The sequence below is a fragment of the Brassica napus genome, chromosome A9 (genome assembly GCF_020379485.1).
Source record: "Brassica napus cultivar Da-Ae chromosome A9, Da-Ae, whole genome shotgun sequence".
Taxonomy (NCBI): Eukaryota; Viridiplantae; Streptophyta; class Magnoliopsida; order Brassicales; family Brassicaceae; genus Brassica; species Brassica napus.
In genome coordinates, this window is record NC_063442.1 from 9099389 (window position 1) to 9168801 (window position 69413).

Below are 69413 nucleotides of genomic sequence, written 5' to 3' on the forward strand. Positions count from 1 at the left end.
CACTTACAGGATCAACTGAAAACCAAAATCAGCATTACAGAATCTGGGAAACATGATATTTTATATACCCTGTGTGAACTGCATCACATACTCAAGATGCCAAAACCCTCTCTCAAACCTTCTTCCTGTAAACAAAAGTAAAGATCAAAAAACATTCTCTCCAAAACCAGAGACTGAGACAAAAAAACATTGAGAGCTATTTAACGTGTACCTTGAGTTGATATAAAGCGAAGAATCTGAAAAAAAAACATTTCTAAGAATAAAGCTTCTTCTCTTTTCTAGACACAACCTAAGTGAGACATAGAATCAGCTCAGACCGACTGAAATGAACTAACTTTTTTCAGAAGAAAGTGGGTGTATCCCCGATGCTCTCCAAGATATTGACCACATCATATATAAGCCAACGTTCAACTCCTGCAACAACCACACAACTTTTTTTTTTATCTGAACACACAATTTTCTTGGTTTTGGAATCCAAATAAGGTTTAGATTTATTTACATAGAATTATGAATCTCACCTCATTTGGCCGCGTCATCATCTGTGCCCAACAAATCAACATCGTCCCGGTTATATAGTCTCAGGAAACTGGATCCTACATACACACAAAATAAAATAAAAGTTACACAAAACTCAATCTGGAAGAAAATTATCGAGAGAGAGGGAGAGGTATATGTAAATACATGAACCGACAATGCCTAGAGATTAAAGGGAGAAAATAAGTGGAGAGTGTAGCCAATAAAGACATGGTCCGACTCAATCGTATGTGGCTCATCCCCTGGTTTGGACCAACCACCAATAATAAAGCTTTCCCGGCTCAAGGATACGTTAGTGAACTCACATGTGCATATCACTTGGAGATCGTTGTTTTGGTCTTTATAATCCTTAAATGATACTACACCATTCAATTGGCCTTCATTCCAATATCATGGAAACTCCACGTTTAATACTGATCCATATGCTTGGTGGTTGAACCAAGCAGGTATATCACATCCAGGAAAGCAAGTACTGACCAAGGATTTGAATACAAAATCCTGCAAATTTAATGTGCTAGAACTTAGAATATACTTGTAAGTGAATATAATCAATACTTCTCGCATAATACCAATAGAACTCACAAAATTTGGACATTTTCCGGTAATAATAAAGAGGTTGAGAAAAATATAATCAATACCTGATTATATCGACCGAAGATGGGATTTCTTACATCAAAGAGCTTCAAGAGAAAGTAAACATCATTGAAGCAGAAAGATTGACCACAAGGAGAGAAGTTTACAATCAAACTGTGAAGGAAGAGGTTGTTATAAGATTAATCTCACCATTGGGGTCACAAGTAGACTTTGAATGTTGTAAAACACGTGCAGAAACAACAACCAGTAAGGATAAAAGGCTAAACCTTTTGAGGCATTGGAGCAAGAACTCTTGGAATCGAGTAAATATCCATATCCGGAGGAGTCACATACAACCACCACATCAGAAACGCCGCCGCATAGTCAAAAACGTAAAAACAGCTTGAATTTAAAGTTAAAAGCGGAGAAGAACTTTTCACATACCTCTCTGAAGTCATAAACATTGTTATCAGGATCAGGCGGCTTCCTGATAAACAAAACCACAGTCCTACAAACTGATCTTATGGAACCCGTCTTCGTTTATCCGATAATCAACCACCATCTCCGAGTTCCACCCCTGTGTCGATGTGAAGCTCTTGATCTGCACGAACGCGATGTCCCCATAGCCGCCGCCACTCGCAGCCGCCATCGGGTCGTACTCGACGTCGTAGTCCTTCTTGTTGTCCAATTCCTCCACTTCCTCGTTTACCATGTCGTACTCGTCCTGTCCACCTCTGTCGTCGGCCTCGTCTACTCTGACGATGATTGAACGCCCTCGGCGGCGGGGGTTTAGTGTTGGTGGCGCGAAACAGGCGTTGGTTCTGAGTGAAGGGAAGAGAAGATGTGTGGTGGCGGCGGCGGCGGAGGGAGACGGAGAAGGTTTTGAAGTGAATAGGAGAAGAGATAAGGAGCGAGAAATGACGGAAGACACCATGGGAAAGGGGATAAAGCTCTGTGAGAGAGAGAGTGTTGTAATTGTGGATTAGATATTTCGATCAGGGTAAAGAAATTACAGAGTATAGTAAAACGAAAACGAAGAAGAGAAAGAGCAAAAGGTCAAGATGCTTTCAATGAAATGAGTTTTTTGGGCCATCTGAAGAAAATATGGGCTCGTAAAGAAATTTAAGCACATCTGAAATCACTTAATTATGTGGTAAAATGTTAAAACTTGATTGGATGATTTTTCAGGGTGACGTGGAGGGCCTATGAGGATATCCTCCTTTTATTATTGTTTGATAGTTTTGTGTGTATGGAAATATTCAAACGTATAATTAAAAGGTAAGTATGATCAACATGAAATTATTGACTACACAGATGAAACACCGGAATGATTCTTATAGGGAGGGGGTTAACGAGTCTTATTGAAAGATTGGGGGTTAATATCGATAGTAAAAAGATTGGATAGGGACATAACATGCAAAGTTATCAGATCTTATTGTCACGTGTCAACTAACTTATAACCCCCACGTGTCAACGATAACTTAATGTCCCGAGTTACTTTCTTCTGTCCAAGACACACACACAAACCTCTGTTTCAGTCCTAAAATCCTCTCGCGAAAATGCTCCGTCAGCTTCCGCCAACAATCACGGCGGATGAAACGCCGGAATGGCTCCCCGTCGGTTGGATAGTTCACTCCACGGCTTTAAAACGAGGTCGCCAATCTAAGGTAAAGATCTTCACTCTTGTGTTGGCTTCTTATTGAGGTCTAAAGGAGAAAACTTTTATGAAAGATTTGTTTTTTTTTTTTGGGGTTTTGGCTTTGGCTATGTAATGCATGCTGATGGAAGTTTTACACAATTGTTTTGGTTAGACGTACACGCATTTGAAAACGGGTAGGAAGCTCGCCACTAAGGATCAAGTGATTGAGTTCGTTAGGATGGATGAGATTCGAGAGCACAGAGAATCCGCTATCCTCAGAAAGAAAGCACTTGTATGATGATTATGATTCAACACTTCCAAGTTTCAGTTCTTTTTTTTTTTTTTTAACTTTATTTCAAAGCTATATAACGCTTCTTTCTCTTGTATTCAGTTAAAGGCATTACAAGATGAAGAGGCTGCTAGAGAAAGGGCTTCACGGCTTCATGATGATCGAAAAGCCAATCTGGAGAGTGTTTCTTTTTGTAAAAATCCACTTTATGAGGTAATGGAGTAATCTTTTTTTTTGTTAGTTAATGTATACATTTGTTATCAGAACTGAAAGATGTTTCCTTCTTTTTTTTGTAGATAAATGACAACAACGTGTCGAGTGGTTTGAATCCCCACTCAGAGCAAGAAGTAGTACCACAGTGTAAGACTACTAAGGAATCTGAAGCAGCTTCGTTTGATAAACTAGAGGAAACTGGGAGCGATTACATTGTAAGAAGTTGTACTAGTTTCTGTTACGAGTATTTTTGGTTTGTTTAGAATCTTGATGGATACAATTATTTTTTTTTTTTGACAATTTACAACTACAAGACGTATGATTATAACACGGAGGAAGAAGATTTGTCAGATAATGAATATGTGGAGGACAAAGGTTCCCAAGAGAATGTGGAGACTTTCTCTAACCTTACCTCTATTCCTGTAAGTTAATTTTCTCTACAGTATGTTTTCTTCTCTAACATGTAATGATGATGTGAGTTTATTTATTGTAGCTACGGTTACAACCAGAAAGGATGACGAAACTGGAGTCAAGAGCTATAACGCAATGTCTACTTGAAGGTAAATAGATAAAAGAATATTTAATACTGAGAAGTTTGTTTGGCTAGTGAAAGAAACTACATCCTCTCTGAAGAAACTATTGTTTCTCTATTGCAGATGAAGAAAAGTTTCAAGAAGTTGAGACCTCGAAAGCAGAAGAAGATTGTTTGAAAGAGGCTCACTTAGTGGTAGAGTCTTTTGGAGAAGGAAACTTGCAGGATGTTGTGGTTGTTGATAAGGCGAGGGAGATCCCAGGTTTGACTGGATCTTTTAGTATTGAAATCAACCTCAACTGTGAGCCTCCTTTAGGTGATAGTTTGGTAGAGAAAGGCTGGAATCAAAGTGGGAATGGAGGAACAGGAACAAGAAACCAAGAGAGTGAAGAGCGTCTTAAAACTCAAGCTACACATGAAGGAACTGCTAATGAGTTGAGAGGATCAGTCTTTGAAAATTTCAATGCTGGATCGTCTGCAGATGATCTCATAAAAACCAATGAGCTTGGTTTAAACCCCTGTCCTGACACACGACAAGAAAAGAACATCAGTGGCTCTAAGAAGCGGAAGAAGAGCGCGGAACCATGTTCGTCTAAGAACATTAAGAAGGGAGACACTGAAGCACAAACTGATAATCTTGGGAAAGGCAAAAGGACACCAAGAAAGCCGCACGGAGGGAAGCGAAGTTCGAGTGAGAAAACACCTGTTGAATGGCCTGAACCGTGCCCGAACTTCCCATTTGAGCCGCTCAGAACTTCAGAGGATGATGACTCAGTAATCCGAAGGTACCTTGAGGAATACTATACAGCTGCAGGGAGTGCTGATAGTAGTAATCTACCTTTACCTGATTTTGGATTGCCTAGCTTCTCCAACATCAAAGTCTCACAGAGTGAAGAACATGAATCCAAGGAAAAGAAGTCTCCTGATCCTCCATATGTAGCAAGTTCAAGCTTACGTTGTTGCGTGTCCATGGTTGCTACTCTGCAACAGACAGTTGCAGGGAACTAAAGACACTTCCACAAGCTCAGTTTGAGCTGCGCAATGACCTTCATGTAAGAAAGCACTAGTATATATATGTAGATGTATGTATGGATGTGGCTAACAACTGTGTAACTTATGATCCTAAATTAGATTTGTGAAATATTTTCTTAGATAGTCTTTTCTACTCCTGCGGATTTCGTCCTAACCAGCCAAACCGAACCAAAACTTTTGATTTTCGGTTCAGTTCGGTTTAGTCGGTGGGATTTTAAAAATGATTCGGCTTTTGGTTGTTTTTTCAAAAATAAAATAAAATAAAAAATAAAATAAAATAAAATAAACTGAATTACCTGAAACTAACCGAATAACCAAACCAAATTAATTAAAGTAGCTGAAAATAACAAAATTTAATTGAATTATCTAAATTTAACCAAAATTATCATAGTTTTTTTAGTAAATTGTGCCAAAATCTAACTGAACAAAAAAGCGGTTAGTTTTGGAAATAAAATTAAAACAGAAATTAAACGAAAACTAAATCAAACCGAACCAATTTTTTGGTTTATTTCGGTGGGATTATGGCCAAATCCAACTATCCAAAACCAGAAATACCCGACCCAAATTCACAGGGCTAGTCTTTTAAGTTTATTCTTGTCATATCCGAACAGTGAAACAAGACTGAATCAAGTTCTCTCAAAATCTCAGGAGTTTTAAATCATAAAATCCAAATTGAACACAAGAGTAATAGTAATAAGAAGAAACTCTCTGAACAAAACAGTCTTTGAAAATGGAAACTCAACAGATTATTTTCCAGGACTCAAATGAAACAGTAACACCACACATTGGTGTTAATCTCTTTAGTAAGATGCCTCAGAGTTTTTCCAGCCTCCATAAGACTCCTCTTCAACCCCCCTGCTTCGGTTTTCCTAACAAATACCACACATTGTTCTTCAGCGTCTGAACTTAAACACCATTTAAAAAACTAATCAAGAGTGTTGCAAGATAATGTTTTAGTGTTTATACCGAAGGTTTGAAGGATAGTGCGATCCAGATCTCGCCTTTGAACTCTCCATCTTTCACTACATTGTATGCACTTGGTGGGATATCTCCTTCCAAGAAGACCGGCTCCAATGGAATGCTGCATTGTTTCAAAACAACATATCTCCTTAATTAGATTCCAAAACTAATTTTCTTCTTAACTTGATTATGGTTATTAATTATGAAGATCTTACGTTGCTTCACCAACGGGATCATCCTCTGTGCCAACATCTTTGTCAAAGATTTTGGCTTTTAGCTCTGTTGTTCCTTCAGAGACATTGAAGATAAATGTCTCATTCCATTCTGGAGTCGTGCCTTGTCCTGCAAACAAAAAGATTCATGATTATTTTCTTCTTCAAGTCTTGAAACACAAAAGGATCTTGATTGAGAGAACGTGTACCTGATGCAATGTTGCTCTTCTGATCTTGTGTCCGACAAGTGAATTGCACATAAGGATCCATGCTATCTGTTTATAAAGCCATCACCAATCTGTCAACGAATAATATGCAACCGATCTAACATCTTTGATCTGATTCTTGAGAAGAAATAAATCCAGATTTACATGTCCATAACCATCAATTAGAGATCATAAGAAGACAATGATTAGCAGAAGATCAAGAATGTTAATTTGTGATCAAACATGAATAAAACGGATTCATCAAGATTTTAGATCTTCCACTAATTAAAACACGTGCACATATACACATTCGCAGATTTAACACGTTTCATTCAGACAATCTAGAGTTAAGGTTGTAACAAATAATATCAGATCAGATCTTACTCAGAAAATCTGTGTCCTCAAGACCTTTGGCGCTGACAAGAACAACTTCAAGAGTTCCATGAGGCATTTTTCTTCTCTCTTTTTTCTCTCTTCTGCTTTGTTTTTATTTTTTTTTTCTGTTTAATTGTCAGAGAAAATGTGAAAGATTGAGATCGCAAATAAAGAGATGTGAGGCTTTTGTCTGATTGGTTGGATTTGTAAGAAAGAAATCAAATTTGTCCTTTTCATTTCCGGATTTAGCTGTCGTGAAACAATGTGCCAGTTGTTTTTTCCCTTCTATAGAAATTTCTTGTAGTGCTATTTTCCTTTATATTAGAGTAATTAACAATAGTTTTTGTTGTTGAAAATAGTTATAAATCTTGATCAAACTTAAAAATATATTCCAAAACTTAAAATACATAAATGACATTGATAGTCTTAGATGTCTTTCCTCAGGGATATTATATTATTACAAACTAGGGTCGGCCCGCCCTACGGGCGGGATGTGATGTATTGTCTAATAGCTAAGAATTCAGATATATATTTTCTCAATGAATTTTTGTATGTTCATTTGTTGGATAGTGTGATAAATTTTACTGGTTAGTCATGTTTACACCAGTTTATGAGTGTTATTGGTACGTTTGCATTGTAGTTGTATTTAGACTATTAACTTGGATGACCAATTTGGTTCTGAAACAACAAATATAGCATTAATCCATGTAAGAGTTTTCTAATGAACTAATGAAGTAGAGAGTAACTTATTGAATTTGATAGTTGCCATGACACGTTCCTTCATTTGATAGTTATTGGTTATTTTATATTGTTATATTCCCATGATATTATAATTTTTACTTGTTGAAGTGAGTTTTTCATGTGCAAGCTATAAAGTATAGGCTTGATGTGTTAGTTTCTTCATCTTCGTTTGACTAAATGTAACCAATTGTCTGTGTGTCCTTAATAATTGGTAAAAAAGAGAATGACTTTTCTGAATAAAATTATCATCTTTTTGCAAATATGAAACATTGATACCACTGAGTCATTTCTTAGAAAGTGGATATGTGGTTAGTGTTTTAAAACAAAGGCAGATAGAGCAAAGTAAATAACGTAAAACACGTTAGTGTTAACCTTTTGGTTTTTTTTTTTTTGTCATCTTTAACCTTTTGGTTTTGCTAGCATGTTCAAGTCGTACACGTTTGTACCCACTTCGTTTCAGGGATGTTAAATGTGCTATGCTACTTATTTATTATAAGCACATTTATTCACTGTACAATTAAACACCATACATGTATTACATCAAATCTTATCATTATTTACATGAACGGTATTTGTTTGGATCGTGAAATTATGCGCTGAGCAGTATACCTATCTCCAGCAGCTTAATGAAATGTGTAAATTTTGTCAAAACGTAAAAAAAAAAACAATTTCAATGATAGTTTAGGAAACATAGCAATTTCCAGAAGATGACAAAACTAAAAAAAAAACATTAATGCCTAAGCATTATTCAAATAGAAAAGACTGACTCCAGATACGCATTTCGTGCCTTCTTAACCACCTTCGGAGTTGCTAATACCCGAAGCTTCTTGGTGGCAAGACCACTTGCAGTTGTTCTTGCGGGTGATGATTCCTCATGGTCATTAAAACAAACACCACCTTTAGTAAGGACTGAGATGGTCCCATGCATGTCATCTCTATCATTATCGTCACCATCCTGCTTGAACAGAAACATATACCATTATTTGTATACTAAGTAAGGATCAGAAGGGAGTATACGTTGCAACTTACGGTAACAAAGTTAGGAAGAAAGGTTATAAGAGGATACACATGGAAGGTGTGTGTTGGTGTTGGCTAGGCCAAGCAGAGAATCGAGATCGCGGAACCTGAAACGCTCAACCAGAATCGGAGAAACCGGTTCCGTAAAGGCATCAAATTTGGCTGAGTAACTGAACAGAATAGTCAGAAGAGAGTCGAACAGCCTGAAGTTCTGATTGGACCGAACCACATCAAATTCGCTGAGTGTGAACATTGAACCAGCCTTGAGACTGTGCCTGAATGTGGAGAGCTGGCTACATTCACGGTCGCTGGCAAGTGAGCTAAGCCTTCTAATCCTTGTGGGTCAGAGAAAGATCTGATACTAACGCTCATTGAAGCAGCACACTTTTTTTAAAAAAAAGGATCAAATTTTACGAATCAGTAATATGAAATCAGAACTAAAGGATCAAATTTTATTGAATCAGAACTAAATTGAATCAATCAAACCGGAGGGAGGGAGTGGGATCTCAGACCTTATTTGTATCGGGATCGCTGATCAAGAGGACTTGGAGAGAGTTCTTGAGGACAATCTTCCTGTATTCTCTGTTGTCCGTACGCGGCTTCAGTATCTCGACGCCGTCCACGGTCGTGTTCAGTTTTTCGACGGCCATCTTCGTTACGATAGTTTGGCTTCGGTGTGTCTTGTTCTTATTCTCTGTCTGAATGAATGAAGTGGATATCCGCTTTCTCTTCTACAGAAGAGAAATAAAGAAAGCTGAAGATCTGAGAAGCCTAGAAAATTTTCAAGGATCAAACACAGAAAATCGAAAGAGATTATTTACTCAGAGACGCATAATCCTCGTTCTAACGTGTATAAAGAGCAAAACGTATGGGATATAGGCTTAACGAAGATAAGATGAGATCAAGGAGAGGACTACTCACACATATTTATACAGAAATCACTGCTTATGAGATCAAAACGAAGCATTGATGACGATGTAGTGGGCGAGCGAATCAATGTGGTTAATCACGAAGCTTTTACGCAGGCCGTTCAAAATGGTGATAAGAATCGCAAAAGGCATCGGTTGCCATCACATGAAGAGGAGAGAAGACCTTCTTCGTTTTTCGATTTCAGAGAGTCACGTCTCTTTAATTGGGCCATAAACTTACCAATATCAAAGCCCAATCACCCACCAAACGATAGAAGCCATCACGCAGAGATTAATGAAACACAAAACTTTATGTGTCTGGACACGTGGTGCCGTCTCCTACATCGACTTTCTTACCTGGCAAGTGACGTGGATAGGCTAAGAAGGAGGGAAACTATACTTTATATATATAGATTGAAGTGAGGAGAGCACATCCCAACTGTTGGAATATTATTATTTAAAACATTTTAAAATGTTTAAAGTAAATGTACACATATTTAAAATGTACAAAATTCTATACAGTTTATCTTGTTTACATAAAACTATCATTAAATAAAATAAATCCAACCAATAGAAAAAATGAAGTATTATATAATTGATCACAAATATCAAATATCATTAAATTTTATCTAAAATAATGAAAGCATTACTTATTTAAAATACCACTTAAAATGAAACAGAGGGGTGTTTGATAATACGATGGAGTGGATTAACAAGAATTCAACATATTTTAATTAGTGATATTAATTTAAGACAGTTTTTGAAATTTGACATCTAAGTAAAACTTAATAAAATTAATAAATAAGTTACAAAAAACAATAAGTAAAACTTGATAAAGCCTTTTAGTATATTTTACTAGTTTTCAAAAAAAAATTATATGTGTAAGAAGCACTTATCATCCAATTTTATTATTATAAATGTAAATGAAAATTTTGATATTTAAACATTTAATTAAAATTAAGATTAAACATATTTAGTTAGGGGTATTAATTAAGTGTTTTTTATTTTATTTTTGAGAGAAAATAGTTTACTCAATTTTTATTTTAAATAATCGGTATTATCATACTTTAAATTACTTGTTTTCAGTTATATGTGTAAAATCTTGGAAGCATTTATCATTTAACGTTAGTTTTTACTGATTATTGACCAAAATTGAATAAAACAAATTTACAAGGACTGCAGTACAAATGTAGAAGGTGTATGAAAGAAATGGTTGGTGTTTTGTCTTGTCATGAAGGCAAGGATCCAAGGGGGAGCGATCAGAGATGGCAGAGCCGGGCGGGCCAGGTACGTATCCAACTCTGAACTTAAGGATGTAAAGAGCAACCGAAGTCCTTACCTACCATTTCACGGTCTCAGATTGGACTAATGAGTGGGGCGCACCTGTGTTCATGCGCTACGAACCTGGTTCTGAGCCTGAGGAAAAGTGCTGCTTTCTTCCGTGGATAAGACGACGTGAGGATCAAGGACCTTTTCTCACGCCGGAAGAAGAGGAACGCCTGTTTGAAGAACAAGTCGAGAATAGCCAGGTTTGTTTGATTTTCATCTAATTAAGAGCCTTTTGTCTAAGGAATCTAATCATGTGATTATAATTAGGGTTTTGACATCAACTTTGAGGAGTTCAGCTGCGTTTTTAATTACGTACCAGTTGATTTCGATGAGAACTACTATTTCAAGGATACAGACACCACCAGAGGAGTAATAGAGAGGCTCTCTCCGGATTCCCGTGAGCTTTATAATGAAAGAATGGTCTGAATATGTTTTCTATTGTGCTTTTCTTTTAAAAAAATTATATGAATGTTTTTAAACCCTTTTTGTTTTACAGGATCAAGGTTATGAAATTGTCGAGGTTATCAAAGCCAATACTCACCCGACCGGTACTGCTGCCCATATGTTTTACATTACCTTTAGAGCTAAAGAGCTTTCAGATGATCAGCCAAAAGACTTCCAAGCTATGGTCTGCTATTTCTGTTATACCTCAAACAAGTACCACTCCTGTGAACTGAAACCCGAGAAGAAAGATACTATTAATTAATCCAGCGTTTGAATCAATCATTAGTCTGCAGCAATGTCATGAATGGGTTGCGTTGGTGCATCCTTTTCTACTTTTTATAATACTGCGCTCTACTTATCTGGACTGTTTTGGCAGTTCACTCCATTGAACCTGCTGAGAAAGAAGACGTCAAGAAAGTCAGGTATATCAAATATCTATCTATAAAAAGGCCTTCTTTACTTTGTTGTGTGGTTCTATTTTAGATGTCTTTCTTTACTTTGTTGTGTCTTTTCCTTTTTGTGTTGGTTTTAGATGGTTCTTGCTCTTACGTACATATATTAAAATGTGTTTTTCACTTTGATGAATGTTGGTTATTTTTTATTGATATCATCAGGCTGACACAGGAGGTATCTACTGCCTAATCATGCATGGTGGTGAGACGACCGAGTCCAGCTATGTATCGAGACTTGTACTAGGTTTACCATTTGCCTTGTTCGTTTGGTGTGTTCGAAGTTCAACTTCTGCTTTTGTTGTTCGTTTGGGGCTTTCGAAGTCCCCTAGTTCTGTTGTTTTTGTTATTCAAACATTAGCTAGTTCTGCTTCGAACTAGTGACTAGTAAATATGATTACCTTTTTGAGTTTTTTCTCTTCACCTAACTATTTTGTTTACCTTACCACCTTTTCACTAATTCACTCTGTTTTCACCCGGTTAATTTCTCTTTATCCATTCACTCTCTTCTCTCTATAAAGGGAGGATTAAGTGACTCCTCGGTGTAGCTGAACAAAAATAATGAACTCATAATAGGAAACCACTAAACTTGTTTAACTAATCAAGTTCATTCTCATAAAAGAATGTTGAATCATCATTTTTTTTTGTCAACTTTATGTCGTTATTGTTAATACAAAAGCTTACATCAATTCAACCATGCCAAATTATTACATAATTTTGATTTGTTTCTCTTGCTTTTCTTAGCCAGTTGATCAACATGAGCTACAAACTTTTTAGGAACATCGTTTTGGTCATATTCTGGAAGGAGAAGGTGTTGAATGTTTGTTCATCCAGTTGATCTACCTGGGTGAATTGTAAATCAATGTTTAAGCTGTAAAAACAATAACATATTTAAATTGAATTGTAAATCAATGTTCAATCAACAAGAATCATATTTTCCGTCAAAACAATAACATCATATTTTTTATCTTCAAAATCGCATTTTTGTCAAAATTACAAAATCATATTTTGATCAATTTATAAAATTACATTTTCGTCAAAACACACGAAATCAGTTTTTATGCCAAAACTGAAAAATACTTTTTTCGCCTCACCACATAATGGTATTTTCGTCAAAATACTAAAATATATTTTCCGCCAAAATCGTTCATTCATTTTATTCACAAAAACTATAAAATCACATATTTTTTTTCTCTAAATCCCACAAAGTCATATTTTATGCCAAGATCTCAAAATTATATTTTTCTGTCAAAAACGGAAAATACATTAAAGAAGTCTTTTCTCACGGAGGGTTATGTAAAATTCAATACATGTTTTTTGTTTTGTCATAAAAATATCTATACTATACTAAAAGGGGGATATAAGCCATGGAGAGGGTGTCCACATAGGATAGAAAAATCAACCAATCAGAAAACCAGAAATTGCCATGTCATCTCATTTACTTTTCGTAAAAAATAAAAAAAACAATGCGAAGGTGAGAATCGAACCCGGGTTAGTATGATATATATATAGGACAGTTACCACCAAGCCATTGAAACATTCTTGGACACATATACAAGAACCACTAAGTATATAATCACAAACTCTTATGTACATTTACAATAATATAAATTCAACTTTCAAGACTCCGATACTTTGTTTTGTAAAAAAAAAATAAGTAAGTGACTAAGCTAATATATTCTTAGAAAGTGTGAGAACGTTGACAAATATGAAAAAGCATAGATTTTTGTTTTCGTGACAAAGTTAAGAATTTTGTAAAAGTAAGTTTAACATATAAATTTTCGTGACAAATATGAAAAAGCATAGGAAACAATTAAAATATACTTCTCTAATGTCTTAATAAAATATCATTTAAGGGTGTAATAATTAAATATATTAATTCAATAAATTTTGTAATTTATAGACAAAACAATAACACAACAAATTTTGAAACATTTGTTTAACCTATCGATTTTTTTCATGAGAATCCAACTAAACAAGATAAAAATAATAATTAGATTTACAAATATTTAATTACCATTTTATTCAATTTTGATTAATTTCAAATTGTCATAATGTATCTTTTTGAAGTTACAAATATGAAAAAGCATAGATTTTTGTACAATTTGACAAAACAACTCAAAACATATTTTTCTAATGTCTTAATAAAATATTATTTAAGGATGCAATAATTAAATATATTAATTCAATAAATTTTATAATTTATAGACAAAAAAATACCACAAATTTTTTTAAAACATTTGTTTAACCAATCGATTTTTTTTTTCATGAGAATCCAACTAAACAATTAGATTTACAAATATTTAATTACCATTTTATTCAATTTTGATTCATTTAAAATTATAATAATGTATCTTTTTGAAGTTACAAAAAAAAATAATGTTCTTTCTTTATTAAACTAACATTATATATAGATTCTATATACACAAAATAAATATAATATAACAACATAAGCTTGCTTTCCCAGATTCATATGAAAACTTTTTAAGTTATCCACCAAAGCAAATTAATTAAATCAATGAAATTGTTAAAATACAGCAAATTAATATATAATTTTATTTTAAATTAAATTATTTAAAAAGTGTATTTTCGTTCAAACAAAATAATAAATAAGTAAAACTGATTTGATGGTAATTTTTATGATATATATATATATATATATATATATCAATTCTGTGAAAGAAATAGAAGTTTAATATGAAAAAAAATCTTAAATACAAAAACCTCTAAAAAGTAACAAAAAAACTAATAAATTAAACTATGATCTATACTATACTAAAAGGAGGATATAAGCTTCTCTTAGAATGTCCACGTAGGCACAAAAAATCGTCCAATCAAAGAGTCCGAAGTTGCCACGTCATCTCATTTATTTTCCGTAAAAAATGAAAAAACAATGCAAAGGAAAGGATCGAACCCGGGTTAGTATGACATAAATATATGACAAATACCACTAAGCCATTGAAACTTTCTTGGACACATATACAAGAATCACTAAATATGTAATCACAAACTCTTATATACATTTACAATAATATAAATTCAACTTTCAAGATTCCGATACTTTGTTTTGTAAAAAAAAATAAGTAAGCGACTAAGCTAATATATTCTTTGAAAGTGTGAGAACATTGACAAATATGAAAAACCATAGATTTTTGTTTCTTGACAAAGATAAATTTTTTGTAAAAATAAGTTTAACATATAAATTTTCGTGACAAATATGAAAAAGCATAGATTTTTGTACAATTTTGACAAAACAACTCAAAACATAGTTCTCTAATGTCTTAATAAAATATTATTTAAGGGTGCAATAATTAAATATATCAATTCAATAAATTTTGTAATTTATAGACAAAACAATAACACAACAAATTTTGAAACATTTGTTTAACCTATTGATTTTTTTCATGAGAATCCAACTAAGCAAGATAAAAAAATAATTAGATTTATTTAACCATTTTATTCAATTTTGAATAATTTCAAATTGTAATAATGTATCTTTTTGAATTTATAAAACATAATGTTCTTTCTTTATTACACTAGCATTATATATAGATTTCATATACACAAATAAATATAATATAACAACATAAGTTTGGTTTCTCCGATTCATATGAAAACTTTTTAAGTTATCCACCAAAGCAAATTAATTAAATCAATCAAATTGTTAGAATACAACAAATTAATATATAATTTTATTTTAAATTAAATTATTTGATGGTAATTTTTATGGTGGTAAATTTTATGACATATATATATATATATATATATTATGTGAAAGAAATATAAGCTTAATATAGAAAAAATCTTAAATACAAAAAACTCTAAAATTAACAAAAAAAAACTAATAAAAATTAAACTATGATATCAATTGAAAGCTTCTTATACAATATTAATAAAATATTTAAACGATAATTAGACAAATTTGATTTTTTTTCCGAGCCAAAAGTTTATTATTAATTAGCATCATTTATTTCAAGATGTTTAAGAAAGGATAGACTTAAATGATATATGAACTATGAATAGTAGTACTTTGTAAAGCTGACTTAGATAACACATATGTACATCATTTTCAGTCCTTTTTGATGCATAAATTCAATTTCTTCAGAGTAATTATTCCACAAAGAGATCGTATGAGATATTGTTTTGATATTCAGATTTGTTTCTTGACTGTTAAGAAGATTGATAATTGTAAAAATGTATCATTCGAATATTATATGTCTATAACCGAATCTCCAACATGAGACAACTTTGTTTAAAAAGTAAATAATTTCATTTTTCTTATATTATATAACAAATATATATTATTTACTGATAATAAAAATATAGTTATTCATCTATCACAAATATCTATGCAAATATGTGAATCAAGTACAATAATCAAACAACATAATGATTTCCACAAAGAAAATTTAAAAAATATATTTATGTTAGGTAGTCTTATTTTATATTTTTTAAATAATATAATACAATATTATACATTATTTTTTAGAATTGAGAAATACATATATATCAGTTAGACAAATTAAACGATATTAGACATTTGATTTTTTTGCCAGCTAAAATTTTATTATTAATTAACATCAGTTATTTCAAGATGTTTAAGAAATGATGAACAAAAAAATAGGATGGACATAAATGATATATGAACTATGAATAATATTTTGTAAAGCTCACTTAGATAACACATATGCACATCCATTTTCAGTTCTTTTTGATGCCTAAATTCAATTTATTCAGAGCAGTTATTCTACAAAGAGATCATATGAGATATTGTTTTGATATTCAGATTTGTTTCTTGACTGTTAAGAAGATTGATAACTGTAAAAATGTCTCATTCGAATATGATATGTCTATAACCGAGTCCCCAACATGAGACAAGTTTGTTTTAAAAGTAAATAATTTTATTTTCCTTATATTATATAATAAATATATATTATTTAGTGATAATAAAAATATAGTTATTCATCCATCACAAATAACTATGCAAATATGTGAATCAAGTACAACAATCAAACAACATAATGATTTCCACAAAGAAAATTTAAAAAATATATTTATGTTATGTAGTTTTATTTTAAATTCTTTAAATAATGTAATACAATATTATACATTATTTTTTTAGAATTGAGAAATACATATAATATCTTATCCGCGCGTAGCGCGGTTAAAAAATCTAGTATCACTTAAAAGCTTCTTAGACCATATTAATAAAATATTTAAGTGATAATAAGACAAATTTGATTTTTTTCCAGCAAAAGTTTATTATTAATTAACATCAGTTATTTCAAGATGTTTAAGAAATGGTGGACAAAAAAATAGGATGGACATTAATGATATATGAACTATGAATAGTACTTTGTGAAGCAGACTTAGATAACATATCTGCATATCCATTTCTAGTCCTTTTTGATGCCTAAATTCAATTTCTTCAGAGTAGTTATTCCACAAGTAGATCATATGAGATATTGTTTTGATATGTAGATTTGTTTTTTCAATGTTAAGAAGATTGATAACTGTAAAAATGTCTCCTTCGAATATGATATGTCTATAACCGAGTCCCCAACATGAAACAAGTTTGTTTAAAAAGTAAATAATTTTATTTTTCTTATATTATATAATCAATATATATTATTTACTGATAATAAAAATATAGTTATTCTTCTATCACAAATATCTATGCAAATATGTGAATCAAGTACAACAATCAAACAACATAATGATTTTCATAAAGAAAATTTAAAAAGTATATTTACGTTATGTAGTCATATTTTATATTCTTTAAATAATGTAATACAATATTATACATTATTTTTTTAGAATTGAGAAATACATATATCAGTTAGACAAATTAAGCGATAATTAAACAAATTTGATTTTTATTTTGTGAGCAAAAAGTTTATTATTAATTAGCATTACTTATTTCAAGATGTTTAAGAAATGATGGACAAAAAAATAGGATGGACATAAATGATATATGAACTATAAATAGTTTTTTTTAAAGCTGACTTAGATAACACATATGCACATCCATTTCCAGTCTTTTTTTATTCATAAATTCAATTTCTTCAGAGCAGTTATTCCACAAAGAGATCGTATGAGATATTGTTTTGATATTCAGATTTGTTTCTTAATTGTTAAGAAGATTGATAAGTGTAAAAATGTTTCATTCGAATATGATATGTCTATAACCGAGTCCCCAACATGAGACAAGTTTGTTAAAAAGTAAATAATTTCATTTTTCTTATATTATATAATAAATATATATTATTTACTGATAATAAAAATATAGTTATTCATCTATCACAAATATCTATGCAAATATGTGAATTAAGTACAACAATCAAACAACATAATGATTTTCACAAAGAAAAAATAAAAAATATATTTATGTTATGTAGTCTTATTTTATATTCTTTAAATAATATAATACAATATTATACATTATTTTTTAGAATTGTGAAATACATATAATATCTTATCCGCGCGTAGCGCGGTTAAAAAATCTAGTTGTTGTAATTTCACTAGCCTACACTTTTATATTCAAAATCAAGTTTTGAGTTATTGTTGACAATTAATTTTTAGGGGTGGATGTTGTAATTATGCTTTCTTTAAGACAAATTTATATATTAAAAATTTCAATGTCATACAAAGTTTAATTCATATTTATTTATTTCAAATTAATATCAAGAGAAACTTACTAAATTATTAATAATGAAAGTTTTTAATTCCAAGAAAATAAAGCCAAAACGAAGAAGGTCAAGATGTGTTTCAATGTATAGATACTAAGTTTTTAAGCAATGGTCATATTATCCTTTTCTTCTTGGTCTCGTTTTCATTAGTAACTTCATCAATAGCTTGCTTCTTTGTATCTTCTGTTTCGTTTTTTCCTTCCTGCCCAATTTCACAACCAATACTTGAACTCTGGAAAGTAGGACAAGGTTCTCATCTTCTTTTTTGATGTTCTCATCCATCTCTGGTTCATTTTCTTTGGTTGTTGTTATATCTTACAGTTCTTAAAATATTGAATTAATATTACTGTCATTATATATTGTGAATGATGGGTTTATATTAAACATCACCTTTGCTGTTATGGTATCATCTTTTTGTTGAAGGAGAGAATTTTCTTTGATAATTCGGGTCACCGTAAAACTTTGGAAAGAAGATTTGAAGTTTGTAACTCGGCAACCTTGACTTTTTTTTTTTTTTTTTTTTTTTTTTTGATAAGTATGTGAATTTCATTAAGGATAATGATGCAAGAGATACATTAGAATTTGAGTGAACAAAAGCTACTGCACCTAAGGTTTGCTAACAGCATGGGTCAAGGCAAGCCCCCAAAAAAAGATAAAAAAGGCTTACAATGACAAAGAAGTTTACTCAGCACAAGAGAGCGTGAGTAAAGCTTAACTAAACTAATTCCCTAGCACCTATTCGATTACCAGTAGACCAACGCTTGAACTTGGTTCCGGAACCTGAAACAAGAGCATTAATCAAGGAGCAAATCGACCGGAGAATAATCTTAGGGGCCAAAGATTATCCCGAAGGCGAAACCGAAAGGACTATAGGCGAAGCGGGGTTGACTAGGTCCCGGTCCGGCCACATTCCGGTGGTATCCACTCCAGACGCCGAAGTAGCTCCAGAGACAAAAAAGACGAGGCATTGGAGACCCTACACCAAACGAACCGAACCGAACAGGAAGACGCTGGAGCATTACTGTCTGAAGCAAGCGGAGGTTAAGGCTCTCGACTCCGGTCCCTTTACAGAAACAGCTAGCTCAGAAAGATTACGGCATCAGAACGAGGAGGAGGCAAGGCCCAGAATCTGTCTATCTCCTTCCAGAATCGTGACGAACAGAGGAGCTATAGCTCCAATCACCAGACGACTACGAAGCCACCATGTTAAGAGCTAAGAGAACCAGACCAAAAGGAGTCCCCGGCGAAAGCCTCACAACGCCTTTTCATCTCAGATCCGAAAATCCAGATGGAGAAGTCCTAGCGTAGCAACCGAACCGAAGAGAGGAGGGGAGGTAGAGACACCACAAGGCCAGATGCGAAACGGCAGCGACGCGCTTCAAATCCGGCGATATCTTCGGGTTGAACCTGACCCAGATTCAACCACAACCAAAACCCAGATCTACAACAAAAACGGAGCTTCCTGAAGACAGACAACCAACCGCTGACTCGCCAAACCTCCGGGGAAGCCAAAAACACTTTCGGCGACTGATTAGATCCGCCGGATCCGGCCGCAATCCGAAGAAAATCTAGAGGGCTGAGCAAGGAGACGACGGTAGGAGAACCGAGAGACAGGATTGGAGGCAGAGTGGCGAAACAGGAGGGATGGCGACCGACGGACAAGGGCTCCGCCGGCCACCGAAGCTTAAAAAATTAGGGTTTAGTCGAGTGAAGAGGGGAAATAGGGGAGAGAGAATTGAGAGAAAAAACCTCTCTCCTCTTCTTTTTTCCCTGTCATTGACTTGGAAGTCCATTGTCTTTCCAATAATGTTTAGAGGACATTTTGGAACATTTTGATTGTCGTGATTGTCTCAGGCACATGAGGCAACACATCAAAGGCGCCACCAAGATACCTGCATCAATCTCTAGCATGATCTGAGCGTAATATAGTTCTTAGGGTCTCAAATGATCACACACATAAACCGACCTTTAAATCTCAAAGGTACATTATTTGAATTACTAAATGGGATATCTCTGAAAGCCATATTATAGCACATGCTGCGTTTGTGTTATGATATGAAGTTAGGAAACACATGTAACTCGAAACTGCAACTCGAGGAGGGCTTTAAGCTTATTCACGTACGTGAGTTATCGGCTTGGAAACAATGGCGGAGAAAGGGTGATTACTGTGATGTCGTCGCGGCAGAGAGGGTTTGAGAGGATAGTTGCGGTGGCTTTCATAAGTTGTACCTAGCCAATCATATTATACACATGCAACTTTCTCGTACGTAGCCTTCTCACAACAGAACATTTTCAATTCCTCCATCACGATGCCCTTCCGCACGTTTTGATTGCTTCTATTCTGACTGAGGACAACGACGTCTCCTTGCTCTGTCACTGGTTTCACCAGAGATCTCGATTCAGATGTCTCGTCGTCTTCTCCGAGCGATTCCCGCCGTTAGATGTCGAGACTTACCTCTCTCAGTCCAGCCTCGATTCTAACTTTGCTTATTCTTCCTGTATTTTTTTCACAGCTATAGTTAAAAGCAAAGAAGATAGAAACTGATGTGTGTGTAATCACGAAATGTTTTCATTGGCTTTTGAAATGTTTTTTAATTGACATGGCAGCTCCATATCACTTGAAAATGCTGATGTGTCAGCTGCTGGAGACAGAATTGTGCTATTTATTATTGAAGAAAAAAAAGAACTAGGGTTGTTCGTTTGTATCAGAACGCCGCGAGGTCATATCTGATTCGAGAGGAGCTATGTATATGGGGCATGATCTTCCAGGTACAGAATCCAACTTTAAACCTAATGAGTTATAACATAATATAGAACCGGTAAAATCCCTAATTCTCGAGATTACTGTCGATCAGATTGGACTACAATGGATATAAAAGCCTATTTGCTATACGAGCCTGGTTGTGAGCCTAGGAATATGCATATTCCGTGTATTAGACGAGGTGAGGATGAAGGGCCTTATTACACACACGAAGAAGAGGAACGCCTCATTAACAAACAATTCGAGGAGAGCAAGGTCTTCCATCAATCTTTGGATGTTGAATTTATTTTATTTTATTTTGAACCGTGGGGGAATCTTTTGTGTGTGTTTTAGGGGTTCGACATAGATTTTAAGCAGTTCCGATACGTTTTTAACTACAAACCTCTTGATTTTGATGACGACGAGATGGCCATTGAACCAGAAACCACCAGAGAGTTAATGGACAGGCTCTCTCGTGAATCCCTCGAGAAATACAATGAAAAGGAGGTCGAACACTAGTCTTGTGCTTTCTGCTTTTTAATATATACAATATATGTGCTTATTTTTTTTTCTTTTTTATAAAACAGGCTACACACTATGAATTTGTGAAGGTTACCAAGGCCAATTATTACAATTCAGCTACAGCTGCCACAGTGTATTTCATTACCTATCAAGGTAAGGCTCCTTCCTATGATGAGCCTAGAGACTTCCGAGCTAAGGTCGTCCATAACTATCATACACCAGCCAAGTACATCTCCTGCGAAATGAAGCCTTGCAAAAATGGTACTCTCTTTCTTCCCCTTATATAACAATGACCAGCTTTTAGACCACAGTCATAGTTTTTTTATCATGAAAGTTTAATTGATTTAAGTCTGCCTCTTTCTTACGGAAGATGGGCTTATCTTTGTTTTCTTGTCTGTTTTTGGTTTATATAATATTGTGCTACTTATTTTGATTCTTTTGGCAGTTCACTTCATTGAAAATGCCGAGAAAGAAGATGTCAAGAGAACCAAGGTATATGAAATATCTATATGTGTTTTTATTACCTTTGATGAGTCTTTTCCTTTGTGTTGATTTTAGATGCTTCTTGTTCTCTTCTCAGATTGACAAATGTGATATCTAATGTCTAAGACTGTATGTGAGATTCAAGGACACATCTGGCTCGACTTCTCCTATATGCGTTGTAATATGTTGTGTCACATTTTAGTCGTCTCAGTGAAACTGGACACTTTTGGATGTTTAAAATGTTTTGGAGATTTCATGTCTTCAAATTTCAACTAAGAAAATATGTAAAAATCAAAACAAAAATATATGACATGCAAAATCATGGCAAGGCTATTCATTCTCTAGAATATGTTGAACTGCCTCGCTGCTTCTGGCACATAGCTAGACTCGGTCGTCTCACCACCATGCATGATTAGGCAGTAGATACCTCCTGTGTCAGCCTGATGATATCAATAAAAAGGGCCTATTAAAGAAAACAATAGAAATATATTGTGATTTCAAATACATATTTCAAATATCTATGTCTTCGCAACTTTCAACCAAACACCCTTTTGCCTAGAAACATTTCTAATGTATATATCAAAGACTACAAAAGTTTGGGTGTTTTTTCTAAAAAAACAGTGACATGAACTATGTCTTTTTCATAAACACATATATCGACAAATGTTGTATATTGTATAGGACCATGTGTTTTAAGCAATGTTCTTACTATTTTATGAACTTGGTGATGCACAAAATATACGCATGCAACATTGTTTTTTTTTTTGCATATAAGCTTTGAAGATAGTTATGCAAAGGATAAGTGATAAAAAAAAATCTGACTTACCTCTGACCTTATCAACAGGCTCTAGCAAAATAACTTTGTTAATTTTGCTTCCAAACTCTAAAAATACTAAAATAGTAATGCCACTGTTATGTGAGAATAAAACATACGTTCAATTCTTTGGTCAAAAACTTTTAACAAAACATGTTTGTTGTTTAGAAGATTTCAGATTGTATGGACATCCAGGAGGGAGATCCTTCACAACAAAAACCAAAGAATTTGCAAAAGTCATATGATTTTCTTATGAATGTAGAGATGAATAGATATGATTCTACTGAACACTATTGTCCAGAAGTAGCCTAGTAATCAATAAAGTTAGCATGTTATTTATTTAAAAAATATAATAAAAATATACGTACTTACGTTAGTGACCTCAGAGTGACCAAAATATTAAAGCAACTAACATCCGATTCAAGGTAGTATCTGAGTTTATTATGTATACTAGGGGGTTTTCCGGGCTACGCCCGGATTTTTTTCAATAATATTAGTTTAATTTTATATTTATATTTTAAAATAGAACAAATATGATATACACTGAAACTTGTTATAGAATTATAAACATAAATGCAAATTTAAAAATATTTGAAATAAATTGTTGTGTTTTATTGGAGTTTTATGTAGGATATTAGTAATATTAATAAAAAGTTAACTAAATTATAAGTTAAGATCTATATATATTCTTTATCATGGTTATTTATTTTTATGTAAAACAATTGCAAAGCTTATAATTAGTACTGTATAAATTTTGATTGGTTTTAAAATTATTAAATTTCATTTTTGTAATTGTCTTTAAAAGAAAGTACCACCGACTTGTATATCGGTTCTTTATTTGTTGACTTCTTATATCTTTTATCTGTGCTACGCGCGGATTGTTTGGTATAGTTAAACTTTTATTTATTTAATTAATTTATATTTATTTTAATACTCTATATTGTAATTTGTATAGTGATTTTTTGCCTCTGAACTCTCATACTTAAAATTAAAGCCACTAAAATATTTATAATCCTTAATAAATAAATATATTTGTTAGTATATAATTAACAATTAATTAAAAAGAAAATTTATTGATTTATAATTATCATTGTCTAAAAATAATTTATATTGTGTTATAAAGTCTTCATATCTTAAATAAATAATTAGATTTGTTAATATATTATCGTAAATTAAAATGCTTTTTTATTTGGTAATTATCATTATATAAAAATAATTTATATTGTGTAACCAAAAATAATATTTTACATCATTATTTTTTTTTAAATAAAAGAGATATATCTCTCTATATATATTGTATATAATTTTATATATACATAAGTGTTTTTAATATTCTTACACGATAAAGGAAAATTTTATTATAATAAATAACTTTGTGATATGTAAAAAAATTGATATTTATTTTTTTATTAAATATTTCAAATGCATGAGTATTTTTAAACTGTATTTTACGTGATAAAAATAATTTTTCTGTGATAAAAAAAACTCTGTATGGTTGATTTAATATTAAATATTCTGAACATATGAAAATAATTTATTCTAGTGATATTTAAATTGATAATATATTTATTTATATGCAATTATTGTGTCTGCAACCAATGTACTGTTGCAACAAAACTCTTTCTTGAGGTCCTTAAGTATCTTGCTTTAAATATACTCTTTCTTTGTCAAGCTTTTCCTACCATTGCGCTGCTGCACACGGATGTGGACGTACTCCTTTGTTCCCGCACCTGAGTCCTCAGCATCGCATCAGCAAACGGGTCTGCAGGTAATTAAAAAATAAACTGATTAGCAAATGAGAAACATTAACCATAGCCCATGTTCCAAATATAAAAAACTGTAACCAAAGATTTAAGATAAGTCTTAAATGGACAAATGAGGCAGATAAGCAGAGGTATTTTGATAGACTATGGATCAAAGTGGAACTTACCAAAGGCAGTAGAGACCTGGGAATCAAGTTCAGACATGAAACTTTGTTGATCTGATGGGCAAAAGGACAGAGAATCTGAGACCTGAGCAAGAAGACCAACGTCATAGTAAGAGTTTAACACACTCAGATGGGTACAAAACACCATGATATAAACAAAACAGTTAACCATCAAGTAAACTACACTTCAGTATGAGTTACACAAAACACTAAGATACATTATGCTTGAAGTAAACGATTTCAACAACTCCTGAGTACCTTAAGAAGGGGATGGAGATAGCTAGCATCAAGAGGTTGTCCCTTAGCATTGAAGTTATACTCCTTGAATTCCAACTCTTTCCAGCTGCATGTGAGTACCCATTTTTCTCTTACTTTTCCAATGCCAACAACATAATTAATACGTCTAGAAAACAAACATTAGTGATTAGTACTCACTTGTGTAGATTTTCTCGAGTCAAGTCAGTAGCAAAAATCTTCCTTTTGGGAGCATAATTAGGACCTTTCTCAACATCAGAATATCCCGTCCATCCCCTAATAAGTAAAGAAAGGAGGTAAGCTTTAAAAACAATGTCTCCCAAAAGATAAAACAATTTACAAAAAAAAAGAAAAAGCGCAGGTACTTACTATGTTACTAAGAGTTTCCTGGTTTTGAGAGAGTTGAGACTTTCTTTGTCAAGTTCCTGAAAGTGAGAAAGGCCAACTTAGTCTCATAAATTATGAAAAGCTGGATTAGATTTCTACATAATAGTTCTGATTAAACAAACCAGTCCTTGTTGTATTTGTAGAAGAGACTCCTTCACTTTATCTTCAACATGTTGAACCTAAAACAAAAGATTACAAAGTCAACATTATAAATAAAAAGAAGCCAAGACAATTCAATTCAATACCTTCCTAGAGACTTGCTTTCCCATTGCAACCCACCTCTTTTTAGCAGCTTGTGTGCTTCCAATTTTGAAAACAGAAGGATCTAGTTTTTTCTGAAACAAACAAAAATAACAATCTTTAAGGCACACACCAGTGAAAGATAAAAGAAATTATCAAAAGCATAGTAATCATCACCTCAAGATCATCCTTGGATATGCTACCTTCCTCAGGAATAGCCGAGAAAAAGTGAATCTCCGGTTCTGCCGCATAGTAATCAAAACCAATGTCTCCCGTTTGAGCTCCTGCACATCAATGATTAATCACTAAACTCCACAACGCATAGATCCGTGATTATCAATCGAAAGTGGTGGTGATACCTTAGCTTCGATGTAGCTGAAACCTTGGTGTGCTAGATATAAAAAGGAGTGAAACTTTAGCTGAAACGAAGACATATTTGTTTTCATAGATAAAAAAAATGTGAAAGCTAAACCCTTTAATGATCACATTTAATCTATATGGAAGAAATCGAAAGCCTGGACCATAATCTCCATGATCGAACACTGTCAAGGTTACATCGGTGTTATGTAACAGGAACAGATCGTGAAAGAAAAAGCAAAGGGCATGTCAGAGAATGCAACGGAGTCACAAAAAATGAGATTCGAAATTACCCAGATTCATAGCTTTATTACTCAATTGGGGATTGTGGTTTGATTTGGTATATACATTCATCCATCTCCGTTTATCTCGAAGCTTCAAGTCGACTTCTATGGCAGCATCCATGTCTTCTTCTTGCTGTCTTTCATCTCTCCGTCTAATCCCACTGAAACGAACCTTCTTCTCTTCCGTTAATCCTCCATCCAAAAACCTAATTCTCTAGCCAATCCACTCTTTCCTCCGAGCGATCGTCACGTTCCAGAAAATACCAACCGTTATCGTCCCTCCCTTATCAGCTTCATCATCATCTCCGTCGACCTTCAACCGATTGAAGAGCTTCTCTTGAGAGAGTCATCGACTTTCAGTTAGAGGAGAAGAAGAGGATAGGAAACGACGAAGAACAACGATGAGTTAACAGGCGTCTCATCAAACAAATCAGATAAAAAAAATTAAGCCCAACAAAACCCAAAGCCGTGCTGACGTGTCCGAATGCTGTTCTCCTATTGGCCGATTTTTTAATCTGACGTGGACATCCTCTCTACTCCTCATATAACCCTTTTAATATAGTATATAGATCTGATGGGCAAAAGGACAGAGAATCTGAGACCTGAGCAAGAAGACCAACGTCATAGTAAGAGTTTAACACACTCAGATGGGTACAAAACACCATGATATAAACAAAACAGTTAACCATCAAGTAAACTACACTTCAGTATGAGTTACACAAAACACTAAGATACATTATGCTTGAAGTAAACGATTTCAACAACTCCTGAGTACCTTAAGAAGGGGATGGAGATAGCTAGCATCAAGAGGTTGTCCCTTAGCATTGAAGTTATACTCCTTGAATTCCAACTCTTTCCAGCTGCATGTGAGTACCCATTTTTCTCTTACTTTTCCAATGCCAACAACATAATTAATACGTCTAGAAAACAAACATTAGTGATTAGTACTCACTTGTGTAGATTTTCTCGAGTCAAGTCAGTAGCAAAAATCTTCCTTTTGGGAGCATAATTAGGACCTTTCTCAACATCAGAATATCCCGTCCATCCCCTAATAAGTAAAGAAAGGAGGTAAGCTTTAAAAACAATGTCTCCCAAAAGATAAAACAATTTACAAAAAAAAAGAAAAAGCGCAGGTACTTACTATGTTACTAAGAGTTTCCTGGTTTTGAGAGAGTTGAGACTTTCTTTGTCAAGTTCCTGAAAGTGAGAAAGGCCAACTTAGTCTCATAAATTATGAAAAGCTGGATTAGATTTCTACATAATAGTTCTGATTAAACAAACCAGTCCTTGTTGTATTTGTAGAAGAGACTCCTTCACTTTATCTTCAACATGTTGAACCTAAAACAAAAGATTACAAAGTCAACATTATAAATAAAAAGAAGCCAAGACAATTCAATTCAATACCTTCCTAGAGACTTGCTTTCCCATTGCAACCCACCTCTTTTTAGCAGCTTGTGTGCTTCCAATTTTGAAAACAGAAGGATCTAGTTTTTTCTGAAACAAACAAAAATAACAATCTTTAAGGCACACACCAGTGAAAGATAAAAGAAATTATCAAAAGCATAGTAATCATCACCTCAAGATCATCCTTGGATATGCTACCTTCCTCAGGAATAGCCGAGAAAAAGTGAATCTCCGGTTCTGCCGCATAGTAATCAAAACCAATGTCTCCCGTTTGAGCTCCTGCACATCAATGATTAATCACTAAACTCCACAACGCATAGATCCGTGATTATCAATCGAAAGTGGTGGTGATACCTTAGCTTCGATGTAGCTGAAACCTTGGTGTGCTAGATATAAAAAGGAGTGAAACTTTAGCTGAAACGAAGACATATTTGTTTTCATAGATAAAAAAAATGTGAAAGCTAAACCCTTTAATGATCACATTTAATCTATATGGAAGAAATCGAAAGCCTGGACCATAATCTCCATGATCGAACACTGTCAAGGTTACATCGGTGTTATGTAACAGGAACAGATCGTGAAAGAAAAAGCAAAGGGCATGTCAGAGAATGCAACGGAGTCACAAAAAATGAGATTCGAAATTACCCAGATTCATAGCTTTATTACTCAATTGGGGATTGTGGTTTGATTTGGTATATACATTCATCCATCTCCGTTTATCTCGAAGCTTCAAGTCGACTTCTATGGCAGCATCCATGTCTTCTTCTTGCTGTCTTTCATCTCTCCGTCTAATCCCACTGAAACGAACCTTCTTCTCTTCCGTTAATCCTCCATCCAAAAACCTAATTCTCTAGCCAATCCACTCTTTCCTCCGAGCGATCGTCACGTTCCAGAAAATACCAACCGTTATCGTCCCTCCCTTATCAGCTTCATCATCATCTCCGTCGACCTTCAACCGATTGAAGAGCTTCTCTTGAGAGAGTCATCGACTTTCAGTTAGAGGAGAAGAAGAGGATAGGAAACGACGAAGAACAACGATGAGTTAACAGGCGTCTCATCAAACAAATCAGATAAAAAAAATTAAGCCCAACAAAACCCAAAGCCGTGCTGACGTGTCCGAATGCTGTTCTCCTATTGGCCGATTTTTTAATCTGACGTGGACATCCTCTCTACTCCTCATATAACCCTTTTAATATAGTATATAGATTAAAAGTTAATTCAGAGTTGTCAATCTTAAAATTACATTGTAAGATCAAGGCAATTAATATTTAGTCGTTTCAAGATTAAAAAGTTTATATGTAAAACAACAACAACCCAAAGTGTATTAATTACCTCAGAGTATCTTAATCTCTTAAATTACAAATCATGAAAGAAGGATCAAGCAAATCCAAGAAACTAATCAAATATGTCAAACTGGTCCACAAAAGAAAAACAATACTCAATCGCATACATCAGAAATCATTTTGGACTTATAAGTTAGTTTCTAGACCTTGTGGTTTATTTTTGGATAAGATTTATAATTCAAATTTAGGGTTTAGACATATAATAATTTGTTACTTATAAAAGAAACTGACTACTTTAAATTTTTGATATAAGTTCATTAATTTTTAAATGCGTTTCTATATTTTTGTTATATATAGTTTAATAAGGAAAAAAGACTCACCTTCACGTAGATGGTTTCGGAACCAGAGGAATGGCCGGCGTTTGAGAGTTATCTGCACGACATAAAGCTACTGAAGAACGTTTTACTAGCTCAGAGATCATTCATGTATCTCGGACGGAAAATCAAAAGGCGGGTAGTCTAGCACGATGTGCCAGAAAACAATTGTCTTTCGTCGTTCACATGGATGCGGAGTTACCGGATTGGTTTGCAGAATCTATATGAGTCTGTTTGTTGATGATAAAAAGAAAAAAAAAAAAGACTCACCTTCACGTTATTGATCCATCGTTACATACAAAACAATTATGTTGTCCTTTGGTATTTATATAACTCCGTTTGTAAGGAGGTAGATCCTTCAAAACATAAACAAAAACCAAATAATATGTTTAGAGATTTTATACTATGTACCAAAAACTATTAAAAGTAGAAAATAGTTAATTCATACTTCAATAAGCTCTTGTGGCGGCTGTACGCTTGTGACAATGTATTACTCTTTCCGTTTCCGAAATAAAGATTTTTTAAAGTATTTACGCATATTAAAAATATAATAAATGTTTACAAGTGAATTTATTATTTATTTTACTATACATTTTCCATTAAATATTAACCAATAGTATTCAACCAATTCATATATTTTTAATTAATGTTTCTTAATAGTATACAACTTTTCATCATTAATTACTAAAAGTATTTTAAAATTTTAGAAAATCTATCATTTTGCAACAAAAATAAACCTAAAAAATCCTTCTTTCAGAAACAGAGAGAGTAACAAACAACAATAATAGTATTGTTAACAATAATATTCAACCAATTCATATATTTTTAATTAATGTTTCTTAAAAGTATACAACTTTTCATCATTAATTATTAAAAATACTTTAAAATTTTAGAAAATCTATCATTTTGGAACAAAAAATAAATCTAAAAATTTATATTTTCAGGAACAGAGGGAGTAACGAACAACAATAATAGTATTGTTAACAACTATTTTATGTTTACTTAATTATAATCAGTATAAAAATCGCTTACAGATTCAGAAGTCATAATGCCTTTCCATGTTTTTAGGCATTTCTGCAACCTGTAAATTGGTAAAGCAAAAGAATATTAAAAATAATCTAGCTTAAATTATAGTACTAAATTCACACTCGATTTCACACTTATGCATAAATATAAAGTACGTATATCCGAAGAAAATCAATCAATGTTTCTCTTGTCCCCAACCTCATGGATTAATGGAGCGACTCAACTTAGACCATCTCCAATGTATTTCTCTATTTTTACCTCTAAAATAGAGGAACTCTATAATAGAGTTGGATTTTACTCCAATGTATTTCTCTAAAATAGAGATCTCTACATATAGAGCAAAATATAGAGGAATGCTATTTCTTCCTCTATAAATAGAGGAGAAAATAGCAATCTCTATTTTAGAGGTAAAAATAGAGATGGGTTGGAGTGATTTTGCCTCTAAATGCTATTATAGAGGTAGAAATAGAGGTGGGTTGGAGATGCTCTTAATGTGAGGCGAAAGGTCTAAACACTGTGGGAGGAGTCTATGGGTCCGATTGAGGTTAGAGTTGTCCTATTTTTACCAATCAAGCTTTTTCTAAATTTAATAGCTCTAAAGTTCTCAAAGTCATTTCATATTTTGATATCCTCATTTGTCTTATATCCTCACTTACGTTACTTTAGAAACAAAAATAAGTTTTTCATTTATTTTCATTATCAAAAATACTTTTTTCTCTTTCCTACAATAACTAAAATACTTATTCTAGTTTATATCAATTTTATCATAAACTTTGTTTGATAAATTAATCATTGTTGTTTTTTTAGATCCATATTGTGTTTTCATATATGTGTTTTCATATATGTGTTTTCATTATTATTTTTCATAATTATATATTTATGATGAAAAAATAACATTTTTATTTACTGTTTTTATGATTTTTATGAATTTTATTTTTTAATATTTAAAATAATATTAACAGTGCTAAGAGCATCTCTATCTCTACTCAATTTTTTCTCTCTAAAATACAGTAAAAGTGAATATGAAGTAAAGAATACTCCAACTGAACTCTATATTTCACTCTATAATGAAGTTTACTCCATAAATAACAATCTATTTTTTGTTTGTTCATCACTCCATTATGAAGTGGAAAATGAAGTATGGTTGGAATAATTTTATTTTATTTTTACTTTTACTTTAATTTGGAGAAAAAAAATGGAGTTTTACATTAGAGATACTCTAAGAGCATCATCATTAAAGAGAATCTTTCACAACCCCTCAACAATATTATTTTAGTCATAAAACTATGCTTGCTTTTTTTAAATCAATTGGATTATTTGGAGAGTGACATGTGTCCTCAAAGTCTCTTCCTATCTCCGAATTGTTTCTGAAGCTCCGAATGGTGACTGCTGTTTGAGTGGTGCGGGACAAGCGGTTCAACTGCGATGCGGTTTTTAACAATTATAAAAACGTATAGATATATGATATATGTAGAGATTTTTGTTATTGTTAATTGCGGTGTAGGGCAGAGCGGTTGTAAACATTCGAAGCCTGAAAGACCAATCGATTGATTCTCCATTCTCTCTTCTTTGTTTTGATTCTCTTTCTTACTTTTTCCTTTTTTATAATTTAAAATGTTCAGAGATTTAGGAAAGAAACTCTTGATACTAGTGCTCTAAAACCACGATTAACGCTGAAATTCCAAATGAGTTTTACAAAAAAAAATTCTTCTTTTTTTATTTTTTTGTCTGAAAAAAAAATTAAAACCCAGCTAACATGGATCCTTATTCTGGATTTTCTGGCCCCTGTTCCCCCCCCCCCCCCCTCGATAATCCTACCCTAACAACCAAAGTCTCTATCAGCCAACACTCTAGAACGACAGCCTAAATATATACTGATTATTATATTGTGAATGAAATATGTATCTGTGTTTTAAACTTTTAATTGATATGCTACATTAATTTCTACCAAGTTACTTCTTTCTTCAGTTTGAAATGTATGGTGATTCCACTCTTTACCATGCTGCAGTCTCCTATTAAAGGACCAAAAATCAAACCAATTTTATCATGTGTTCTGATTGGGACTTCGATGGCTTTATTAATATCCAACTAAGTAAAGATATTTACGTTATTACATTCGATGATCTGTTGCAAATGCTTAACATATCAGTAACCGAAACGTTTTTATATCAGTAACATATACTAATGTACATCTATACTATTAAAAAGGAAGGAGTCATACAAAAATCTACTTAAACAAGGTTGTTGAACCTATTCACTAGAAACTTAATATGTCTTTTATATTGTTTTAACTAATCAAAAATATATAATCTGTTAGATTCGAATCTTTTTTTTAATTTATAGATTTTAGTCACATATATGGTGGATCCCTTATCTAACCTAGATCGACAGCAACTCTCTTTTATGTTATAACTATATCATAATTAAATTTCAAATTATTCGAACCTATCATAATTCATCACCCACATATAAACAAAAAAATATGTTAACCTTATTATTCATAATCATTGGAAAAACCATAGAACAACCACATGAACAAAAAGCATAGAATAACTGTTGACCGTATTTTAATGAACCGGACGTTGTTCACTTATGATGGCACCCTATCATATGAATAAATATGTATTTCAATATATGCATGATTCATTAAGTATTTTCTTAAACACTTCAACATATTTTTATGATATATTTTCTTGAACAATATTAGATCACACAAACTTCTTTTTATTATATATATATTATTAAAATATGATCATCCTAAAAAGTTACTTACAAAAATATTGCACCTACTCATTAATTATATTATTATTTTTAGCCATACTTTTATTTTCTGTAACTATAAAATACTTTAAATAAACTCATTTTTTACTCAATATTATTGAAACTGAATATAAGAACCACATTTATAATAGAGGGATACACTATGAATTTGGAAATGGGTCCCTTTCCATTTTATCATGTAATTTTTTTTAGAATTTTTTATCATGTAATTTTAAAAAAATCTTAATGTCATTCGATATATTCAATTTTAAGTACTATTAAAAAGTATCCAAAAAGTTTAAATCAATATTTTTAAAAATATCATCAGATTTAAATGATATTTTATTGGATCAATCAGTATCATATGGCGGGTTAATGATGAGTTTTTACCAAGTTTTATCAAGTTTTTACATATTGAGTTTTAACTTAATCCAGATCGGATTATATATGGATTACCAGATTTATTAATTCGACCGCGGGTTTGGACCGGGTACAAAAACATTGCTAAAACTATTAAAAACCTACAAATTCATACTATTAAAGAATCACAAATCAAATAGTTTATTCACTTTTAAGTACTACTAAAAAGTATTGAAAAGTTTGAATCAACATTTTAAAAAATATCATCAAATTTATATGATATTTTATCTGGTCAACAGTATCAGATGGCGGATTAATGATGAATTTTTTCAGGTTTTATCGTGTTTTTACATATTATGTTTTAACTTAGTATGATCAGATTATATACGTCATCAAAATTATCAATTCGACCGTGGGTTTGGATCAGGTACAAAAACATTGCTAAAACTATTAAAAACCTAAAAAAAATTATACTATTAAATTAGCCCAAAATCTGTAAAGAAAATCTTATGTCTCACCAGCTCAATAGATGTAACTCTTATAAAATTCACATAAAATATAAAGATGTTGTTGTAACATAAGAGTGTGCATAATAATATACATCAAATCAAAACACTAATTCATGTCAATTGTAATTAAACGAAAAATCCGTACTTCTACTAATTCATATCAAACATTTTTATTAGCCAAAAAACCCGCATTTTCGAAACGCGGGTCAAAATCTAGTATATATTTAAGAAGTTGGACTTGAATGAACTTGTGACCTACTTAAAAACAATGTTCCTTAACTATGTCGTGTCCCAACACAAACGGTTTTCCAATTATCGTGGTTGTCATTTGCAAGATACAAAGTATCGTGATCCCAACCACGCCTTCCTAGTTATTTAATCATTTTCTCTTTGCATCTTTATTTCTGGGAGCTTTTAGTTTTGAGGCCTAATATTGATTAAAAAAAACTTATTTGGAAGTGAAATTTCTAAGACATTTAGTTTCAGAAAATTCACATTCTCTAAAGAATACTACTTCTTTATTTCACCTTGTTGACACATAACAATATCCACAATCATAAAAAAGAAAACAACCCAACACACAAATTATATTACATCCACAAAGAAACCATCAGCCACATGACGGAGATGATTCACAGTTTTTCTTGATAAGATTCAGGAATTTATTTGTGGAATTCAATAACATAATATGAGTAAGCACGACATATGATTTCACAATGACGAAAACCCGAATCAGAGGCCAAAGTCTCGAACTGGGAAAGAGACTTCTCCTTACCACCCGATAATTGTGTTAACATCACCATGTCCTTCGCGAGCACAACGTTAGAAGAAAAGTCGTTGGCCTTTGGTTCTAGAGGTGTAATCATGTCGACTATTATCACCTTTCCTTTTTCGGAAAGACTTCTCCAACAGTTTTTGAGAATTTTCACACAGTCTTCGTCATTCCAATCATGTAGTATCCACTGTAATAATTTATCAGTTCTATTGTAGTTAATATATGATTTACCTAAGTGACAAAAAGAAAAAAAAAAAATATATATATATATATATGATTTACCAAGGAAGCATATATATCTGGTAATGATAAAAATCCATTAAAATAGTGTATATATTATGAACTTACTTTCATGAAAATAGCATCTCCTTTTGGAATTTCTATAAACATGTCTCCTGAAACATGTTCCACTCCTATATATAACCAAATATTAAAACTGAGCAAAACAAATATAACATATGTTAATGTGATCTATCACTACATGTAATACCTGGATATAGAGGAGCATGTGCTAAAACCGAGGCTAGATCGAAATTGATGCCTTTAATATGAGGATACTTGGAAATCACTAGACTTATAACAGTTCCAATTCCTCCTCCCACATCCACCAAAGTGTGTACATCTTCGAAACCTCTATAAACTTCTAAAACCTTCTTCATGGTCAACGTGGAAGCTTCCGACATTGCCCGGTTAAATTTCTCGGAGAATCGTTCATCCGAACCAATATATTCAAAAAGTTTCATGCCATGAGCAGAGACGCATGCATCATTTCCTTCTAATATCACATCTTTGAGATGTGTCCTATGAATATATTTATAACGATTGTTAATTGTGTTGTAAACTAGTTTAGTTACATGGTTTATAATATGTATATTAATATGACATTTTATTGCAAACCGGTTTAGTTATAAGAACTATTAGCGGCTTGTTTGTGTATAATTAAGCAGTACTTACCAAGTCTTGAAATAGACTTCGCTTAAGTTGACCATGAAGAGAGGCGCAAGAGAACCGGATCCGTCTCCACCGTTCAAGAAAAATCTGCAAACCGGTTCAGCTGCATATACCCTCTTGGAATTTTCGTTTTCTTCGGTTTCAACCATACGGTACTTCAAGATCGAGTGACTGGCTAGTAAAATCAGCATCCGGTCCAACAAAACCGGTGCCTCTGGGTTAGTAGGTTTGGTTGGGAGACGGATCGTAATCTCATAAGAGGAGAGCCAGACACCTTCATCTACGGCTGTGATAGTTTCGATGACGCCAAGCTCCAAGGCCGCTTTGAGAACCATGGGGAAGGCAAGTGTGTTCACAAGACTCTCTGCTTGCAAGCTCACAGTTTCTTCATCAAATTTTTCTTCTTCTTTGATTTGACTTGGTTTAGTGGAGGAGGTTAAGGGATCTTGAAGTTGGTTTGCCATTGTTGTTGGCTGAAAAGTTGAGAAAGACAGATAACAAAGGTATAGATGGTAAGAGATAGTTGGTTGCAACGTTAATTTCCAGTTTAGTGTCGTTTTATAGGGAGAAACCCCAAAACCTAATTAGTGCCAAATATTTTAGTTTCTTGGGAATTGACGAAAGCCTAATACATGTGCCTAGTAGAACCAAATTCGTTACATCTTGTTTACATCGACTAAGTTTTTTTTTTTTTTGATAATCCAGGTATCCGGACCTCTCATTTAGTCCGACTATCCCACCGCGTCCAACCGGAACTGGCGAAAAAGGTCTTGGAGGCCAAACGGAAACCATATTAAATCCACTGTGGCTGGGGCTCGAACTCATGATGGCGAGCACCTCAGCCAAGGTTCATTTACCACCAGACTACGAGGCCGGTTACATCGACTAAGTTTGTCGCAAATAAATATATATCCAGGGGATGCATGCTGGTATTAAAAGATCTAAAAAATCAATAAGTTTGTTTTTGGATGGCAAGGAATCAAGTGTTAGACAGAAAATAAAGAACCAATATGAAGAATGCACAGTGTAAAGTGGAATAAATTCAGTCTCGAGTGAAAGAAAATAAGTAAATAAATACAAAGTTTTCGTTGGAATTGAGTAATTAGTGCAAGTGTTTTAATGTGTTAAGAATTACTATCATCTTCTTGTATTTTCCTTTATTTTTAGTACTCCAAGCTTGTATAAAATAAGTTTTCTAATACTGATTTATTATTCCATTATAAATTATGAAAGCACTATATCGTCGATTTTATAATTGAAAATTTTACATATTTTGTGAAAATTGAAGTCAGTAGCGGCCCTGGATACAAGCCATATAAGCATGTGCTTACGGCCATCTTTTAATAAGTATTATTCCAGCTTTTTTGTTTCAAAATCTTCAGTAGCCAAATTGGTTTAGGCGTAGAGTAAGAGTGTTCTTGGTGTCTGGTTTAAATCTCTTCAGCTATATTCTTTTCATTTCTTCTTTATTGTTTATTGATTACTAAATAATAGACCCAAAATATTTAATTTTGCTTCCAGTCCTTAAATTTTCCAGGTCGGGTTCAAATCTAACAGTTTTACTTATATTACGATAACAGTTTTATAAAAATGCATATTTAACCGACTTTTTAAATTAATTTTTAACATATTTAACATTATTTTAACTAACATTTTACATTTAAATATTATATTATATTTAGTTTTGTTGATTGGTTTTTTTTACTGATGCATGTTTAACAATTTTATTTACACTATACTGTAAAATTATAAAATTTTCTTCCATTAATTTCGTAGTTACATTCAAAACCTAAACTCACAAATATATAAAGAGTTTTTAATTAAACAATTGATAAAATAATTTTCACAAGCTTGTTTGATTCGCTTTTGGCTGTGTTGATTTCTTCGTTTGTTTCCTCTTTTAGTTCTGTTGACCATCCGTTTAGAATCATGGGTGCCATGAACGTTGTTAGTCTCTTCTAACAGCTTATCCTTTCTTTATTTTCCGACCTCATCCTTTGTGACAGGAATTTATACATCAACAATGTAAATATATAGTATATATAATGGTTTCCGAAACTATATGTAAATTTCTCCAACTTCTTGATGGCTCATTGAAATTAATGAAAACAAATTATGTTGTACACTATAACACTGTATACTCATTTTAATCAATGAATTAAGTTTGGCATAAAATATTTCTATTTATATGACACTTAAACAAAATTATTTTTAATATTATAAATTTTGCTAATTGCAAATTGTATTTGGTATTTATTTATTTTTTTTTGAACAAATTGGTATTTTAACTAAAAGCATGGAGCAAACCCTTTCCAGAAGGGTATAATGCCTGTCTGAACAATGTCCTCCACAATATTTAAATGCAAATTATTGATAATGCTATCCTATGAAACGTGTTACGTAGTCTCTGGCAGTTAATGTCATTGTGAAAGTTGACAAAATACGTTTTATTGAAAAAAAAATGTCATCATTGTAATATGTGCAAGTTTCTTCTTATAGATATATTAACATATTGTTGTTGACTGCAAAAATTGAAAATAAATTTATCCACAAGTTGGTCTTAATTAGGGGTGAGAAAATTTGTTGGGATTCCTAATTTCATTTGGGCTTTGATTTGTGTATTATATTTTAAAATCTAGATCTAGATCTGGGTATTATATTCCCCTATATTTTAACAGTTAAAATATATGAAATCTAACTTTTCATATAGAAATATTTATAAAATACTAGATATATACTTTAGATTATCATAAAATTTTATTTATTAAAACTAGGTATTCTTTTGAATATTCTTTGAAATTAATTTGAAATGTATACAAAATCAATTAAAATCATATATTTAATATTTTAAATTTAGTTTTACTTAGTCTAATATATTAATTTATTTCTTATTTTTATAAATTAATAATATTAATTTGGTTATTATTAAACATATTCAATTAGCATACAGATATTCACAAAGATTGACATATTCAAATAATTATTTTTGGCTCTAAAAAAATCATATCCAGATATATGTCGTATTAAAAAAATTGTAAATATTAATAAATTTTAGATAACAATAACATATTTTGTATTATTTGGAAATAAAAAAATTATTTCAGAAAAAAAATCAACATAAATTTTAGTAACTGGTAAAACATTTTTCAATTTAAGAAAATTAAAATTAGTATTAAAATAACTAGAATATTAAACATAAACAGACTAAAACTTGTAAAATGAAATCAAAATACTGATATACAAATCTGCCCTATGTTCTTAAAGTGATAAAATTATCTTAACTATCTAAAATTTATTAAATTTCAAAAACTATCAAAAGTTTTTCAAAACTTTCATGGTTCCTAATTTTTACTCCATTTGTTTTATAATAAGTGTTATTTTAGGTTTGTTTTATTATTTTAAAATAAGTGTTATTCTATAATTTTAATGTAACTTTGTACAATATATTTATTTTTTACCCTTTTGAATAACTAATAAGTTTTTATATAAATCATATTCATTTAATTAATCATACATTAAATAAAGATATATTAGTCTATTACATAGTTTTTTTAAAAAAAATGTCAAAGTGACACTTAATATGAAACGGATACGGATGGAGTATATGATTAGTGTTGACGTAAAAGACACATTCTAGAGAAGTGGGATTAAATCTTTCTTTTTTTATCAAGGGAAATCTTCTATAAAATCTTTAACGTGTACAATTTAGTTAGATAGAGAGGTAGAAGTAGAAGAATTACCTAACTTTGTTGTAAAACGTCAACAACTGCTACCAACCGCAAAAGCAGCTTTTGCGAGTGGTAGCGGAGAAACGAGTCATACTGATATGTGGTGTTTTTAATACTAATACATGTGCACTTTGAGCTCATTTTCAGTCCTAATTCGAGTTTAATTTACATCATTCCAGGTTAGGAACATGTGAAAGAGTAAAGGAGAGAGTTTCAGGAAGTCAGATGCTGTTTTGAAGGATTCAGCGTGGAACAGTCATTTAGAACAACCCAAGGGTTGCTCTCGAAGAGATCAAGCATTAGACTGCTCCCGATCATTAAGGAAACTTCCTATTCTGGAGTTTGCCCTAGTTTCGACTTTCTCTTTCTCTTATTTTCCTATCACCAGCGCCCCCCTATAAAAGGGGAGGCTATCGTTTTCTTAAAGGGACACCAGTTTTACAAGAAACATAGATTGCTCTTTTGGATTTTACGCAACTTGTAAGGGAGAAGGCTCCATCTCTCATTCTCACGAGAAGATTACCCTGAACCCTTTGTCTTTTTACTTATTTTATATGCAGTATTATTCAGGAATCTTGCTTGTGTCATCCTGCTTTATGATTGAATAGTAGGCTAAGTTTGCTTAGGGTTGTAGGGTGTTAGCCGCATGAACTGAACACAAATAAGTGATCTCAACTATCTTCATTCATATTGATCTTACTGCTTGCATTGAACTGATCACTTGATGTTGGATCTATGATTTAATCCTCTAGCTAACCGTTAGGAGATAAGTCGACCTATATTGAATGAGCTTAGTATCCCTAATCAGCGAGAGTAGATATTAGGGTATTAAGTGAACTTATCAGATCTCGCATCTAAAGCTTGCTTTCGCGTCTTGTTCCAAGCGAGAGCTTAGGATTTAAGACCGATACGCATAGGGAATAAGATCACGATAGTGAGTTGTTCCAGCTGAGTGATCTGAGTTCTAGACCGCATTTCATCGCACTTGAATAGTTGTTCAGTTCTGCAATTAACATCCGATCATTGACCCTAAGCAAGCTTCATTTAAATTGAATTCAAATTACCTAGGCATTCTTGTTACTTTTGTCACAATTAATTCTCAAAACCCACTTGTTTCTCAGCTTGACATTGAACTCATAAGAGTAAAGAGTAAACTGGTCCTTTGGATTGAATCTCAAATATTACAATTACCACTGTTAACTTGACAGTAGCAAGGATTCATTTTTAGTGTATCAAGTTTTGGCGCCGTTGCTGGGGACTAAGCTTTTACCTTTATTTTTCAGTTTAATATTTAGTCTGAGATATCTAACTTGCTTTACTTCTTTGTTGGAACAGATGATCCAAGTGCATGACCAGTAGACATACTCGGAGCAACGCACAAGGACCACTACATCAGCTGACTAACGAAGAACTCGCAAGATTAGAAAGACAGAACCGTCAACAGCCAAGAACAACCGACACCAACATGGGTGATCATGACAATATGGATGACCTCACTGCTGCATTGGCACTCATTCAACAACAAATGCAGAATCAGCAACAGCAGATGCAGCAGATGCAGCAAACCATCCAGAATCAGCAACAAGCTGCACAAGAGCAAGCAGCCGAGAACGCTGCGCGAGAGGAGCGTGGTGCTCTTATTGGGGAGCGAAACCTTCCGAGGAATTTTGCTACTAACCGCTCTCCAATCAACCCTCCACCCTGTACTCGACAGGATTATGAGATCAAACTTGCACTGATTGGTCTGGTACGGAAGAGCACATTCAGTGGCCTCACTTCAGACATACCAATGGACCATATAGAGGCCTTTGAGAGGATCTGCAATTTCTCTCGCTCAAATGGAGTGCCACCGGATTACGTCAAGTGCACGTTGTTCCCATTTTCTCTTGAAGGGAAAGCTGCACGTTGGCTGCAATCTCTCCCAACCGGTTCTTTAACCTCATGGGACCAGGTTCGATCAGCATTCCTGAGCCACTTCTACACAAAGTCCAAAACTGCGGCTCTAAGGCATAGAATCTCCAACTTCAAGCAGAAATCTGATGAACCATTTTATGAAGCTTGGGAGAGGTATAAAGAGTACCAGAGGGAATGTCCACACCACGGGTTTGATGACGATTACATATTGGAGGTGTTCTACGATGGAGTGAGCTATGAGTACCTGAACACCCTTGATTCCTCTAGTAACGGAGACTTCATGACTCAGACCACTCCTGGTGCATTCGCGCTGATTGAGAACATGGCTTCTAGTTCACTCAACAAGAACAAGGAGCATGATCGCTCCAAAAGTGTGAACAGCATAGACGACTTAGCGGCGAAGGTGGACCAACTGCTGAAGAGAAACCAGAGCCAGGTCTTCATAATGGAAGAAGCATCTCTTGAGAAGAGTGCGGGGGACAAGGCGTTTGAAGCTGAGCAGGCAGGAGACGATCAGCAGGAAGTGAGTTACGTAAATGGACAACGGTGGCAGCTGAAGAATTATCACCCAAACCCTAACATAAGGAACAATCCACAACTTTTCTGGCCTAAGCAGGACAAACAAGTTGATCCGGCGCAGAACAACCAGGGCCAGTATTCGGGATATCAGAAGAACTATCAACCCCGAACATATGTTCTAAGCCAACCGCAGAGCAATCAGCCTCAAATACAGAACCACCAGAACACTCAAGTCGCTACCTCCACCCCTGTCGCTGTTCCGCAAGATGAAACTAAAACCATGCTGCAGCAACTCCTCCAAGGACAACAGCTCCAAGGGAAAGCGCTGAACCAGGTCACTACCGAGATCAATACTAGGATGAACCATATGTTCGGAGACCTGAGCACCAAATATGATAATGTCGCAAGCCATATGAGACAGATGGACATTCAGATAGCTCAGACTGCCGAGAGTGTCAAGAGACAGCAAGGTACTCTACCTGGTAAAACAGACAAAAACCCCAAGGAGTGCAATGCGGTTCAGCTAAGAAGCGGGAAGCAACTTTCCAAGCCAGAAAGGAGAAGGTTCACCGCGGCTGAGAAAGGCAAGCAGAAAGAGTCAGAGCAACCACCAGCCGACCAAGCAGATGAGGGGAATACAGAGCCGGTAGTTGAAAAAGTCTCGCCAGGCTCAGAACAACCGGGTGAAGCAGTGCGCCCGATTCCAGAGGCTGTTCCTCCTCGCGAATACATTCCAAAAGTCCCTTACCCTGTTCCAGCGAAGGTCATTCGTAAGGACAAGGAGGAAATAAAATGCAGGAAGACGCTGGAAAATCTAACCGTCCGACTTCCCCTGATGGATGCGATTCAGATGATGCCCTCCATGCGTAGCTTTATGAAGGGGTTGATCTCAGGGAAAATATCAGAGGAGAGCGAGTTCATGACAGTTTCCAAGGAGTGCAGCGCAGTGCTTCAGAACAGGCAAATAAAAAAACAAGGAGGTCCCGGCAAATTTGTCCTCTCTATCCAGATTGGGAAGACAGTTTTCGCCTGCTCCTTGGTGGATCTTGGGTCTAGCGTGAATCTCATGCCGTACTCTGTAGCTCTACGACTCGGATACACGCATTTCAAACCAACTAAGATGTCCTTGGTTTTCGCAGACAGATCAGTCAAATCTCCTGTTGGTATTCTAGAGGATCTCCAAGTGAAAGTGGGGAACACCTCTGTTCCAGCAGACTTCGTTGTTCTGGAATTAGAAGAAGAGTCTAAGGACCCTCTCATCTTGGGAAGACCATTCTTATGTACTGTCGGAGCTATCATTGATGTGCGACAGGGGAAGATTGATCTGAATCTTGGGGACATAGTTATGCAATTTGAAATGGATGAGTTGCTAAAGAAGCCGATGTTGGATGGGCAAACCTTTGAGGTCAATGAAGGGGTTGATCTGCTCCAACCACAAGAAGGAATGATCGAGGAGATTCTTACCGAAGACCCACTGGAACTTGCACTGGTGCGTGCTGAAGCCGAGCAGAGTATGGTGAACATTGATGCTGATGGATATGCCAAGATGCTTGACTCCGCAAGGAGTATGGGGAGAATGGTAGCGAGTCTAAGTCTGGGGGAGGATATCAACAGTGCGAGACCACTCCATCTGGAGCGACCCCTAAACCGGACCAACCAGAGGATCCCTGGAGCGAGCTCAAGGCTCCCAAAGTTGAGCTAAAACCCCTTCCCAAAGGGCTCAGGTACGCTTTCTTAGGTCCGAATTCCACATATCCTGTCATTGTGAATGCTGAGCTGAATAATGTGGAAACTGCATTGCTTTTATGCGAGCTTAGAAAATATCGTAAGGCATTAGGATATTCGCTAGCTGACATCCCTGGTATTTCGCCTGATTTATGCATGCATAGAATCCACTTGGAAGATGAATCAATGACTTCTGTCGAACATCAGAGGAGGTTAAACCCGAATCTAAAAGATGTCGTTAAGAAAGAGATAATGAAACTTCTTGAAGCAGGTGTGATCTATGCGATTTCTGATAGTAAATGGGTCAGTCCTGTTCATGTTGTACCTAAGAAAGGTGGGATCACTGTTATCACAAATGAAAAGAATGAATTGATCCCTACTAGGACAGTGACAGGACATCGCATGTGCATAGATTTCAGGAAATTAAATGCAGCAACTAGAAAGGATCACTTCCCACTCCCTTTTATTGATCAAATGCTTGAGAGATTGGCTAACCACCCATATTACTGCTTTTTAGATGGTTATTCAGGTTTCTTTCAGATTCCCATCCATCCAGACGATCAGGAGAAAACGACGTTCACATGCCCCTACGGAACGTACGCTTACAGGAGAATGTCATTCGGCTTGTGCAATGCGCCAGCAACATTCCAGCGCTGCATGATGTCGATCTTTACTGACCTGATTGAAGACATTATGGAAGTTTTCATGGACGATTTCAGCGTCTATGGAAGCTCCTTTAATGTCTGTTTGTCAAACTTGTGCAGGGTTCTTAAAAGATGTGAGGAGAAACACCTCGTACTCAACTGGGAGAAATGCCACTTCATGGTCACAGACGGGATTGTTCTAGGGCACAAGATCTCCGAGAAAGGAATTGAGGTGGATAAGGCAAAGATCGAGGTGATGATGAGTTTGCAACCACCAACAAACGTGAAGGCCATCAGGAGTTTCTTGGGTCACGCTGGGTTTTACTGACGGTTTATCCAGGATTTCTCAAGGATAGCAAGACCACTCACCAGACTGCTCTCTAAGGAGATCAAATTCGATTTCGACAGTGAGTGTCTAGCTGCTTTCCACACCATCAAGGGAGCTCTAGTCAGTGCACCTGTTGTGCAACCACCAGACTGGGACCTACCCTTTGAAATCATGACTGATGCAAGCGATTTTGCAGTTGGAGCAGTACTTGGGCAGCGTAAGGACAAGAAACTTCATGTGATCTATTACGCTAGCAAAACTATGGATGAAGCTCAGTGCAGATACGCTACAACTGAGAAAGAGCTTCTGGCTATTGTTTTTGCTTTCGAAAAATTTAGGTCCTACCTAGTGGGATCTAAAGTGATTGTGCACACAGACCATGCTGCTCTTAAGTACCTGCTCACAAAGAAAGATGCGAAACCGAGGTTGTTAAGGTGGATTCTTCTTCTCCAAGAATTTGATCTAGAGATAAAAGATAAGAGAGGTGTCGAGAATGGGGTCGCTGACCATCTATCCAGAATGAAGATTGAGGACGACACAACTCTTGATGAGGAACACCCAGTTGAACACGTCAACGCGATTGGTCTGTGTTACGCGGAACAATCTCTAAGAACCACATCAGACTGCTCCAGCATCGCGGAACAACCTCCGAGGAAGGCGCCCGATTGTTCTCACATCTCGAAACATCCTGTCGCCTTGATCCAAAAGCAATATCCTCACCTCCCATGGTTTGCTGAGATTGCTAACTATCTAGCTGCTGAAAAGCCACCACTTAAGTTCACAGGAAACGACAAGAGGAAATTCCTGAGAGAGGCAAGGCGTTATGTTTGGGATGAACCGTTCTTGTACAGACAAGGCAAGGATGGTTTGTTCAGAAGGTGTGTTCCAGAGGCAGATATCCCAGGAATTCTGCACCACTGCCATGGTTCATCTTACGCAGGTCATTTCGCTGCATTCAAAACGGTTTCTAAAGTCCTCCAAGCAGGGTTCTGGTGGCCGACTATGTTCAGGGATGCTCAAGCCTACGTAGCCAGGTGCGATGCATGCCAGCGACTTGGGAACATCAGCAAGAGGAATGAGATGCCTCAGAATTACATTCTAGAGGTTGAGGTATTCGACTGTTGGGGAGTCGATTTCATGGGACCATTCCCTGCGTCCTTCAAGAACGAGTACATCCTTGTCGCCGTTGACTACGTGTCTAAGTGGGTAGAAGCAGTAGCAAGCCCTACGAACGATGCAAAAGTGGCGACTAAGATGTTCAGCTCAATCATATTCCCAAGGTTCGGAGTGCCTAGGGTCGTAATCAGCGATGGTGGAACACACTTCATCAACAAGGCATTTCAGGGCCTTTTAAAGAAGAATGGAGTGAACCACAAGGTAGCAACCGCTTACCATCCTCAGACGAGCGGACAGGTTGAGGTGTCCAACAGAGAGATCAAAAGCATCCTGCAGAAAACTGTCAACACTTCGCGAAAGGACTGGTCGCTTAAGCTGGACGATGCGCTATGGGCCTACAGAACAGCCTACAAGACGCCGCTAGGAACGACTCCCTACCACCTTGTGTATGGTAAAGCATGTCACCTCCCCGTCGAGCTTGAATACAAGGCTGCATGGGAAGTCAAGCTACTGAATTTTGACATCAAGCCAGCAACCGAGAGACACATGATCCAGATTCATGAACTGGAGGAGATAAGGCATCTCGCCTATGAAAGCTCCAAAATCTACAAAGAAAAAACCAAGGCCTACCATGACAAGAGGATCATTGCCAGACAATTCGAACCCAACGATAAGGTCTTGCTTTTCAATTCGAGGCTGAGATTGTTCCCAGGGAAGTTGAAGTCTAGATGGTCCGGGCCTTTCACTGTTAAGGAAGTTCGACCCTACGGAGCAGTTGTGTTATTAGACAGAAAAGGCGACGAGTTTGTAGTGAATGGACAGCGCGTCAAGCACTACCTTGCTGACTCCACTATCGCAGAGGGAGAAGAAATTCCCCTAAGCGAGCCCCCATCAGCCTGATCGATTGATCCAAGTCGAGCTAATGACTTTAAACAAGCGCTTGGTGGGAGGCAACCCACTGGTCAGTACATACATTGTCTACATAGTCTGTTCTTTTCCTTCTCCAATTTATTTTGCAGGTAAAAAAAACGGACTCTTCACTCAGAACAACCAACGGACTGTTCTTCTGTTAGAACAACCCATCGACTGTTCCAGGTAAGTGTTCCGAACAAAAAAAAAAAAAAAAAAAGGATAATTTCGGGAACAGTTAGGGTTTTGCCTATTTAAGGCTTCACCCTTCACTTTCTCTTTCAGTCCGCCGTACACTGATCCCCCACTTGCGATTTTCTCTAAACAAACCGCCAAATCTTTGATTCTCAACCGTTTTAAGTGGTTTTGCTTCTCATTTGTTTGGAATCTCGAGTTCTCTCTGTTTTTGCAGATCACTTTACCAGTTTCCACAGGTAAGAGGCACGACAATCCCAACCAAATCGCAACAAACTCGGTTTGCAAGTTCATTTCTAACCGCTTTCATAGATCGATTCTTGTTTAACCACTTGATATCGATCTCCCCTCGTGCTGTTAGGGTTGATTTAGAATATGAACACTCTCCTATTTCACGATTGCGATTTGAGTTTGATTTGGTTGAAATTTGTTGAAGTGAACAGCGGTTTGCAGTTCGCACAAGGAGAGATGGGAATACCTCGATTCCATTTCTTCTGTGTGACATAATAGAACTAATGCTCGATCTTGTTTGCCTTGTAGATGGCAAGAACTAAGCAATCCGCCAAGCGAACGAGAGCCACGTGCAGCACGCCACCCCCGCAAGTGCAGCAACAAACGTCTGCCTCCTACCCATGGCCCCGCGAGCAAGAGGGTGAATTGATTGATCTCGACAGCCCATTGCTCCTAGACTTCAATTGCGAGGGGTGGGATAAGGGGACAGCAGCGCGTTACAACGCCCTCCTCCGAGTTGACATGCTACCCACTCGTTTCTGCCACGCGGAAACTTTGGCTTTGGGATCGACGAGGATGTATTCGAGACGCTGCACGCCATCGGGATTGCTCCTCTGTGCTACACAACGCACGAGCTCTACCCAGACCTTGTTCGCCAGATGCTCGCCACAGCCACGATCACCTACGAGGATTCCGACGCACCCTCCTACGCCAACTGCTCGTTCTCTTTCATGGCAGATGGAGAGTACTGTTGCTTGTCCCTCGACAAGCTCAATGAAATCTATGAGATGGCCACTGAACCGAAGGGGGTAGCGGTGGCGAAAAAGTTCTCTCCCTCTAACGCCTTTTGGGACTGCATTGCAAATGGGAACTTCACAGCCGGGAAGGTCTACCAGTCGCAGATTCGGAACCCCGCGCTTCGTGTCATCGCGAAGATCATCTCAAACCTCCTGTTCGCCAAGGATCTGACCTCGAAGGTCACCAACAGGGAGCTGCAAACCCTGTACACTGGTATTGAGGATGAAATTCGCGCCTCTGGTTCCGGAATTCCCATCCAAAAGGTTAAGACGAATCCCGGTTTCAACTTCATAACCATGATATGCGAGCGGCGACAGTGCCTTATGCACGGCTCGAAGAAGAAAGACAGGAGCGGCAGCCTGCTCACACCGCTTTTCAAGCATTTCGGCATTGATCTCACCAAATACAGCGTCAACAAGGAGGTCCAGTACCTCGACATTAGGTACCTAATGGCGTGCCACATCATGCGAGATGAAGAGACCTACAGCTTTTTCGATAAAGCCGAAACTCAGCTGTTCACCAAACTGCCTCACCCCGAGATCACCAGGTTCAGCGTGTTTGAGAACATACGGTTTCTTCCTCCCCCCGAGCTCCTTTGCACTGATCCACGTGCTGCGGTCCCTGACGAAGACATGGATGATGTTGAGGACATCACCCCTGAAGCCCCCCATCGTACGACCTCGGAGAGCTCGCTGATGTGACCGATGATCAAGCTACAGACGCTGGATGGTGGACTCGCAGCGAAAGAACAACAGCCTCATGCGGAGGATACTCCACCTCATCACTGGGGGATGCATCGGAGGAACAGCCCAGCGCCAGTCCACGACAGATCGCCCACCAAGATCCCACCGTCCAGGCAAGGAGCCCATGGGAACTGGCTCTTCTTCAGAAGAGGTTCATCGCTCGCGCAACAGGCGATCCTTTGACCTAGCCGAGAGCGGCGAGTCCGACTGAGTCCGCAAGGACTATCCTCTATCCATTGTTCTATCCATCTGAACTTTTTATTTTTATTTTTTATGTTTTATGCTGTGTTGCTTTTTGGCTGACCTTAGCTTCATTTCCACCAGGGATGGTGTCGATTAAGTCTGGGGGAAGCACTGTGTGCTGAAACTCTATTTCTTTGTTTCTTTGTTTTTGAGTCAGTCCTTGCGTCATTTTGATGTTTTATCGAGTCAGTTTAGGATCGAGTCAGTTAAAACTCTTGTGGGAATTAGGACCTTGTGATATATTCTTTTAACCACCTCGTGCTCTAACATTCTTATCCAGTGACCTTAGCAGTGATGAAAGAGCCCATACTTGGACCTGGAACACCCTTTGACTCATCTCATTTGACTCTCCAGAAGCTCTCATCCGATCAGGTTACACTGGGTAGACTCAACTCCACCCAACTTGAACCTAATCTTGACTGAAATTCTTCTTTTTATGGGCACTAGATCAGGGAAACGAGACCAACGCTCAGGACTTCTTATTCTTTTTACCAATCTTGCTGATCCTGAGCGGCTAGCTCATTTTTAGCTAGTTCCAACCTTCTACCTAAGCCTTTATTTTCACCCTCATGCACTCTATTTTCAATGTCATATGTGCAGATATGTGCAAAAGGGCCGGAGAGGATAGGATTGACACAGCCCCTTACTCGTTGACGCCTGACACTCAGAGAGAAGAGCAAGCAGATTGAGAACAGTCGAGAAGATCAATCCTTAAAGAAAGGAACAGTCGAAGGCGCATGGAACAATGGCACCCCGTGAGAAACAGAGGATAGACCCCCAGCGGCTGCAAAACATTCGTCCCGATACCTCTCTCCATCTCCACTAAAAAAAAAAAAAAAAAAAACGAATGCTTTAATTTATTTATGATGGAGAGAGTAGATTCGAGATGCATGCTGCTGGAAAAGGGTGAGCAAGAAGTGGGTGCAGATTTTGGAGGAATAAAAAGAAGTCAAGAGCTGGAGAACAGTGGCACGATTGATCCACACTGTAGAACAACCTAATCCGTGAGGCAAAGATGAGTAAGGGTTGTGGGCTTCAACAGATCCGTCCTCTCTTGCTATTTTGCGCGATATCCTGCATGCACTCAAACACGGTAACCCCTAAACACTCTCAGCTCCACCGTAAAACAGCCTATTCCTTATCAACCCGTCTACCCTGAATAGTGCTTGTAATGAGAACCTCACGCTGTTCTTAAATGATTCTTAAAGGAGTTTTGTCTCGATAGTGCAACCTTTTCAGGTATGAGATATAGAGTACGGAGCTGATCTTCGAACAGCAATCGTGGGGTGTTCTGGTAAGGGTGTGCGATCTGATTCTACAGCTTGTATGGTTCAGAGATGTGTGGTAAGAGCATGGTTATTCAGACAAAGCGAGTTCCCGCTCCTTCAAACCTTTCTTCCTGCTCTTGAGGCATGGTCTTGTTCGAGGACAAACAAGGATCTAAGTCTGGGGGAATTGATATGTGGTGTTTTTAATACCAATACATGTGCACTTTGAGCTCATTTTCAGTCCTAATTCGTGTTTAATTTACATCATTCCAGGTTAGGAACAGGTGAAAGAGTAAAGGAGAGAGTTTCAGGAAGTCAGATGCTGTTTTGAAGGATTCAACGTGGAACAGTCATTTAGAACAACCCAAGGGTTGCTCCCGAAGAGATCAAGCATTAGACTGCTCCCGATCATTAAAGAAACTTCCTATTCTAGAGTTTGCCCTAGTTTCGACTTTCTCTTTCTCTTATTCTCCTATCACCAGCGCCCCCCTATAAAAGGGGAGGCTATCGTTTTCTTAAAAGGACACCAGTTTTACAAGAAACCTAGATTGCTCTTTTGGATTTTACGCAACTTGTAAGGGAGAAGGCTCCATCTCTCATTCTCACGAGAAGATTACCCTGAACCCTTTGTCTTTTTACTTATTTTATATGCAGTATTATTCAGGAATCTTGCTTGTGTCATCCTGCTTTATGATTGAGTAGTAGGCTAAGCTTGCTTAGGGTTGTAGGGTGTTAGCCGCATAAACTGAACACAAATAAGTGATCTCAACTATCTTCATTCATATTGATCTTACTGCCTGCATTGAACTGATCACTTGATGTTGGATCTATGATTTAATCCTCTAGCTAACCGTTAGGAGATAAGTCGACCTATATTGAATGAGCTTAGTATCCCTAATCAGCGAGAGTAGATATTAGGGTATTAAGTGAACTTATCAAATCTCGCATCTAAAGCTTGCTTTCGCGTCTTGTTCCAAGCGAGAGCTTAGGATTCAAGACCGATACGCATAGGGAATAAGATCACGATAGTGAGTTGTTCCAGCTGAGTGATCTGAGTTCTAGACCGCATTTCATCGCACTTGAATAATTGTTCAGTTCTGCAATTAACATCCGATCATTGACCCTAAGCCAACTTCATTTAAATTGAATTCAAATTACCTAGGCATTCTTGTTACTTTTGTCACAATTAATTCTCAAAACCCACTTGTTTCTCAGCTTGACATTGAACTCATAAGAGTAAAGAGTAAACTGGTCCTCTGGATTGAATCTCAAATATTACAATTACCACTGTTAACTCGACAGTAGCAAGGATTCATTTTTAGTGTATCACATACCCTGAGGTTTTAACTGTTTTGAATTTATTGATTTGGTTTGTTTGGAAAGATTAGAAAATTGTTATGTATATTTGATTGGAATTTTATACATTTAGAAATATATATATATATATATATATATATATATATATATATATATATGCATCTTGTTGCTGTTATGGGTTACAATAATATATCTATATGATGCCATTGATAACATGACTGAACATAGGACTTTTGGAGGAATAATTATTAACATAAGTATGATATGAATGAAGACTTAAAGTTATGATTTTAATTTTATTTAAAACTAAAATTGTTGTCTATTGCTCTGTATACAGGTCCATCAGCTATAGGAGAAGAACTACAGCTTGAGGTTACAGTTATTAAGAAAGGTGTCATATTTTTTGTATGACACTGTAGTTTAGTTATTAAAAACAGATCATAGTAAGTGAAGATGAAAGCTTCTCGTTACAGTCTTCTTATAACATTCAATTGGCGTGATATTTTGGACACTGTAATTTAGTTAATGGAAACAAATTATGCTGAAGTCTTGAAGTCATTAAGTCATTATTTCCGATTTGGTAGGAAAAGTTCTAGTTAGGAATATGCATTAATTAATCAGAAAAAACAATATTATTTAAAGGAATGATTATTTAAAGCTTCAGTGGCATTGTAATGTAAATAAGTTAAAATTTAAGGGCAATTTTTAAGGGTATTTCTAACCATACTCTATTTTTCACTCCAAACTCAATTATGGAGTAAAATCTTCTCCAATCTCACTCCATATTCAACTATAAAATTGAGTAGTAATGACTAGGGTTACTCCATTTATGACTTAATGACTTCAAGACTTCAGCATAATTACTCTATTTTGGAGTTGAACTTTTTCTATTTATGAAATGGTATTTTTAATCTTTAATGTTTTTATTTCATACTTAAAATAATATAATAACATGCAAAAAATATAATACTCCGCAATAGATTATTTAATAGTTTACATAAACTATGCATAAACTCATAAAAGTCAAAACAAAGAATAAATAAATATAATATAATATAAATAAGTAATTTAATAATTAATTCGATAAAAAAATTTCGAAACTACCAAAATCGGTGAAGTATTATTCAAACGGAATAGATGAATTTTTTATTCTTGTTGGTAAAAATATTGATTGATAACATTTGTACTTGTTGAACTTGATATATGCACAAACAATAGGACCAAATACATAATTCAAATTACAAAACAAAACTTTGTTTTTGTTTATGTTCTTTTAATGCATATAAATATTTTTGAATTAGAAAAATTGCATATGATAAAAACTGCACGAATTGAAATTGGAAGATAATCTCTAGTGGTATTCTTAATGATAAAAATTTAATTTAAATAAAATGTATTATTATGAAAATTTTGTAAACATAAAATAGTTGGGTTAATTGTTAAATTTTTATAAGTTGAAGGTACTACTAACAATTATTAACTAAATGAAAAAGGAATATTTTTTTCTTTGGAGTAAAAAATGGAGTAATACATTGGAGTAAAACTTAACTTTATTTTGGAGTTACACCATTTTGAAGTAAAATTTAGAGTAATACATTGGAGATGCTTTAAGTGTACTTATATTTTAATAAGATAGATTGTTTCTAGCTAACCAACTCTCTTTGGCACGTATTGTTGTATGCATGTGGGTTGGGCTTGTGATTGTAAGTATTCATCTAGCCGTTGTAATCTTTACCACTTCTTCTTGCTCAAAAGTTGTTACAGCAAAGTGAGATAGAGAGAGAAGAATGTGTGTAATCGGAAGCTTGTTTTTGAAGAAAGGCTTGTGTAATCGGAAGCTTAAGATTGTAAAAGCACCATTATCAGTAAAAACTGTAAAGGGTTCTAAAAGGAAAAAAAAAATCATTATTTTAGTTACAAGATTATATGTTTAGTTTTTCAGAATATGTTAAAAATTAACAGATTGACACCTGTGTTTTTAGTAAATCACAGGTTATTAAAAGTCAGTTTTACCCTTTCTCTCTCATGTATTTATGATTTTATCTTTTTTTTTTTAATTTTAGGAACTTCTACTACAACCTATTATTGGAGGTGTTCTAAGTCGCCAAAGAACTAGTGGATTGTTGGAGGAGATCCATCTCAGTGTTATACTCACTATGTTCTAAAATAATCGATGTTTTGGATTAAGACACAAGAATTAAGACATTCATTTAAAAAAAAAAAGTAACATTAAAAATATAAAGTAATACTAATTCAACTAATCATAAAAATATCATAAAACATTATTGGTCATACAGTTTTTAATAAAATTAAAACTAATATCAAAATATCATGTATTTTAAAATTTCATAACTCTTCAAAACATCATTTATTTTGAAATGGATTGAGTAACTTATAAATGCTTTTTGGATTGAGAAGTGAGATGAACATTGAGTAAACAAATTATGTTATTTTTTTATTTTTTTTCTTAATTAGTTATAGTCTTTGTGCAAGTTTAATCGCAGACTAAGGTTTGTGATCGCAAGTGAATTTAAGAGAAAATTGAATTGAAGTTAGTTTACAAAAAAAAAATTGGATTCAAGCTTTAACAAAATGTGATTTAGCACTAAATTTGATTTAGCACTATGTCCATTCTTTAGCACTAAATGTGATTTTCTCAAAATCTACCAAACAGCAGATATAACATATAAAAAAAGTTCACCAATTTCAAACCAGCAGCACAAAATTACCCACTCTGTACTTAAACCACTAGTCTACTAGTTTTCATGAGTCTATCTCACTTGAGTGTGCTTTTTTCCTTCTTCTATCGCAGTGTATGATTGATAATGATAATAAATAGAAATCTAAACAATCAAATGATAGTCTGATACTAATAGAAAGGTAAGATAAATGTTAAGTAATAATTCTCTATATATTTAAAAAGAAACATTACAACATTTGAGGTAACCATGTGCCATCATCACAATGATTTTTAGAATATCTATAGAAATATATTGGTTCATCTAAATATATAATAAGCTTCTAATTAAACAAACCATAAATTAATTATTAATGTTCTTCATTCTTTTCATAAATAAAAATTACGGAATTGTCTAATGTGGCTAAAGTATATATGACAATTAGTGATTTTGAAATATAAAGATTTGATAAAAATTAGTGTATCCTCTATCATTTTTTTTCAATTTTAACTTATTGAAATAAATTAAACAACCACATTAACCATATAATATAAATTTAGATTTTTCCATGTATGTTATATTTTAAATTTTTTAAAACGACTACAAAAAACTAAAACTGTTAAAAGTTTTACTTTAAAAATTTTGTGAACAATGATTTAATTTTTTTGATATGACAAGATACAAATGTTTACAAAATCATATAAGTATGAAGACTCATTTAATAGATATTAAGATTTTATATATATATATATATATATGTATACATATATATACATATGTATGTACATATTGATATCGTTTAAATTAACTGTACACCATATAAAATACATAAATATTTTAATTTTGAAATTTTTGTTGAACAATTTTTTTGATAAAAGCTTTTAACAAATATTGACAACTTAATAGTTAAATTTAAAATTTTGCATTGAATTTTTTTTAAAAAAAATATATATTACAAAAATTATTAAACATAACACAATGAAAAATTTTGTTATCAGTGACTCAAAGTTATTTTTATAAAAAGATACAAATGATCAAAAAACAATATAAATTGGAAAATTATTTAATAAATATCTATATTAAAAATGTACTATATATCTTTATTAAAGACCATATAAAATAAAAAGTGTATGTTTGGATTAAAAAAATTTTTTTATGTGTTCGCATCAATTTGATAATATACGTAATAGTTACTGATCTTTTAATATTTAATATTTTTTTTCATAATATGTAAGAGAATATATAATACGTAAAAATAATTTATATATAATGTTCACGCAAGACACAAATCTTAATCTAGTTTTAATACCTTAAGAAAAGTCAAACAATAAACTTTTTCTTTTATTTCCGTTTAATTTTAATCCTCAGGTTTTCAATGGTGAGGTTGATGCTTACCCAAACAAACCCTTAGAGCATCTTTATCCCTAGAACCCATTAGGGTCTCTTAATCAATTGTTTAGTAATAAACTTGTGTTAAAACCTTTAGTTAAGAGACACCTAAATTTGTGTCCTCCATTGCAAGTTTTTTAAGTAGGTTCTTAAAAAAAAATTTGAAAAAACTTGAGAAAGAAGAAAGAACCTGAGAAAGAACATTTGATCTTGTGAATACACTTTCATTATTCATCAACTCAAGGGAATGAATTAACGATAGGAATCTCTCGGTGATTATTATGATAATCATGAATCTGTTAAAACGTAAAGCAGTCCAACTTAAACAAAGCATGGTAAAACGAGATACACTAACCTCACAAGAGGGAAATGAGATAAACCTGCCAACATCCCGGCCGCACCGTATCTCCGACTCTCCTTCATCGTATCCACAGAATCTCCTGCGCCTCCGCGGTGGTGATGACGGCCCCGAGAGACATGACGGAGAGGCAGACGATGGGGATGGAGATGGAATTGGGAATTAGAAAGATAAGCAATTGTACTAAAATGATATTCTTTAGCAGAAAGAAACAGACAACTTCCAGATTATAAATCACCAAACAAGAAGCCCTTGCCTTTCCTGCACTCAATAAAACTATGAACTAACAACAGTTACAGTAATAGTATTCAATAGCACAGACCAAACCAAGAAGAAGAAACAGACAACTTATTAAATTATCAAATATCAATCACCAGACAAGAACCCATTGCTTTTTTTACACACAAGAAGACTCCAAACTCACAACGAATTACAATAATAGTATCAATCATCAGACAAGATGCCATTGCCTTTTTAACACACAAGAAGACTCACAAACTAACAACGAGTTACAGTAATACTATGAAACACACAAACCAACCCCTAGAAGGGGAACTGGGATTGATTTTACTAAATCAAGTCAACTCTTATACTAAAACTTGAATTACTTATCAAAGTCTGAGACTTTAAGAATGGTGAAGGGTAGGGATGTTAACATGGGTAATTACCTATGGGTTTACCCAAACCCCCTAATAATGGGTTGGGTTTCTACCCGTCTAAGATTTATTGGGTCAACCATGGGTATTAATTTTAAAATCCATATTTATGTTGGGTAAATATAAAGGGTAGTGGTGTACCCATGGATTTTCAGTTATATTATTATATATTTTACTATTTTTTAATTAAATTATATAAAATTTGCAAAAACGTATTTTCCGTCAAAATCAAAAAATGATTTTTTCCGCCAAAACCGTAAGAATAAATTATCTCACAGAAACCAAAATATGAGTTTTCACGCCAAAACCGAAAAATCGAGTTTTTCTGCCGAAATCGCGTAACTGACTTTTCCCGCCAAAACCATAAAACCAAGTTTTCCCGTCAAAACCGCAAAACCGAGTGTTCCCGTCAAAACCGCAAAACCAAGTTTTCCGCCAAAACCGCAAAACCGAGTTTTCCGACTGAAAACCGTAAAACCGAGTTTTCCCGCCAAAACCGCAAAACCAAGTTTTTTCGCCAAAACTGCAAATCCCAATTTTCTCGCCAAAACCGCAAAATCCAATTTTCCCGCCAAAATCGCAAAACTCAATTTTCCGCCAAAATCAAAAAATCGTGTTCTCGCCGAAACCAAAAAACCGAGTTTTCCCGCCGAAACCGTAAGACCGAGTTTTCTCGCCAAAACCGCTTGCAAGTTTTTTCGCCGAAACCAAAAAATCGAGTTTTCCCGCCGAAACCGAAAAACCGAGTTTCCCGCCGAAACGAAAAAATCGAGTTTTTCCGCCGAAACCGAAAAATCAAGTTTTTCCGCCAAAACTGAAAAATCAAAATTTTCTGCCGAAATCGCAAAACCGATTTTTTCCGCCAAAATCGAAAACACGTTTTTCCGCCAAAATCGTGAACGAGTTTTTACGCTAAAACAAGTTTTTCTATAAAATTACGAAATCTTGTTTATATATTGAAGCTCACATTAATGATATTAATATTTTACATGATTTTTTAAAAAATAAATAAGATAATACTTTGGGTACCCATGGATAAACCTATACCATATTGGGTTATTTTTTGGGTCTGGATTTCAAGATTGATGTTTATGGGTTTTTGCGGGTTGGGTATAAACTGGGTTGGGTTATCTGTGAGTTGGGCTGGGCTGGGTTATTTTACCCTACCTTAACATCCCTAGTGAAGGGTATGGTTCCAAGTGAAGATCAAAAGAGATAAGAAAAAAAAAAGGGACTGACTTTGATGAGAAGGATGAGGAGAGCGGTCGATGGCTTGAAGCTCTCTAGCTGGCAAACATGTCCTCAATCTCGAGGTTCTGATTGTTCGATGGCGTTTCCGGTGATGTGATTCCCGGAAAACGATCAGTCGGCGACGGGGAAGAGTCAGAAGACGGTGACGGTTGCGGTTGATAAACCATCCAGGACTTCGCGTTGAGTCCCACGCCGAGGATGACGATCGTGAGGAAGCTCGTGATGTAGCAAGGAAGCTCCCGAGGAGGAGTCGTCGTCGTCGATGATTTTGTTCTTCGCAAAGTGATTTTGCCTTTCTCGTATTCTCCTCCCAAAACTCTATCAAAGCTACACGTGGCATACAAGAGACGTTGCTTGTGTGGCCTAATTAAGATACGTCTTCAATGATAATTGCCTTTTTTTCATTTTTTTTTAATTCCTAATTTTATTAAAAACCCCCCATAAGATCCCCGATAAAGATGCTCTAAGAGTGAATTCTATCGAAGCCTTCTAATCAGTATTACAAGTCATGCTTTCTGTATTCTCATGATACGTGACTTGTAGTTTATAAATAATGATGGTCACACTCCTTTTCTTTCTTTTCCTCTAGATTTCTTTTCTTTATGTGGAAGGTATGTTTTTGCTCAAATCCAATGAAATATTGGTTCTGACTTTTAAAACTTAAGAAGATAATATATATAAATATAGTATCCTAAACTGCTAAAAATTATTTAAATTTTTACAAATACTTATTTAGGAACAATCATATGACCAGCTTGGCGGTATTGCATAATGATTCAATATCACTAATGGTTCCCCGAAAAATACAGATCAATACAAACTTGTTAAATCATTTAACAACTTTTAAATAGTTTAAATCAATTTATTTTGCAAAACAAGCAATAGAACCTTTGCTATAGTAATATATTTTTAAAATACAAAAATACTACATTTAAGACAAATAAACGCTTTAATAGTAAATAACTAAATACCTAATCTTTCTCTCTTATTTATCTTTCTACTACTACCTGATTTTTTTTATTTGGGCTCGATCTCCGCCTCTCGATCTCCTTCTCTCCAACCTTGATTTCAGCTCTCGGTTGATTCCCCATCCCCTCGGTAGGATTGTCGCATCTTCAAACTTCTTCTCATCTTCAAAGTTGCTTTGTGCGTCTTGCATGGAAATCGATAGTTGGATCAACTATCTGTAATTGAAGTTGCGGAGATCAAAAGCAGAGATCTGTGGATAATGGGTTTAGCTTGTTGGATGGCTCCCTTGACAGCTCCGGCGGTAACAACTCCGATGGTTTGGTTATTCATGGTCTAAAATCGTCTTGGCGGTTCCCCGTTCTCAACGGCCTGTTTCCAATGTGTTCTGGTGGTTGTCGTAAAGTCACTCTTTTACGGCATGATTGACACGTGATTTCCCTCTCACGCTAATCTAATGCGTGGTATGCAAATGGAAAACCAAGTTTCAATGGGCAACCGAATTTTAATGAGATTTTTGTTGTGTGCTCTTGTATGGATTTTTGTTTTTTATTTTGGGCTTTATGCATCTCTTGTGTAAGCTTTGGGCCTCGTTTGTAGTTCTTGGATTATTTATATTTCAAAGATGACAAAATAAGTAAATAACTAAATAACCATGTTTGAAAAAATGTGTTAAGTGATTAAAAAGACGTTGAAAAAGCGCGAAACGGACCAGCGGATTGGAGTTATTCAGCAAATAAATCAGAAAAAATCACTGTTCTTTTTTATAGATTTATAGATGATAAGTTTGAAATCACATATGTGCCTTGCATTTGATATGTACTGTCTAAATCTTACAAGAAAAATATGAAAAATCACTGAAATAAAAAAGGAAATATAACGGGAAGTTGCAGAGAAATCGCAGTGAAGACAAGACTAAATTGATCATTTCTAATTCATTTAACCTAAAATTAAATAAAATTTAACAAAATAGGACCTTTATACCTTAGTTCTAAGTGGTATTTAAACACAAGTTACCAACCAGTAGACTACAAGAAAACAACACTATATATATGCATACTACTGATCCATGTTCGAAAACACGGCCTAGGCGCTATTCGGAGGTTAACCGCGGCAAATATGCTCAAATCAATGTAGCCAGGCGTTGATCTGCGTAAGATCGCATAAATTCCGCGTTGACCGTCTAATTCCTGCCTAATTCCCGTCTAGTTCCTGCAAAATTTCTGCGTTGACCACCTAAGTTTTTTTTCATCTGTGTAAAGTTGAAACACAGTTGATTATTAGACAGATTTTATATAATTATTCATTACTAAATAATTACAATTAGCTATTAAACCTAAAACAAACACATAATTACTGCATATATGGATTTTTTCGTACCAAACACACCAAAATCGAAATGTTCGACGATTCAAAAAGAAGTTGTTTAAAATTATATATAAAAAATATAATTATATCTAAGAACATGTGTTATTATGTTTAAAATTAGTTAAATATATTATAAATATATTAAATTGTATTTAAAACTAGGCTTTGCGTAATTTCTGAGTATTCTTTGATTTTTTGATAACTCGTTAGGCCCGAAATTATCATCCGACTAGCGTACTTCCAAACAGGCTACTAATTGATAAACCTAAAACAGATATAAAATCTCTAAAGCCACTCTCCAATTAATTCTGGTTTACTTTGATTGCGCCTAGCGAGTCCCAAACCGGTAAATACTGAAATTATACAATTTTTATCGAGAATTCGGCCAAAAAAAACACGAACTTTACACGAATCGCCAAAAAAAATCTGTACTCGAGTCTGGCCAAACAATTATTGTACTTTTATTGATTTTTTTAGTTTATTAAGCAACTTAAGATTGACTGACCATTTTAGCACACCGTGAACCCACAGTTAAGACAGTGTTAAATGTTGGCGTTAAGCGAAACAACGTCGTTTTCAAATGAGATGAAACGACATCGTTTCACATGATTTGAAAATAAAAAGAAGTACACCCCTGGATTCGAATTCAGGTTGATTAGGACTAATGGCAAGGTATTTTACCACTGGGCTAGTGACATTTTCAATTGAGTTACTAACACATTTAATTTTATTTGGTACTGGCTGAATATAAAACAATTCTCTAAAAACTTTATAAAATTAATTTTGAAATTAAAATTAAAAATAAAATTTTATTTGTTCTTTAAAAAATCAAAAATCTTCCAAAATTTTCATTTCTTTTAAATTCCAAAAATTTTTAAAAAAATACCCACATATTACAAAAAATACCCACAAATTTAAATTCCAATTCCAAAAAATTTAAAAATTCAAAGAAAATGCAAAACAAATTAAAATTACAATTATCAGCTAAAAATTAAAATCGCACTCATAATGGGTACAATATTTATTTTAAGCATTTTAATTTAATTTTAATATGTGGGTATCTTTTTATGTGTGTATAATTAATTTCAATTTTTTTGCAATTGTTTAAAAAAAATTGAAAATTTTGAAAGATTTTTGATTTTTTTTAAAGAAAAAATAAAAATTTATTTTTAATTTTAATTTCAAAATTAATTTTAGAATTTTTTTATTGTTTCAATTTTTTAGAATTTTAAAGATCTTTTATAGTTAATAAAATTTTTTTTATATTCAATATGTACCAAATAAAATTAAATGTGTTAGTAACTCTATTGAAAGTGCCACTAGCCCAGTGGTAAAATACCTTGCAATTTCTCCCAACCAACCTGAATTCAAAATCAATAGTCTACTTCTTTTTATTTCACTTAACGTCAACAATAAACGATGTTAAATTTTCGAAAACATTGTTAATTAATTCTAAAGTGAATGAAAATTTTATGTTTTTTTGATCAACTCAAAAGTTCATGTTTCTTTTAGCAATTCATGCGAAGTTCGTGTTTTTTTTTTTGCCGAATTCTCAATTTTTATGTTCTCTTTTCTTTCAAAAATATATATTTTTTCTTTTCATTTGTTTTGACGTCTGAGTTGTGTTTTTACGTCAGAAAAGAAACCTTGGAGAGGAGCTGGCACCACCGCCTAACTCGCCATTGACACACCACCAAAAAGCTCTCTCTATTCTTCACTTTTATTCCACAAAGATAGATACAGACAATAATAATACTTACAACTTTTGCCTCAAATTCTCAACTCTTACAGATGCTCTGTCTCAATCTCTTGTCCCTCTAATTCATCCTCCTGTCTTTCTTCCAAGCTACTTCTCCTCTGCTTTCGTATTTGTTCCGTTAATCAAAGTTTCTATTTATATAAGCAAGATTTTGAGAGGTGCGTGAGAGATAGAAACAGAGAGTAATGGCGAACAGAGATGTGGAGAGAGGTGGGAAGCAAAACAGAGGAGTTCATAACAACAACAACTATTTCTATGACGAAAGCTCCCGCAACACTCACTGGACTCCATGGCTGGTCCCGGCGATCGTTGTGGCGAATCTCGCCGTCTTTATCGCCGTTATGTTCGTTAACGACTGTCCTAAGAAAATCAACGGACCAAACAAAGCTTGCGTCGCTAGGTTCCTCGGAAGATTCTCGTTTCAGCCACTTAGAGAGAATCCTCTGTTCGGCCCATCTTCTTCTACGTAAGTTTAGCTCGAGAATTTCAAGAACTCGTGAAGTTTAATCTTATGGGTACCTCGAAAGTCTCAATCTTGCTTCCTTGGAAGCTTAGCTCAAGCTTGTCTAGAATTTGTTAAGACTCACTCCTCTGTTTTTGTTTCAGATTGGAGAGAATGGGAGCATTGGAGTGGAGGAAAGTAGTACATGAGCATCAAGGATGGAGACTCGTCACTTGTATGTGGCTACACGCTGGTATCATTCATCTTCTTACCAATATGTTGAGTTTGATCTTCATCGGTATCCGCCTTGAGCAGCAGTTTGGCTTCAGTAAGTTCTTTGCCTTTACGTACAAAGCACTCTTTCTTTCATTAAGTTTTCGACTCTTTTCATTAATCGCCAATTGAATTGTGCAGTAAGGGTCGGGCTTATCTACTTAGTATCTGGTTTCGGTGGAAGCATACTCTCGTCTCTCTTCCTTCAAGAAAGTATCTCTGTTGGTGCTTCTGGTGCTCTCTTCGGACTTCTTGGAGCTATGTTATCTGAACTTCTCACCAATTGGACTATCTATGCCAACAAGGTACTTATTAGACCTGGACTTTTCCTTTTTGGTTCGTTTCTTTCGGATATTTATAAAGTTCGGTTTAGGTTTGGTTCGGATAATAAGATTGGGATTTATGTATATGAATTGTATTTCGAATATTCGGATTTTCATTTGTTTTTCGGTTCGGTTTTTGTTTTTTAGGTATAGAAAAATAGGAACCCTTCATATATGTGTGAACCAGTTCGGTTGTGTAGGCAATGCGGTTTATCTTTAGTACTTTCTTTTCTAAAGGTATGTTGTTTTGCAGGCGGCTGCTCTTGTCACACTCCTATTCATCATAGCAATCAACTTAGGACTAGGCTTGCTGCCTCGGGTTGACAATTTCGCGCACATTGGAGGGTTCTTAACCGGGTTATGCCTCGGGTTTATCCTCCTTGTCCGGCCACAGTACGGCTGGGAAGCTTCCCGCACCAACACTTCCGTTACCAAACGCAAGCATAGCATGTACCAGTACGTGCTGTTCGTAGTCGCAGCGGTTCTACTTGTGGTTGGGTTAACTGTTGGATTGGTGATGCTTTTCAAAGGAGAGAATGGGAACAAGCATTGCAAATGGTGTCATCGCCTCAGCTGTTTCCCTACTTCTAAATGGACCTGTTAATCATCATCATCATCATCATCATCATCATACTTTGTAACCTTCTTATATGTGTTCTTGTAATATCTTGGTTTCTTTTGCCTCTGACCTCTCTAGCCTTTTATAACATACATGTACATTATTACTAAATTCGTCTTGTGTAAAAAGGGGAAAGAAACAAAAGAGTGTATTACATTTGAAAACCATACTAAACTCTCAACAGAAATAAATAGTATTTTTCACTAAGGTAATCTCAACCAGTATTTCATTGTAGAGTGCTTCATACATTGGTATTCTTTTGAATTGTCAATTAAGCAACAAAAATAGATTGAGTTACGTTTTTCGAGAAAACGGTTAAAAAACTCTCAAATTACACAAACAAAATTTTTAAATAATTTAATTTTTTTTTTGATAAATGTAGGGATCCATCTACCGAGGTCAACCGACTAATTCATCCATAACATTCTATGTATTTTCGCTATCTAAGGCAAATCAAATGGCCAACAGGGATCGGGTTTCGCCGTATTGGATATTTAAGCTATTATAATTTTTTAACTTTTTAAAATTGTCTATTTTATATAAAACTTTTGTTGACCAAACGGTTTTAGATATCTAAAAAGTCGACATTAAACTAATTTAATAGTTGATTTTTCGTGCATCTAAAATGGTGAAGGTTTAAAATGGACAGTTTCAAAAAAATTAGAGATTAAAATGTACAAAAGTTTTTTTTTTTTTGAAAGATATAAATTTTAGATAGTTTTCACTCTTTGAACTAAAATATCTAATTATTTTTACTTAGAACTTCTTCAAAATCAAATCTTGATTCATTATTGACAAATTAATCACGAGACACAAGTTTTGAAGTGTGCGGGTGTGTTTACACACATCAGTGAAAATTTTGAATTTAGATTTTGAAGTGACTATGATCTTTTGATTTTGCAGCTACAACTTTACGTTCAGATAATACAGATGCAAACGGTTTCTTAGCTCATTTAGCTGCTTAAACCATTGTAAAACAAACCAAAAACATGAACTAAAATAGAGAAAATGTAATTAACTAACTTAGTGTTTTTTTTTAAGTAACTAAAACGAGAAATCTGTTAAAACTTGGATCTTTCAAAACGAAACAAAAAAAAACATAGACTTCTCATTAATCTGTTTTAGAGCTTGATTGGTTTTCCCGCTACCACCCGCAAACGCAGCTTTTGCGATTGGTAGCGGTTGACAGCGTTTCGAAACAATCATACAAACCGCTACAAATCGCTTCAAACCGCTCCGAACCTCTTAAAATCAAAAGCTGGTTCCAGCTAGCGTTTGCGGTTGCGGGCGGTTGCGGGAGGATAATTTTTTTTTCTTTTTTTTAAAAAAACCATATAAATACAAAAATAAAAATAAAAATAAAATTTTTAAAATGGAATTATAAAAATACTAAAATATATCTATTATATTTTAATTAATATTATAAAATTTTAAAATAAAAATATTTTCTATAATTTAAAAAATTTAAAACTATAACTTTGAAAATATAATTTACATATTTATTATAATATTATGATTTTTGATATTTTTATAATTATATAAAGTGTAAATATTGTTAATTTATTATTTAACCGCTGTTGTATTTGGTAGTTAACCAGTCATAAGTATCCCGCAAACGCACCAATTTCTAACCGCAGAACCAGTCGTGCAAATCTCTTAAAACCGCTAGAAACCGCAACCACCCACATCCGCAAACGCCCGCAGCCGCAACCGCAACCGCTGCGTTTGAACCAGTCAGACCCTTAATCTCCAACTTTTAGACGTTGTCTCTTTTAAACTTCAACTTTTGTTGACCAAGCTATTTCAAATACACAAATGTTTAACTGTTAAATCGATTTAAAGTTAACTTTTGAGGTATCTGAATTGGTTTAATCAACAAAAGTTGAGGTTCAAAATAAATATTTTTCAAAGGTGGAAATTAAAATGATTTAAACGAAACTAAAAGTTATTTTGGCTTTTTGGTGTAAGTTCATGTTTTTTTTACCGTTTTCACATTTTCTTTCGCAGCACAATTAGATTACATTGTCAAGTTTATGTACTTAAATATGGTCAAAATTAAATATATAGTTTTTACTTTTATATAAATGAATGAAGCAAACTAACTCAGTTAGACCGACACTTCCTTTACAAAAGCACAAACTATTGGTTACTTTAATCGCAAGGTACATGAGATCTTTCATTTGTATCATGTTTCAAACACAACAAAAAAAAGAACGACTCTCACAAACACATGTGGCCAGCGTTAGGCGTTTGCGGTTGAGCTAATCGCACCACCAGGCTAAAGACAAACTCTTTTCTTTACGTGTGGTGCAATGTACCTGCAAATCGCTTAGTTCTTGACTTCTTGATGGTTCGGGTTACATTTCTTCAGGGCCCGGTCATGGTTCAGCATTGCGCTTACGCTCTCAACCACGAAAACGATCTGTAAAACAGTAAAGACCCATAAGCCGTTTTATTCAAGAAACCACCAAAAAAAAAAGAGTTCTAAACACTACATAGAGTAATGGAGTTGGAAATAGATTAGGACCTGAAAGCACGCATAGCCGATAGCGTTTCCAAAGTAGAAATTGGCGTTACCCGTGCCCTGAAATGAAGAATCAAAAAGGTAAGGTTCTGAATCTACAGCAGTTCTGAACTCGAGATCACTTGGTTGCTAATGTTGTGATGAACTGGTTTATGGATTTGAGTTGAAGATTGTTACCCGCCATATCCAGAGATTGTGCATCACAGGGCTGAGGAGAGAAACACCAAGATATCCACAGAAGAGGAAGAACGAGAACTTCATATCTACTCCAAAACAAGAGTTTAATCATATTGCAAAGGCTAAACATTTCTAAAGAGTAATGTGTTTGCTTTTACCTGCTAACTCATTGACGAACAATGCCCATAAACTCAAATATAAGGCTGAATCTCCAACCTAAGCAAGGTTTAACATTCCACGAATACAGCTTCTCAGAAGAAGAAAGATAATAATCAGTTCACGGTGAGTTAAAAGTACTAACCGAAGGGTAAGATTTAAGAAGAGAGGAGATCGCCAAGTAAATGAAAGCCAAGAAGCAAGGTCGATGTTTCAACCGTATGGCTAAAGGCAGTAACATAAACAGTATGTTTACGTGGAATACTATCAAGAAGAAGCTTCTGAAGAAGTCGAAGACTTCAGCAAAGAAGTACCTGAAAGTGAGAGGAAGATTAATAATGGTTTCAGAAAAGCAGATGTTTCCTTTCCTCACCAGTGATATGACATTGTACTTACCAAAAGACTCCGATGTTCGGTGACAGATCTTCGATACTGAGAATGAAACCATATGTCCTGTAATAAGGGGCACAAGCAAACTAACATCAGAACCTCCAAAGACTATATGATATGTACTTCGGTTTCCTCAGGGCTAAGAGTTACCTCTTGAACATCTCTTCGAGCCCACCATGCTTACTCAGTGATAAGCCACATAAAACCAACACACAGAGCGACCACACAAGTACCCAGAACACGAAGTGCACGACTGTTCTCCATAAAAAGGGAAGATGTGCAGTCGGTTTCAATTTGGCTTGTTTAGAAGCAGAAGAGGTTGATGATCTGTTATCACTTTCTACATTTCTAGTCTGAAGGAACAATTTTAGAGGAGGAGCATCCAAACCATATCCCAATAGAAAGATTACCTGTGGGAAACGAACGAGAAGAGTTATAATCTGTTTACTTCAAGAAATACATAAATCACGAAAATGAGACATACAGGAATAGTCAGAATAGCAGGATAAAGAGATAAATGTGTGGCCATGACTAAACCAAATGCCGCCAGAGGAACTCGTCCTGCACAGGTAGAAAAAATATGTGTAACATGCCAAGCAACTATTGACGATATCAAATATGCCAAGTATCATAATCTTCTTACGAGTAACTGCTCCATTAAGTGCCAATATGACAGCCATATTTTCGATTGGAGAAGTTGATAAACCCACACAACATACGATGGTGAAAGGATTCCACAAGTAGACAAGAGCGGCAATATCACCACTGGGTAAGATCCCTGAGGAGAAAATGAAAAAGGAGGGATCAGTCTTTGCCTTCAAGTAAAATGATTGCATGAAACAAAAAAAAAAACAGAATCACTCTATGATCCCATGTCAATGAGCCAAAACAAATCTACCCATATGGACTAAGACTGTATATAACCTCATCCGTGTTTCACCAAACAGGAGTAGAATTAAGGTAGATGATACCTTCTTTATCCCTTGGCGACTTAAGAAGGCCGAGTAGCCTAGCATTCAATCCATAAGCCATCTGGAGTTTGTGACCAATACCTCGAAGAAGCATTGCACTCAATATATCTGCAATAACAAAAACCAAGCTGCATCCAAGAGAGTGTTGGTATCCAAGTAAAGGTTCCATCTCCTTTTACATTGAAAGATGATCTGTTTTTTTCTTTTACATAGTTAAATCTCTTACCCCCATAGAGAAGAGCTTATCAAGATCTATAAACACAATCTAATCCTACACTAGCTCATGTTATGATGAGAAGTAAGTACCTGCAAAAGAGGTGACTTGGTTGCCCTTTGATCCTGAAACATCCAAAGTGTCTTCCTTTTTAAACTCAATTTCAAACAAAGTTTCAGATGATTTGAATTGGTGTCAGCCAACTAACCTCTGAACAGTGAGAGGTCCGAGAAGCGAGAGCAGCAAGGGGGAGCCATGATACATAGATCCTGCGCAAACACAAGTAAGACTTCAGCTTCAGCCTAAAGTCAGAAACTAGAGAGGATCAAATCTGAAAAGAGAAACCTGCATATGGTGACATTGATGCCTGCTTCAACCAGTAACCTTCAGCAACTACAAAAAAAAAACACAAAATGTAAGGAGAATTTGAGATTGTATAGGTGGTAATGAGAGATGGAGAGAGAGAGAGAGAGAGGAGATACGGCGGCGGATGCTGGTGAGAGGAGTGGAGACCTCCGGACGGGAAGAGAGGTTGAGATTTCCCGCGAATGAGATCAGGATCAATCGGAGAAGTACGGAAGATAAGGCCCAAATCCAGAACCGGCATGGCTTCTTCTTCTGCTCCTCTACCGTTTCTCCGTCGTCTTTCGTCATCTCTCTTTACTTTTTTTTTTCTTTCAATTCTCCGGCGAGTGAAGAGAGAGAGAGAGACGACTCAGACGAAAAGCCGATCTGATGAAACGACGACGAGTTGGTAGGCTTTATCAAAAAGCCCATTAGTTTGGTACTAAGCCCATTAGTTTTGAAACTTCTTTGTTTGTTACTAAGTTCTTAATTCTTGTGCTCATTAACAGGTGAAAGTCATTGCCAATAGAGACTTTAAAGCAAAACAAAGTCCTTTCTTTTCTTTTTTCTTTTTTTTTTTTGCTAAATAGCAAAGTCCTTTTGCCATTGCAGTTTAACTTAAGTTTTATCTCAAGCAAACAAGAGATGTTGTTCTTAGGGATGTTCTAGTTTCTTTACTAACATCACATAAAGTTAAAACATTAAAATAGAAAATTTAGTTCTTTTTTGAGCTTCACTGTAAAAGGATAGACTGTCTCTCTAAGCAGTTCTCTCAATGAACTCTACGTTCTTGTTATACCAATTCAATGCACCCCCATTCTGTTCTATAAGTTTTTTTACGAAAAGAACTGAAATTAATGAATCATAGAAAATATAAATGTCTATCTTCTGTTTATTAAAGAAAAACTGTTGTGAGTTACTGTATACACAGGGTTCAGTTTTAGCATAAAGGTTCAAATGACTATAGATTCTCCATTCTTGCTAAAGCAAATTTAACACCAAGTTAAGTATAAACAATTTTCTCTCAGTCTCACCATGATCTTTAAGTATTTTTTATGATTTTAAGTTTTTACTTTGTAATTTTTTCTTTTTTTGTTTTCTAGGTACTTTATGTAAGAAAACCAAAATTATGGTTTTCAAAAAGTATTTTATTTTTGAATAAATTGAATGTTGTATTTTAAATAAATCGAAATAATATTCCTAAGTATTTGTTTATAATTATGAGAAAGTGTGATGAGGGATTTTTATGTAGCTTTTCATATGTTTTTTAGAGTAACGATACT

The 69413-nt window shown here is 34.7% G+C and overlaps 9 protein-coding genes, 1 long non-coding RNA gene and 1 other non-coding gene across 14 annotated transcripts; 5 read left to right on the forward strand and 6 right to left on the reverse strand.

The window, feature by feature from the left end:
• Window positions 1-887: 887 nt before the first annotated feature.
• Window positions 888-2347, reverse strand: LOC106362828 (PLASTID TRANSCRIPTIONALLY ACTIVE protein 6, chloroplastic-like). The gene has a single exon (XM_048739765.1). It carries the CDS (start codon window positions 2039-2041, stop codon window positions 1616-1618), a length of 426 nt encoding a protein of 141 aa, XP_048595722.1. The 5' UTR covers window positions 2042-2347; the 3' UTR covers window positions 888-1615.
• Window positions 2348-2581: 234 nt separating this feature from the next.
• Window positions 2582-4938, forward strand: LOC106366523. The gene is made up of 7 exons (XM_013806134.3): window positions 2582-2774; window positions 2919-3038; window positions 3138-3248; window positions 3332-3463; window positions 3563-3670; window positions 3742-3808; window positions 3905-4938. The coding sequence occupies exons 1-7, from the start codon at window positions 2667-2669 to the stop codon at window positions 4786-4788; spliced, it is 1530 nt and encodes a 509-aa protein (XP_013661588.2). The 5' UTR covers window positions 2582-2666; the 3' UTR covers window positions 4789-4938.
• A 426-nt stretch (window positions 4939-5364) lies between these two features.
• Window positions 5365-6743, reverse strand: LOC106364262 (16 kDa phloem protein 2). The gene is made up of 5 exons (XM_013803880.3): window positions 6575-6743; window positions 6194-6259; window positions 5988-6114; window positions 5779-5893; window positions 5365-5681 (listed from the first exon to the last, which is right to left on the reverse strand). The coding sequence occupies exons 1-5, from the start codon at window positions 6639-6641 to the stop codon at window positions 5613-5615; spliced, it is 444 nt and encodes a 147-aa protein (XP_013659334.1). The 5' UTR covers window positions 6642-6743; the 3' UTR covers window positions 5365-5612.
• Window positions 6744-9244: 2501 nt separating this feature from the next.
• LOC106362832 lies at window positions 9245-11942 on the forward strand. The gene is made up of 5 exons (XM_048739764.1): window positions 9245-10518; window positions 10591-10760; window positions 10828-10980; window positions 11057-11426; window positions 11619-11942. Exons 1-4 carry the CDS (start codon window positions 10497-10499, stop codon window positions 11264-11266), a joined length of 555 nt encoding a protein of 184 aa, XP_048595721.1. The 5' UTR covers window positions 9245-10496; the 3' UTR covers window positions 11267-11426; window positions 11619-11942.
• An 8733-nt stretch (window positions 11943-20675) lies between these two features.
• Window positions 20676-22224, forward strand: LOC106364264. Its single transcript, XM_013803881.3, has 6 exons — window positions 20676-20911; window positions 20998-21158; window positions 21237-21389; window positions 21470-21665; window positions 21850-21896; window positions 21985-22224. Exons 1-6 carry the CDS (start codon window positions 20887-20889, stop codon window positions 22003-22005), a joined length of 603 nt encoding a protein of 200 aa, XP_013659335.1. The 5' UTR covers window positions 20676-20886; the 3' UTR covers window positions 22006-22224.
• Window positions 22225-24244: 2020 nt separating this feature from the next.
• Window positions 24245-28718, reverse strand: LOC106362834. 3 transcript variants are annotated; one of them, XR_007316223.1, is made up of 17 exons: window positions 28201-28718; window positions 27910-27941; window positions 27728-27834; window positions 27556-27645; window positions 27433-27489; window positions 27293-27348; window positions 27104-27199; window positions 26927-27011; window positions 25870-26753; window positions 25688-25794; window positions 25516-25605; window positions 25393-25449; window positions 25253-25308; window positions 25064-25159; window positions 24887-24971; window positions 24632-24713; window positions 24245-24463 (listed from the first exon to the last, which is right to left on the reverse strand). It is a non-coding gene; the product is annotated as an uncharacterized LOC106362834 (long non-coding RNA). The 3 variants fall into 3 exon arrangements; XR_007316222.1 differs by having other exon boundaries at window positions 25870-25901; window positions 26161-26753; window positions 27910-28718; XR_007316221.1 differs by having other exon boundaries at window positions 27910-28718.
• Window positions 28719-34363: 5645 nt separating this feature from the next.
• On the reverse strand, window positions 34364-36151 carry LOC111200910 (indole glucosinolate O-methyltransferase 4-like). The gene is made up of 4 exons (XM_022692453.2): window positions 35597-36151; window positions 35133-35443; window positions 34991-35055; window positions 34364-34829 (listed from the first exon to the last, which is right to left on the reverse strand). Exons 1-4 carry the CDS (start codon window positions 36055-36057, stop codon window positions 34530-34532), a joined length of 1137 nt encoding a protein of 378 aa, XP_022548174.1. The 5' UTR covers window positions 36058-36151; the 3' UTR covers window positions 34364-34529.
• A 4635-nt stretch (window positions 36152-40786) lies between these two features.
• Window positions 40787-43456, forward strand: LOC125578033. The gene has a single exon (XM_048740304.1). The coding sequence runs from the start codon at window positions 40787-40789 to the stop codon at window positions 43454-43456; it is 2670 nt and encodes an 889-aa protein (XP_048596261.1).
• Window positions 41321-41427, reverse strand: LOC125578716. The gene has a single exon (XR_007316799.1). It is a non-coding gene; the product is annotated as a small nucleolar RNA R71 (small nucleolar RNA).
• Window positions 43457-61679: 18223 nt separating the features above from the next.
• Window positions 61680-63560, forward strand: LOC106366527 (RHOMBOID-like protein 2). The gene is made up of 4 exons (XM_013806135.3): window positions 61680-62162; window positions 62303-62466; window positions 62553-62716; window positions 62988-63560. Exons 1-4 carry the CDS (start codon window positions 61882-61884, stop codon window positions 63336-63338), a joined length of 960 nt encoding a protein of 319 aa, XP_013661589.1. The 5' UTR covers window positions 61680-61881; the 3' UTR covers window positions 63339-63560.
• A 1848-nt stretch (window positions 63561-65408) lies between these two features.
• LOC106366528 (phosphatidylinositol glycan anchor biosynthesis class U protein) lies at window positions 65409-68528 on the reverse strand. Of its 2 annotated transcripts, XM_013806136.3 has the most exons (14): window positions 68268-68528; window positions 68131-68178; window positions 67994-68054; window positions 67878-67910; window positions 67572-67699; window positions 67244-67378; window positions 67085-67161; window positions 66751-67010; window positions 66607-66663; window positions 66356-66524; window positions 66213-66270; window positions 66055-66140; window positions 65881-65937; window positions 65409-65775 (listed from the first exon to the last, which is right to left on the reverse strand). In XM_013806136.3, exons 1-14 carry the CDS (start codon window positions 68437-68439, stop codon window positions 65683-65685), a joined length of 1434 nt encoding a protein of 477 aa, XP_013661590.1. In that variant the 5' UTR covers window positions 68440-68528; the 3' UTR covers window positions 65409-65682. The 2 variants fall into 2 exon arrangements, with proteins under 2 accessions (XP_013661590.1, XP_048595724.1); XM_048739767.1 differs by lacking the exons at window positions 68131-68178; window positions 68268-68528 and having other exon boundaries at window positions 67572-67679; window positions 67994-68051.
• Window positions 68529-69413: the final 885 nt, after the last annotated feature.

Bases quoted from the DNA above. Each gene is read 5' to 3' on its own strand.
- LOC125578033 (XM_048740304.1), top strand. From the start codon at position 40,787: ATGGGTGATCATGACAATATGGATGACCTCACTGCTGCATTGGCACTC.
- LOC106366528 (XM_013806136.3), bottom strand. From the start codon at position 68,439: ATGACGAAAGACGACGGAGAAACGGTAGAGGAGCAGAAGAAGAAGCCA. The intron at 67,911-67,993 runs GTTAGTTGGCTG...TGGATGTTTCAG, and splicing joins GGACCTCTCACTGTTCAGAG to GATCAAAGGGCAACCAAGTC. The intron at 66,141-66,212 runs GTAAAAGCAAAC...GTTTTGGAGTAG, and splicing joins GTTCGTCAATGAGTTAGCAG to ATATGAAGTTCTCGTTCTTC.
- LOC106364262 (XM_013803880.3), bottom strand. From the start codon at position 6,641: ATGCCTCATGGAACTCTTGAAGTTGTTCTTGTCAGCGCCAAAGGTCTT. The intron at 6,260-6,574 runs GTAAGATCTGAT...CTTTATAAACAG, and splicing joins TGAGGACACAGATTTTCTGA to ATAGCATGGATCCTTATGTG. The intron at 6,115-6,193 runs GTACACGTTCTC...TTTTGTTTGCAG, and splicing joins GAAGAGCAACATTGCATCAG to GACAAGGCACGACTCCAGAA.
- LOC111200910 (XM_022692453.2), bottom strand. From the start codon at position 36,057: ATGGCAAACCAACTTCAAGATCCCTTAACCTCCTCCACTAAACCAAGT. The intron at 35,444-35,596 runs GTAAGTACTGCT...ATATATTCATAG, and splicing joins GAAGTCTATTTCAAGACTTG to GACACATCTCAAAGATGTGA. The intron at 35,056-35,132 runs GTATTACATGTA...GGTTATATATAG, and splicing joins ACATGCTCCTCTATATCCAG to GAGTGGAACATGTTTCAGGA.
- LOC106362832 (XM_048739764.1), top strand. From the start codon at position 10,497: ATGGCAGAGCCGGGCGGGCCAG. The intron at 10,519-10,590 runs GTACGTATCCAA...TCACGGTCTCAG, and splicing joins GGCAGAGCCGGGCGGGCCAG to ATTGGACTAATGAGTGGGGC. The intron at 10,981-11,056 runs GTCTGAATATGT...TTTGTTTTACAG, and splicing joins AGCTTTATAATGAAAGAATG to GATCAAGGTTATGAAATTGT.
- LOC106366527 (XM_013806135.3), top strand. From the start codon at position 61,882: ATGGCGAACAGAGATGTGGAGAGAGGTGGGAAGCAAAACAGAGGAGTT. The intron at 62,467-62,552 runs GTAAGTTCTTTG...TGAATTGTGCAG, and splicing joins TGAGCAGCAGTTTGGCTTCA to TAAGGGTCGGGCTTATCTAC. The intron at 62,717-62,987 runs GTACTTATTAGA...GTTGTTTTGCAG, and splicing joins GGACTATCTATGCCAACAAG to GCGGCTGCTCTTGTCACACT.
- LOC106362828 (XM_048739765.1), bottom strand. From the start codon at position 2,041: ATGGTGTCTTCCGTCATTTCTCGCTCCTTATCTCTTCTCCTATTCACT.
- LOC106366523 (XM_013806134.3), top strand. From the start codon at position 2,667: ATGCTCCGTCAGCTTCCGCCAACAATCACGGCGGATGAAACGCCGGAA. The intron at 2,775-2,918 runs GTAAAGATCTTC...TGTTTTGGTTAG, and splicing joins AACGAGGTCGCCAATCTAAG to ACGTACACGCATTTGAAAAC. The intron at 3,464-3,562 runs GTAAGAAGTTGT...TACAACTACAAG, and splicing joins AAACTGGGAGCGATTACATT to ACGTATGATTATAACACGGA.
- LOC106364264 (XM_013803881.3), top strand. From the start codon at position 20,887: ATGTATATGGGGCATGATCTTCCAG. The intron at 20,912-20,997 runs GTACAGAATCCA...ACTGTCGATCAG, and splicing joins TATGGGGCATGATCTTCCAG to ATTGGACTACAATGGATATA. The intron at 21,666-21,849 runs GTACTCTCTTTC...TTCTTTTGGCAG, and splicing joins AATGAAGCCTTGCAAAAATG to TTCACTTCATTGAAAATGCC.